General features: G+C 41.7%; 1 protein-coding gene and 1 long non-coding RNA gene across 2 annotated transcripts; one reads left to right on the top strand and one right to left on the bottom strand.

Annotated features, from left to right (window-relative positions):
* Positions 1-294: 294 nt before the first annotated feature.
* LOC121866846 (protein capicua homolog) lies at positions 295-36,784 on the top strand (the record flags this gene model as incomplete). Its single annotated transcript, XM_042366582.1, is given in 19 exon segments — positions 295-345; positions 7,925-8,096; positions 9,922-10,131; positions 11,557-11,678; positions 12,027-12,258; positions 13,597-14,647; positions 15,244-15,432; positions 15,766-16,071; positions 16,249-16,402; positions 18,139-18,295; positions 18,894-19,067; positions 21,148-21,902; positions 24,703-25,044; positions 25,159-25,384; positions 25,475-25,635; positions 30,961-31,089; positions 32,670-32,840; positions 34,242-34,433; positions 36,588-36,784. Coding segments are annotated over 19 exon segments (4,859 nt in total), but the record flags the coding sequence as incomplete, so codon positions are not given.
* Positions 36,785-52,589: 15,805 nt separating this feature from the next.
* Positions 52,590-59,030, bottom strand: LOC121866845. The gene is made up of 4 exons (XR_006089032.1): positions 58,846-59,030; positions 55,006-55,177; positions 54,615-54,841; positions 52,590-52,726 (listed from the first exon to the last, which is right to left on the bottom strand). It is a non-coding gene; the product is annotated as an uncharacterized LOC121866845 (long non-coding RNA).
* Positions 59,031-72,089: the final 13,059 nt, after the last annotated feature.

Raw genomic sequence — 72,089 nt, forward strand, 5'->3', positions numbered from 1 at the left:
TGCTGTGTTGTACTATACTGCTGTGTTGTACTCTGTACTGTTGTACTGTACTTTGTTGTACTATACTGTACTGTGTCATTGTACTGTGTTGTATATACTGTGTTGTACTGTACTGTGTTGTACTCTACTGTACTTGTGTTGTATGTACTGTGTAACTATGTAGCGTGTGCGTGTGTGCGTGCGTGTGTGCGTGCATGTGTGCGTGTCAGCTTTCTTGTGTGTTGTTAACACACACCCCCCTCACGACAGACGTCTGAATTTTTACATATTTACAGGTTTTCATTCAGGTGATTGCGGTCGTCCGTCGAGCGTTTGGTGGAGGTAATGCTGACGCTGATCTAGCAGGTACCTCACTACTGTACTGTATAGTGGACCTCCCTACACTCTCTGTTTGGTGGAGGTATTGATCTAGCAGGTACCTCACTACTGTACTGTATAGTGGACCTCCCTACCTCTCTCTGTTTGGTGGGTAATGTTGATCAGCGACCTCACTATGTATATAGGACTCCTACCCTCTCTGTTTGGGGAGTGTTGATCTAGCAGGTACCTCACTACTGTACTGTATAGTGGACCTCCTACCCTCTCTCTGTTTGGTGGAGAAGTTGATCTAGGTACCTCCTACTGTACTGTATAGTGGACCTACCTCTCTCTGTTTGGTGGGTAATGTTGATCTGAGGTACCTCACTACTGCATTGTATAGTGGACTCCCTACCTCTCTCTGTTTGGTGGAGTAATGTTGATCTAGCAGGTACCTCACTACTGTACTGTATAGTGGACCTCCCTACCTCTCTGTTTTGGTGGAGGTAATGTTGATCGCAGTACCTCACTACTGTGCTGTATAGTGGACCTCCTACCTCTCTCTGTTTGGTGGAGGTAATGTTGATCTGCGGTACCTCACTACTGTATAGTGGACCTCCTACCTCTGTTTGGTGGAGGTATGTTGATCTAGCAGGTACCTCACTACTGTACTGTATAGTGGACCTCCTACCTCTCTCTGTTTGGTGGAGTAATGTTGATCAGGTACCTCACTACTGTACTGTATAGTGGACCTCCTACCTCTCTCTGTTTGGTGGGGTAATGGATGTAGCAGGTACCTCACTACTGTGCTGTATAGTGGACCTCCCTCTCTCCTGTTTGGTGGAGGTAATGTTGATCTAGCAGAGTACCTCACTACTGTACTGTAGTGGACCTCCCTACCTCTCTCTGTTTGGTGGAGGTAATGTTGATCTAGAGTACCTCACTACTGTACTGTATAGTGGACCTCCTACCTCTCTCTGTTTGGTGGAGGTAATGTTGATCTAGCAGGTACTCACTACTGTACTGTATAGTGGACCTCCCTACCTCTCTCTGTTTGGTGGAGGTATGTTGATCAGGTCCCCTGTTGGACCTCCTACCTCTCTCTGTTTGGTGGAGGTAATGTTGATCTAGCAGGTACCTCACTACTGTACTGTATAGTGGACCTCCCTACACTCTCTCTGTTTGGTGATAGTTGATCTAGCAGTACCTCACTACTACTGTATAGTGGACCTCCCTACCTCTCTCTGTTTGGTGGAAGGTAATGTTGATCTAGCAGGTACCTCACTACTGTACTGTATAGTGGACCTCCCTACCTCTCTCTGTTTGGTGGAGGTAATGTTTGATGCAGGTACCTCCTGCCTGTATAGTGGACCTCCCTACACTCTCTCTGTTTGGTGAGGTAATGTTGATCTAGCAGGTACCTCACTACTGTACTGTATAGTGGACCTCCCTACCTCTCTCTGTTTGTGGAGAATGTTGATCTTGGGTACCTCACTACCGTCTGTATAGTGGACCTCTGTTTGGTGGAGGTAATGTTGATCTAGCAGGTGCCTCACTTCTGTGCTGTATAGTGGACCTCCCTCTCTCTGTTTGGTGGAGGTAATGTTGATCTAGCAGGTACCTCACTACTGTACTGTATAGTGGACCTCCTACCTCTCTCTGTTTGGTGGAGGTAATGTTGATCTAAGGTACCTCACTACTGTACTGTATAGTGGACCTCCCTACCTCTCTCTGTTTTGGTGGGGTAATGTTGATCTAGCAGGTACCTCACTACTGTACTGTATAGTGGACCTCCCTACCTCTCTCTGTTTGGTGGAGGTAATGTTGATCTGAGGTACCTCCCACTGCTGTTATAGTGGACCTCCCTACCTCTCTCTGTTTGGTGGAGGTAATGTTGATCTAGCAGGTACCTCACTACCTTGCTGTAGTGGACCTCCCTACCTCTCTCTTTTGTGGAGGTAATGTTGATCTAGCAGGTACCTCACTACTGTACTGTATAGTGGACCTCCCTCTCTCTGTTTGGTGGGTAATGTTGATCTAACAGGTACCTCCTACTGTCCTGTATAGTGGACCTCCCTACTCTCTCTGTTTGGTGGAGGTAATGTGATCTAGCAGGTACCTCACTACTGTACTGTATAGTGGACCTCCCCTCTCTGTTTGGTGGAGGTAATGTTGATCTAGCAGGTACCTCACTACTGTACTGTATAGTGGACCTCCCTACCTCTCTCTGTTTGGTGGAGATGATGTTGATCTAGCAGGTACCCTCTACTACTGTACTGTATAGTGGACCTCCCTACACCTCTCTCTGTTTGGTGAGAGTATGTTGATCTGAGGTACCTCACTACGCTGTATAGTGGACCTCCCTACCTCTCTCTGTTTGGTGAGAATGTTGATCTAGCAGGTACCTCACTACTGTACTGTATAGTGGACCTCTACCTTCTCTGTTTGGTGGAGGTAATGTTGATCTGAGGTACCTCACTACTGTACTTATAGTGGACCTCCCTACCTCTCTCTGTTTGGTGGAGGTAATGTTGATCTCTGGTACCTCACTTACTGTACTGTATAGTGGACCTCCCTACCTCTCTCTGTTTGGTGGAAATGTTGATCTAGCAGGTACCTCACTACTGTACTGTATAGTGGACCTCCCTACCTCTCTCTGTTTGGTGGAGTAATGTTGATGCTGGTACCTCACTACTGTACTGTATAGTGGACTCCCTACCTCTCTCTGTTTGGTGGAGGTAATGTTGATCTAGCAGGTACCTCACTACTGTCTGTATAGTGGACCTCCCTACCTCTCTCTGTTTGGTGGAGGTAATGTTGATCTAGCAGTACCTCACTACTGTACTGTATTGGACCTCCCTACCTCTCTCTGTTTGGTGGAGGTAATGTTGATCTGTGTCCTCACTACTGTCTCGTATAGTGGACCTCCCTACTCTCTCTGTTTGGTGGAGGTAATGTTGATCTAGCAGGTACCTCACTACTGTACTGTATAGTGGACCTCCCTACCTCTCTCTGTTTGGTGGAGGAATGTTGATCTAGCAGGTACCTCACTACTGTGCTGTATAGTGGACCTCCCTACCTCTCTCTGTTTAGTGGGTAATGTGATCAGTACCTACTACTGTACTGTATAGTGGACTCCCTCCTCTCTCTCTGTTTGGTGGAGGTAATGTTGATCTAGAGTACCTCACTACTGTACTGTACTCTACCCTCTCTCTGTTTGGTGGAGGAATGTGTGATCTGCAGTACCTCACTACTGTACTGTATAGTGGACCTCTCTACCTCTCTCTGTTTGGTGGAGGTAATGTTGATCTGAAGTACCTCACTACTGTATGTTGGACCTCCTACCTCTCTCTTTTGGTGGAGGTGTTGATCTAGCAGGTACCTCACTACTGTACTGTATAGTGGACCTCCTACCCTCTCTCTGTTTGGTGAGTAATGTTGATCTAGCAGGTACCTCACATCAGTGGACCTCCACCCTCTCTGTTTGGTGGAGGTAATGTTGATCTAGCAGGTACCTCACTACTGTACTGTATAGTGGACCTCTACCTCTCTCTGTTTGGTGGGTAATGTTGATCAACAGGTACCTCTCTACTGTACTGTATAGTGGACCTCCCTACCTCTCTCTGTTTGGTGGAGTAATGTTGATCTAGCAGGTACCTCACTACCCTTGCTGTATAGTGGACCTCCCTACCTCTCTCTGTTTGGTGGAGTAATGTTGATCTAGGTACCTCACTACTGTACTGTAAGTGGACCTCCCTACCTCTCTTTGTTTGGTGAGGTAATGTTGATCAGGTACCTCACTACGACTGTATAGTGGACCTCCCTACCTCTCTCTGTTTGGTGGAGTAATGTTGATCTAGCAGGTACCTCACTACTGTGCTGTAGTGGACCTCCTACCTCTCTCTTTTTGGTGGAGTATGTTGATCTGGGTACCTCACTACTGTGCTGTATAGTGGACCTCTACCTCTCTCTGTTTGGTGGAGGTAATGTTGATCTAGCAGGTACCTCTACTGTACTGTATAGTGGACCTCCCCTACCTCTCTTGTTTGGTGGAGGTAATGTTGATCTAGCAGGTACCTCACTACTGTACTGTATAGTGGACCTCTCTACCTCTCTGTTTGGTGGAGTAATGTTGATCTGTCAGCCTCCTACTGTACTGTATAGTGGACCTCCCTACCTCTCTGTTTGGTGGAGTAATGTTGATCTGCAGTGCCTCTACTGTACTGTATGGTGGACCTCCCTACCTCTCTCTGTTTGGTGGAGGTAATGTTGATCTAGCAGGTACCTCCACTACTGTACTGTAGTGGACCTCTCACCTCTCTTTGGTAATTTGATCTCAGTCCTCACTCGTACATAGTGGACCTCCCTACCTCTCTCTGTTTGGTGAGGTAATGTTGATCTAGCAGGTACCTCACTACTGTACTGTATAGTGGACCTCTCTACCTCTCTCTGTTTGGTGGAGGTAATGTTGATCTAGCAGGTACCTCACTACTGTACTGTATAGTGGACCTCCCTACCTCTCTCTGTTTGGTGGAGTAATGTTGATCTAGCAGGTACCTCACTACTGTACTGTATAGTGGACCTCCTACTCTCTCTGTTTGGTGAGTAATGTTGATCTGCAGTGCCTCTCACTGCTTGCTGTATAATGTGGACCTCCCTACCTCTCTCTGTTTGGTGGAGGTAATGTTGATCTAGCAGGTACCTCACTACTGTGCGTTAGTGGACCTCCCTACCTCTCTCGTGGGTGGAGTAATGATCTGGAGTACCTCACTCTGTACTCGATATGGACCTCCCTACCTCTCTCTGTTGGTGGGTGTGATCTGGGTCCTCACTACTGCTGTATAGTGGACCTCCCTACCTCTCTCTGTTTGGTGGAGTATGTTGATCTAGCAGGTCCTCACTACTGTACTGTATAGTGGACCTCCCTACCTCTCTCTGTTTGGTGGAGTAATGTTGATCTAGCAGGTACTCACTACTGTACTGTATAGTGGACCTCCCTACCTCTCTCTGTTTGGTGGAGTAATGTTTGATCTAGCAGGTACCTCACTACTGTACTGTATAGTGGACCTCTCTCTCTCTCTGTTTGGTGGGTATGTTGATCTGCTTGGAGTGCCTCACTGTACTGTATAGTGGACCTCCCTACCTCTCTCTGTTTGGTGGAGTAATGTTGATCTAAGGTACCTCACTACTGTACTGTATAGTGGACCTCCCTACCTCTCTCTGTTTTGGGAGATATGTTGATCTAGCTGGTACCTCACTACTGTACTGTATAGTGGACCTCCCTACCCTCTCTCTGTTTGGTGGAGTAATGTTGATCTAGCTAGGTACCTCACCTGTACTGTATAGTGGACCTCCTACCTCTCTCTGTTTGGTGGAGGTAATGTTGATCTAGCAGGTACCTACTACTGCACTGTATAGTGGACCTCCCTACCTCTCTCTGTTTGGTGGAGTAATGTTGATCTATCAGTACCTCCTCTGTATGTGGACCTCTACCTCTCTCTGTTTGATGTGATCGGGTACCTCACTCTGTGCTGTAGTGGACCTCCACCTCTCTTTTGGTGGGGCAATGTTGATCTAGCAGGTACCTCACTCTTTGCTGTATAGTGGACCTCTTACCTCTCTGTTTGGTGGAGGTAATGTTGATCTAACAGGTACCTCACTACTGTACTGTATAGTGGACCTCCCTACCTCTCTCTGTTTGGTGGAGTAATGTTGATCTAGCAGGTACCTCACTACTGTACTGTAGTGGACCTCCCTACCTCTCTCTGTTTGGTGGAGTAATGTTGATCTAGCAGGTACCTCACTACTGTACTGTATAGTGGACCTCCCTACCTCTCTCTGTTTGGTGGAGTAATGTTGATCTAGCAGGTACCTCCACTGTACTGCCTTATAGTGGACCTCCTACCTCTCTCTGTTTGGTGGAGTAATGTTGATCTGAGGTACCTTACTACTGTGCTGTATAGTGGACCTCCCTACCTCTGTTTGGTGGAGGTAATGTTGATCTAGCAGGTACCTCACTACTGTACTGTATAGTGGACCTCCCTACCTCTCTCTGTTTTGGGGAGGAGTAATGTTGATCCAGGTACCTCACCTGCACTTCTATAGTGGACCTCCTACCTCTCTCTGTTTGGTAGGAATGTTGATCTAGCAGGTACCTCATACTGTACTGTATAGTGGACCTCCTACCTCTCTCTGTTTGGTGGAGTAATGTTGATCTAGCAGGTACCTCACTGTACATATAGTGGACTCCCTACCTCTCTGTTTGGTGGAGTAATGTTGATCTGCAGGTACCTCACTACTGTACTGTATAGTGGACCTCCTACCTCTCTCTGTTTGGTGGAGGTAATGTTGATCTAGCAGGTACCTCACTACTGTACTGTATAGTGGACCTCTCTACCTCTCTCTGTTTGGTGGAGGTAATGTTGATCTAGCAGGTACCTCACTACTGTACTGTATATTGGACCTCCCTACCTCTCTCTGTTTGGTGGAGGTAATGTTGATCTAGCAGGTACCTCACTACTGTACTGTATAGTGGACCTCTCTACCTCTCTCTGTTTGGTGGAGGTAATGTTGATCTAGCAGGTACCTCACTACTGTACTGTATATTGGACCTCCCTACCTCTCTCTGTTTGGTGGAGGTAATGTTGATCTAGCAGGTACCTCACTACTGTACTGTATAGTGGACCTCTCTACCTCTCTCTGTTTGGTGGAGGTAATGTTGATCTAGCAGGTACCTCACTACTGTACTGTATATTGGACCTCCCTACCTCTCTCTGTTTGGTGGAGGTAATGTTGATCTAGCAGGTACCTCACTACTGTACTGTATAGTGGACCTCTCTACCTCTCTCTGTTTGGTGGAGGTAATGTTGATCTAGCAGGTACCTCACTACTGTACTGTATAGTGGACCTCCCTACCTCTCTCTGTTTGGTGGAGTGACAGTCTAGCAGGTACCTCACTACTGTAGTGTTCTCTCTCTCTCTCTCTCTCTCTTTCTCTCTCTTTCTCTCTGTAGGTTAATTAGATCATTAATACTGCACCTGATTGTATACAAAATATATTGTGACTTTTGTTGTGTTAATAATAATGTTTGTGTGTTTTTATATGCATGTACGTATATTATTATGTGTGTGTGTTGTGTATGTACGTATATTATTGTGTGTGTGTGTTGTGTATGTACGTATATTATTATGTGTGTTGTGTATGTATGTATATTGTGTGTTGTGTATGTACGTATATTATTATGTGTATGTGTGTTTACTTATACGTATACACAGTAATATCTCTGTTAGTCAGACTCCCTCACACCCGTAACTCTCTCAGCCAGATTTGAAATATTCTCGGAAAATCGTTCCCAAAGTCGTATTTTTCCGGAGAATTCTGAGAAAATTTTCCCAATACCCGGGAATTTCTGTGGATTGAGGAGATTTTTTCCGGGTTTGAGAGAGTCGTCTGGTTACCTTGGAAATCTGTCATTGCCGGAAGAGTTGTGTACCAATTGTTGTGGCTAACGGATATTACTGTGTGTGTGTGTGCGTGCGTGCGTGTCACTACTGTACGTATAGTGATTGTTTGGCCATTACTAACTGTACCATCGTTCCATCGTTAACATAATACCATGTTTTTCAGGTCATTATGGGGGTAACCACAGATCGCTCTCCCTCACGCCCGGTGCTCTGGGGGCCAAGTACGGCAGTGACCCCAAACGATCATCTATGCACAGCCGGGGATCAACGTCCAGTCTGATAGAACAAGGTAGCATTGGCACCACTACACCTCGGTCAACACCCGTGACGCCAAGGTAATGTTGTGTTGTGTTTTAGTGTTATGTCACAACTTATAGTAATCTGGGTAACAACCATTCCTCTCCCTCTCAGGTCAGAAACTCTCACACTAACAACCATTCCCCCCTCCTCAGGTCATAAACTACCACAATCTCTATAAACTCTCACACTAACAACCATTCCTCTCCCTCTCAAGGTCAGAAACTCTCACACTAACAACCATTCCTCCCTCCTCAGGTCATAAACTACCACAATTCTATAAACTCTCACACTAACAACCATTCCTCTCCCTCTCAGGTCAGAAACTCTCACACTAACAACCATTCCTCTCCTCTCAGGTCAAAACTCACACTAACAACCATTCCTCTCCTCTCAGGTCAGAAACTCTCACACTAACAACCATTCCCCTCCCCAGGTCATAACTACCACAATCTCTATAAACTCTCACACTAACAACCATTCCTCTCCCTCTCAGGTCAGTAACTCTCACACTAACAACCATTCCCCTCCTCAGGTCATAAACTACCACAACTCTATAAACTCTCACACTAACAACCATTCCTCTCCTCTCAGGTCAGAAACTCTCACACTAACAACCATTCCTCCCTCTCAGGTCAGAAACTCTCACACTAACAACCATTCCTCCTCCTCAGGTCAATAAACTACCACAATCTCTATAAACTCTCACACTAACAACCATTCCTCCTCCTCTCAGGTCAGAAACTCTCACACTAACAACCATTCCTCTCCTCTCTCAAACTCACACTAACAACCATTTCCCTCTCAGGTCAGAAACTCTCACACTAACAACCATTCCCTCCCCAGGTCATAAACTAATTCTATAAACTCTCACACTAACAACCATTCCTCCCTCTCAGGTCAGAAACTCTCACACTAACAACCATTCCTCCCTCCTCAGGTCATAAACTACCACAATCTCTATAAACTATCACACTAACAACCATTCCTCCTCTCAGGTCAGAAACTCACACTAACAACCATTCCCCCCTCCTCAGGTCATAAACTACCACAATCTCTATAAACTATCACACTAACAACCATCCCCCTCCTCAGGTCATAAACTACCACAATCTCTATAAACTCTCACACTAACAACCATTCCCCCCTCTCAGGTCAGAAACTCACACTAACAACCATTCCCCTCCTCAGGTCATAAACTACCACAATCTCTATAACTATCACACTAACAACCATTCCTCTCCCTCTCAGGTCAGAAACTCACACTAACAACACCCTCTCAGAAACTCACACAACCATCCCCTCCTCAGGTCATAAACTACCACAATCTCTATAAACTATCACACTAACAACCATTCCCTCCTCTCAGGTCAGAAACTCTCACACCAACAACCATTCCTCTCCCTCTCAGGTCAGAAACTCTCACACTAACAACCATTCCCCTCCTCAGGTCATAAACTACCACAATCTCTATAAACTCTCACACTAACAACCATTCCTCTCCCTCTCAGAAACCCTCACACTAACAACCATTCCTCTCTCAGGTCAGAAACTCTCACACCAACAACCATTCCCCTCCCCAGGTCATAAACTACACAATCTCTATAAACTCTCACACTAACAACCATTCCTCCCCCTCTCAGGTCAGAAACTCTCACACTAACAACCATTCCCCTCCTCAGGTCATAAACTACCACAATCTCTATAAACTATCACACTAACAACCATTCCCCCCTCCTCAGGTCATAAACTACCACAATCTCTATAAACTATCACTCTAACAACCATTCCCCCCTCCTCAGGTCATAAACTACCACAATCTCTATAAACTCTCACACTAACAACCATTCCTCCCTTCCCCAGGTCAGGCACCGCCACGCCCCTCAAGTACAAGAAGGGCGAGGTAGTTACGACCCCAAACGGCATCAGGAAGAAGTTCAACGGCAAACAGTGGCGACGCCTGTGTGGGAAGGAAGGGTGCAGCAAGGAGAGCCAACGTCAGGGATACTGCTCCCGCCACTTGTCCATGTACGGCAAGAGGCTACGCAGCTCTTCGATTACGTTCAGTGCCGGGTATGTTGTCAGGTTTTGGTTTGGGTAGGTTAGGTTAAGGGGAGTGTTTGGGTAGGTTAGGTTAAGGGGAGTGTTTGGGTAGGTTAGGTTAAGGGGAGTGTTTGGGTAGGTTAGGTTAAGGGCAGTGTTTGGATGAAACCGGAAAATATTCAGAAAAATCCCCGGTGACAGCTGTTGTGTATGGCTATTTCTCCCATTTTAATTTATTCTGGTATTCTGGCTATTCCCAGCATAATTTATCATCCATGGTCTCATAAATGTTACGTGTGACTAGTGACAGCCCTCATATACCATAATTTATCATCCATGGTCTCATAAATGTTACGTGTGACTAGTGACAGCCCTCATATACCATAATTTATCATCCATGGTCTCATAAATGTTACGTGTGACTAGTGACAGCCCTCATATACCATAATTTATCATCCATGGTCTCATAAATGTTATGTGTGACTAGTGACAGCCCTCATATACCATAATTTATCATCCATGGTCTCATGAATGTTACGTGTGACTAGTGACAGCCCTCATATACCATAATTTATCATCCATGGTCTCATAAATGTTACGTGTGACTAGTGACAGCCCTCATATACCATAATTTATCATCCATGGTCTCATAAATGTTACGTGTGACTAGTGACAGCCCTCATATACCATAATTTATCATCCATGGTCTCATAAATGTTACGTGTGACTAGTGACAGCCCTCATATACCATAATTTATCATCCATGGTCTCATAAATGTTACGTGTGACTAGTGACAGCCCTCATATACCATAATTTATCATCCATGGTCTCATAAATGTTATGTGTGACTAGTGACAGCCCTCATATACCATAATTTATCGTCCATGGTCTCATATCATCCCCCCCACAGTATGCACAGATAGTTGTTTTACCAACTGTATATATCTGAACATATACAGCTTCTTCATATTTGTCTTGGTACATTATTTACTGATTTATCTTTATAAATATTTAAGGAAAAAACAATAAATTGAGTTGATATTGAAAGTTTATTTAGCCAGAAGAACACAGATACAGAGTGGATAATAATATTACCATGACTGAGCCAGTTGAGAACCTGAGCTGCACCTGATATATACTATACATTTATCTCAAGGAAGTACAGTGTGTTAAGCTCAAGAGGAGTAAATGACCTATATTATACCCGAACTACAAGGTACTCTAGCCACAGGTCAGGTCACGTTGTGTTAGGTTTGGTTAGGTTATGTTATGTCAGGTTGTGTTAGGTTATGTCATGTCATGTCATTAATGGTCCTCTTGGTCACTACAGGAAGGTCATGTCATTAATGGTCCTCTTGGTCACTACAGGAAGGTCATGTCATTAATGGTCGTCTTGGCCACTTCAGGAAGGTTATGTCATGTCATGTCATTAATGGTCCTCTTGGTCACTACAGGAAGGACACCCCGAGTGTTGAAGGTAACTGGGAGGAGATGTCCTGTGATTCGGACACCTCGCCCAACTTCCCTCTGACGGCACCACGGTCACAGGACGAGACTGAGGCTGCTAACATGTTGAGTGAGTATTGAGTGTGTGTGTGTGTGTGTGTGAGTATTGAGTGTGTGTTATGTTGAGTGTGTGAGTATTGAGTGTGTGAGTGTGTGTGTGAGACTTGAGTGTGTGTTATGTTGAGTGTGTGAGTATTGAGTGTGTCTTGACTGTGTTATGTTGAGTGTGTGAGTATTGAGTGTGTGAGTATTGAGTGTGTCTTGACTGTGTGTTATGTTGAGTGTGTGTTATGTTGAGTGTGTGAGTATTGAGTGTGTCTTGACTGTGTGTTATATCAAGGCAATAATAATAATAATAACAATAATAATAATAACTAATAATAATAACAACACCATTAACTCCACACCATAATTACAGTGACGCTACATAACTCGTCACGTTCGACCACCCCGGCGGGCTGCTTCTCCCCGACCTCCATCTCCCCGAGGGCCATACAGAGCCCAGTGACCGTGGGACCTAAAGGCAATGTGTTCATGCCCATCTCCCAGCCAACGTCTATCACCTCCCCCACCGGCCGTCAATGGTTATCTTCTCATGATGCTTCCAGTAGACACCCGGTCCCTTCACTACCACACCGCCCTATAATAAGGTAAGTTTACTGTTGATTTTAGTCCTTCCTCCCTCCCTCCCTCCCTCAACATGTGACTAAGTTAAGTTGGGTTAAGTTAAGCGAGGCTCCGACTATATACAGAGATAGTGAAGAAAACAAATTAAGCGAGATAGTAGTGACTAGTAACGATGTTAGTAAGCAAATAGACAAACTAAAGCCTATTAAGTCACCAGGTCCCGATGAGATATTTGCCAGAGTATTAAAGGAATGTAAGGAAGAGCTTAGTATGTCCTTCGCAAAGTTGTTTAACATGTCCTTAATAACGGGTGTAGTAACAGAATCCGGGAGGATAGCGAATGTAATACTGGTTTTCAAGAAGGGAGATAGATCACTATCCTCTAACTACCGTCCAATCAGTTTAACATCAATTGTAGGCAAATTACTGGAAGCAATCATTTCAAACTCTATTCTAAATCACCTGGAGAAGCACAAGTTGATCAATGATTCCCAACATGGCTTCACAAGCGGGCGTTCATGTCTGACTAATCTATTAACATTACTTTCATCTGTTTTTGAATCAGTGGACGAGGGGCACGACTATGATGTGGTATATCTTGACTTAAGCAAAGCCTTCGACAGAGTCCCCCACGAAAGGCTAATAAGAAAAGTGGTGGTTCATGGCATTGGAGGAGATATTCTAAAATGGAAATAAAGTAGTGGATGAGTGGAACAAGTTACCAAACATCGTCATTAACTAGAACACGCTGGATAGGTTAGGTTAGGTTGGGTGGATATACGAGTGATAGGGGTTGGGTGTTAACGGGACTGTCCAGTATGGGCCAATAGTTACTGTTCCTTCAATCATATTTTAAGCTAAGCATTAAGTTAGGTTAGGTTAGTGTTAGGTTAAGGTCAGGATTATTTAGTGTTAGGACAATTAAGACAAGGTTAGGTTGGGTTAGTCTTAGGTTAGGTTAGTTTTAGGTTGGGTTAGGTTAGGTTAGTGTTAGGTTAGGTTAAGAACTTTGTTAACACTGTAGGTAAACACAATTTCTCATAAAGAAGACACTAGTAATGTTGTTTGTGTTGTGTTACAGACCTGAGTTACATAGTAATGTTGTTTGTGTTGTGTTACAGACCTGAGTTACATAGTAATGTTGTTTGTGTTGTGTTACAGACCTGAGTTACATAGTAATGTTGTTTGTGTTGTGTTACAGACCTGAGTTACATAGTAATGTTGTTTGTGTTGTGTTACAGACCTGAGTTACATAGTAATGTTGTTTGTGTTGTGTTACAGACCTGAGTTACATAGTAATGTTGTTTGTGTTGTGTTACAGACCTGAGTTACATAGTAATGTTGTTTGTGTTGTGTTACAGACCTGAGTTGCTTCGTCCGGTGACCAAACTGCCATCAACAGTGACCCAGGTGACCAGTGTGATCCGGTCATCCCCGAGCCACACTGGGAGCCTCGCCACCAAGCCTCAAGTGAGCCTCTCTCCCGCGGCCCTCCTCCACCAGGCTCCCGAGTCTGTCATACAGGAGAGAAGAGAGTTGCTCGCTCTAAACCCTCGTCTGGCCGGCATCAACAACGGCCAGAACCAGCAGGGCCATCCCTCCAGGGTGGTGGCCCGGCCCGCGGTGGCCATCCTGGAGAAGGTTCTCACCTCTGTACCTAACACGGCCAAAGATGATCCACAGCCTCAAGATCTATCCAATAGATTTCGCCCCATAGATAGATCGGGGTTTAGCGGCGGCCGGTCCGACGCGGCCGACGGTAAGCCGGTCCACGACGGCCCGGAGAGAGCGGCGGGGAGCGGCGGAGAGCAGGAGGGCCTACTGCTGCGTGCCAACGACGGCGCCGCCAGACTGCCGTGCGTCTCCAAACAGGAACCGGCCGACGACGCGACGACTCGGGTCAAGACGGAGGCGACGCCCCTCGCCACCACGGCCTTCGTCACGGGGACCGGCGCCGTCATAATAACCACCCAGCCGAGGTGTCACGTCACGGAGCACGGGGCGGTCCAGCAGCCGTCGGGGGAGGAGGAAGGAGGCGGGGCGGGGTGGGAACAACACCACCACCAGCCAACTTATCACTGGAGTCAGCTCGTTCCTCTCATAACGACCCCAACCAGAACCGTCTCGAACCAGCAGCAACAACAACAGCCAAAAAACGAGAACGACGTTAAGACCGCCACCAACGGGGAGGTCCTACCCAATGGCCGAGGACATGCGGGCGGCGACGGCACCAAGGTAGAGGGCGGACAGTGCCGTCGAGAGTCGTGCGGCCAGGAGGTGGACTTAGACTACTCGGCCGATGATGACGATGTGTTTGTCAGTGATCTGGACACTGGCACCAGCACCAACAAGAGGAGAACTCAGTCACTGGGGTCCTTCTCTGGCAAGGAGGAACCCAAGAGCCCTAGGAAGGTGTGTGTGTGTGTGTGTATGTGTGTCCAGCAGTAATTGGGGACCTGGGTGATGATAGATTTGCAGATCGTGTTCCAGGGTGATGGTTAGCCAGTGCAGTTGGCGATCTGTCCGGTCTTCTCGGACTATTCCTTGACACTGGGTCATGCAGCTCGTTAACTCAGGGTGTGGTTGTTGTGTTGGTGACAGCTTCTACACCTTAAACACTGGATCATACAGCTCGTTAACTCAGGGTGTGGTTGTTGTGTTGGTGACAGCTTGTACACCTTAAACACTGGATCATACAGCTCGTTAACTCAGGGTGTGGTTGTTGGGTTAAGTTAGACTAGGCAACAGCTTCTGCACCTTAAACACTGGATCATACAGCTCATTAACTCAGGGTGTGGTTGTTGGGTTAGGTTAGACTAGGCAACAGCTTGTACACCTTAAACACTGGATCATACAGCTCGTTAACTCAGGGTGTGGTTGTTGTGTTGGCGACAGCTTGTACACCTTAAACACTGGATCATACAGCTCATTAACTCAGGGTGTGGTTGTTGTGTTAGGGTAGACTAGGCGACATATTCGACACCTTAATAAAACTCCGTATATTTCAGAGTAAAGGAGACAAGGAGCACATCAGACGACCAATGAATGCCTTCATGATCTTCAGCAAGAGACATCGACCCCTCGTACACCAGCGGTATCCCAACCAAGACAACCGGACGGTCTCCAAGATCCTGGGAGAGTGGTGGTACGCTCTGGGCCCCGATGAGAAGCAAAAGTACCACAGTCTGGCCTCTGAAGTGAGTGAAGAACTGTCCATTACTGTATGGTACTGTACCTTCCTTGTATGGTACTGTACTGTATGGCACTGTACCTTCCTTGTATGGTACTGTACTGTATGGTACTGTGCCTTCCTTGTACTGTACTGTATGGTACTGTGCCTTCCTTGTATGGTACTGTACTGTATGGTACTGTACCTTCCTTGTATGGTACTGTACCTAAGTTGCTAGATGTACTGAGGTTCATATCCCTTAGTGAGAATATCTGTTATGGAGAGGACTTTCTCTGTAACCTAACCCAACGTAACCCTAACGTAAACCTAACCTAACCCTAACGTAAGCCATACACCACAGATCAAGGAGCATCACTACAGGGCCCACCCAGACTGGAAGTGGTGCAGTAAAGACCGAAGAAAATCATCGACCAGCTCCAACAAGGGTGATGGACCGCCCTACACCCCTGGGGGAGGGCAGAGTCTGGACAGCATGCCTCTCACCCCTGGCGGCCCAAATAGCGGTCCACTCCTCACCCCGGGCGGCCCAAATAGCTCCACGCAGGACGCCGCGGCCGGTACTCACTCGGCCACTAGGGTGATGCAAGTGTCTGCGGCCAGTACACACGTGACTTTAACACATCCGACTATAACTGCTAATAATATGGTGAGTGTCATCATCCTGCTCTCTCTCTCTCTCCAATAATGAGACATATTAAGTACATCACTCGAGTGGTTCCTCTGACAGTGTTACCAGATCACTGCCTCATGTGTTAGCCTTGGGGGGGGGAGGGGACGACTGCTGCTGGTGATCACTCTACAATGTTTATATAAATAATTACAGGTGAATAAACAGTTTGTGGTACCAAGTAATGGGCCTCACACTGGACCGAGGAGAGACACTGTGGGGTCTGAAGTGTCTGACGATGACTCCAAGATGGTTATATGTGAAGAACTGGTCACTGACTCCCATAGAGGTGGTTCACATATTAAACAAGGTAAGTGTGTGTGTAGTGTAAGTGTGTGTGTAGTTTAAGTGTGTGTAGTGTAAGTGTGTGTGTGTGTAGTGTGTGTGTGTAGTGTAAGTGTGTGTGTGTGTGTAGTGTGTGTGTGTAGTGTAAGTGTGTGTGTGTATAATAATAATAAAAATTAATGGTTTATTGAAAGAGCATGGCAGCCATAAGGGTGGAAATATACAGTTACATAATTGGTGAATGGGTCTCTTGATTGACAAATAATGTACAAGTAACATAAGTGATACAAATATGATATATAATAACTCGGTGGGGAGAAGGTCATACTACAGGGCATTTCAACATAGTGACAGTGTAAAAAGGTAAGATTGACTGGGAGTGAATACACTGGTTGATTACAAGTTGTTGATAATTTTTACAATGGTTGGGTCTGGGCTGTTCTTATAGCGATCAGTACGTGCTCGTATGGGCTGGATGTGGTTGTGGTGTCGAACAGTAATTCTCGGGCGAGGGATCTCTGGTGGTAGTAGGAGCCAGTGTTGAGGATGGTGCAGAAGCTTCTCACCAAATTTGCGGATGAGGTCGTGGTGATGGTCAGTGAGAGCCGAGAGGGTCAGTGTGTTGAGCGCTTCTTGATATGTGGAGTAGGAAGGGGAGAGAATAATCTTGCATGCCCTCTTGCACTTTTTCTAGGTGTTTACGTTGTGTGGCATTTAGGGAGGAAGACCAGTTGGGGGAGGCATAGGTGAGCTTGGGAAGTATGAATGTCGAGTAAACACTGAGGAGCTCGGGTGCAGGAACTCCGAGGGACTTGAGTCGGCGGAGGAGGTGGAGACGGAAACTGGAGGATTTGACAACTTCACTGACGTGTGGTTTCCAATTTAGTTTGTTGTGTATGGTGACGCCGAGGAGCTTCGTGGAGTCTACAACCTGGAGTGTGTTGGGACCTAAAGTAATGGAAGGAGGTGGGACAACGTCGGAAGAGAGGTTGATGTGTATAACCATGGTCTTGGTATGGTTGATGGTGACGTGGTTGTTGGTGGCCCAGTTTTGGAGACTGTTCAATAAATCCTGAAGGGCGGTGTAGTCGGGAGCAGAGTTGTTGACGCTGATCTCAATGGTGGAGTCGTCGTCATATTTCCAGCCAGCAGGGGTTTCTCTTAGGGCATCATTGATAAGCATAAGGAAGTATAGTGGTCCCATCTTGGTGCCTTGGGGGACGCCACAGGTGAATGACTGAAAGGTGGAGACAGCCCCTCGGAAGCGTACAGCTTGGCGTCGGTCACTGAGGAAGTCTGTAAGCCATGGTATAAGACTTCGAAACCCGAGGTCGATAGCTTTATTGACGATTAAATTGTGGCCGATTAGGTCGAATGCCTTGGTGAAGTCAATGAAGGCGGCAGCTACAGACGTTTTTCATTTATCCAGGTGGCGGTATATGTAGTCGAGAAAGCTGACAAGACAATGAGTGGTGGAGGAATTTTCATATTGCCAAATTGCTGAGAATCTATGGCGCCTGCAATATCAACACAAGTCCAGTCAAACACGACACTATCACAGATTAAGCTGGGTATTGAGGTGATGACAATGGGTCGTAGCTTATGTAAGGATTGTGGGCTGGTTGACTTGAGCACTGGTGACACATATGAGGTCTTGTCTCCAGTAACCAAGTCAATAAACCCACTATCACCTGTGTGTGTGTGTGTGTGTGTTCTCACCCTTGTTCCCACAGTAATGACCCACCACCATTGTTCCCACAGACTGCACCAGTGATATAGACTTGGCCTGTAAGGAACATGTCGGGGACTCTGACTCGGAGACACAGAGCGACACAGAGGTCAACGAACGCCTCAGACGACCTTTTTCTCCCACCCACGGAGGAGAGATTAAGTACAAGCCCAAGCCCATCAAGGCCAGGTGAGGTCAGGTCAGGTCAGGTCACCGTACTACAAAATGGATATAGAATCTCTAGAAAGAAATCAGAGGAGAATGACCAGACTAATCCCGGGCATTAGGAACCTTGAGTACAGAGGCAGGTTAAAGCATCTTAATTTACACTCCCTCGAGAGACGTAGAGTGAGGGGCGATATGATAGAGGTGTATAAATGGAAGTCAGGACTGAACAAAGGTGATATAACAAAGGTACTCAAACTATCCAACCAGGAGCGAACTTGTAACAATGGTTATAAATTAGACAAATTTAGATTTAGGCGCGAGATAGGTAAACACTGGCCTGGAAATGGAGTAGTGGATGAATGGAACAAGTTACCAAACATCATCATTAACTAGAACACGCTGGATAGGTTAGGTTAGATTGGGTGGATATATGAGTGATAGGGGTTGGGTGTTAATGGGACTGTCCAGTATGGGCCAATAGTTACTGTTCCTTCATTCAAATGTTGTTAAGCTAACATTAGGTTAGGTTAATGTGTAGTGTGGCCAGCCTGTACTGGTTAGGTTAATGTGGCCAGCCTGTACTAACACTGTTGATGTTTGTGTCTTGATGACGGGACAGACCGTCGCTGTCGACCGAGGAGGTGGTGACCTTGTATGGGCCAACAGGCTCGGCACAGTTCGGGGCCGACCAGTTACATGTGGCGGGCAAACCCTCGCCCATACACCTGCCTTCCACACCTACCCTCCAGATGCCCACCACAACCACACTACAGTCTACTGGCAGTGCCTTCAGGTGAGTCAACCACACCCTTAGTTTGCCACACTGTTATCATCTACACCTACCACACTATTGATACACTATGTACATTAATATTAAATGGTTGTGTGTTAAGACCTCTCCAGTGTTTAGTTTTGTAATTCAGTAAAACCTCGATAAATCGGACCAATAAATCGGACCAATAAATCGGAATTCATTTTTTACAGACTCTGGGATGATCTGGTGACTAGACATATTAAAAAAAATGGGGGAAGATTAATAAAAACATTAAATGAACAACACTTACTGAATATTGTACAGTGGTGTAATGATATTTGCTATAGGCCTACTGAGAACTGAGACACTAAACAGATTAGGACTGATCAGGTGTTGCCACATTCATTTATTGATTCAGTATTATATTCTCATGTGATTGGTCTCTTATGGTTCATTAATATAACATCTACAGTAACAGAGACAAAATACAACACTATGTTAGTTGTAATGACTTGAAAGATACCTTTTTAAAAATGTTATTTACTGCCTTTTGGTGTTATATGATGACTCAGTTTGGCTACTTGTACACTTAGACAAATGATTAATGAATAAACTTGGGTATATGTATAAAACTTTACACTACAGATTGTACCTCTCTAGTCCAGCAACCTCGGGACCTGACCGGTGCCGGACCATGGAAATTCACCCTTTTCCTGGATAGATAGTGACTTGGCTTGGAAGCACTAGCACCACTTTCATGGTCTCTTTGAAGACATATTGAAGGGTTAAATGTCGTACAGTAGCTTCTCAAATTTCGCGAGTTTTTAATTCGACATTTTCTATTTGAACACACAAAAAAACAACATTTAAAAATTTTGACGGCGGAAACCCAAATTTCGACGGGTTTGAACGGCCCGCCAACGTTCAGACGACGTGCACAATCGTGTAAAAAGCGGCATTTCTCTTATGTACAAAAGATTCATTATTGTTTATTACTGAAAGTCTTTTTGATTGAATTAATGTTTGTGTGTGCAAAATGAGCAATACAATTCATTAATAATACGTGGAATATTAAAACACACGAGGAGACGAGACGGCTGCCGGCATTGTTTTTGTTAAAGCTTACAAAACCAGTTACTGATTGGTTCTACTTATAAAACTGAAGAAAATAAGACCCTGATTTTAGCTGTAGTAAAATTAATGTAAAGAAATTAATATGGTTGTTTGAAGTACCTGTAATGTTATTTAATGTTAATAAATGGAACAATATAAGTAGCTAACCATTAATGGTAAAAAAAAAGTGAGACTGCGCGTATGTAAGTGCGCACATGTGAAAACATATCGTCATTACTCTACATAAGAATATGAAAACAACACTTATTTACTGCTCATATATATTGAAGGGTTAAATGTTATACTCTGTATAGACAAGGAGAGAGAGAGAGAGAGAGAGAGCAGCCGAACTGCCGGATGTAAACAAACCTTAATTTCCCGCGGCTTTGTTGTTGTTGTTGTTGTTGTTTTTTACGGGGATTAGCCCACCCAGGCATAGGTCACTGAACCACATTGGGGCCTGAGGGGCAAAAATTTAATACTCCTGTAATAATAATTCAGATAAGAAAAAAAAAAAAAAAAAGCTGCCTATCTACCTATTGGACAAACTAAAATCGTTCCGGACCACGGGAGTTTCCGGACTAGAGAGGTACAACCTGGACTGTACAGTTTTTAAATAAAACAAGCTGTGTTGTTACATACATGTAACACTTTAAATAACAATCATCTCGGTCACAACCAGTCATACCTGTATGATTCTCAGCCCCGAGGGTTGTGTTTAATGCACTATTATAATAATCTTTAACAACCACTCTTAAAGACCTTAGTTGTTGTTGAAGTAATAACAACAACTAATATTCTTAAACAGTTCTTATGTTATCTCCTAAATTTTATCCTTTTCCTCACTGTAACATTTTTCAGACTGGGGTCTGTCCCAATGAGTCCAATTTATCAAGGTTCTGCTGTAATGATGAAAGTGGTGTGTGTGTGTGTGTGTGTGTGTGTGTGTGTGTGTGTGTGTGTGTGTGTCAAGAGGTTAACTCTAGAGGTGTTTGTGTTGTCACAGGTCGATGCCTCCATCCCCCAAGGTGAGGAGCGACAACAACAACGTGATGCAGCAGGAGGGAGAGAGTGCCGGGACAAACATCAAGATCATCAGTAACGTTTCCTCTCCTGCCGGCCACAAGACGGTCATGAAGACCAACCAGATCAAGTCCTTCCACAACCTCACCGTCGCCACCCAGGAGAGGAAGCCGGTCGACGGGGGTCTACGGGCCGACACCAAGGCCCAGACCTTCCACACGGCCATCGTCACCTCCGCCTCCGGCACCTCCACCACCTCCGTGTGCGCCCTCCCCAAGGCCGCCATTCTCATGTCTCCGGCTCACTACACTCTGCTGAACGCCGGGGTCAAGGGCGGGACCCTCGTGGCCCCCGGGGGCTCCTCTCCCATGCACGTGACCAACGTGGTGGTCAAGACGACGCCGGCCGCCCCGGCGGGCAGCCAGCCGGGGACGAACAAGGGGGCTGGGTCGGGTCAGCCGACTCACGTGCAGTACCTGGTGCCGTCCGTGCTGCCCGACGGTAAGCTCATACTGCCCAGCAACCTGCTGGTGTCCACGGACCCCTCCACCACCAAGCAGCTGACGGTGTCGTCGGGGATGAGGATGGTGTCGTCCACGACGGACGGGGTCATCAAGCCCATGACCGTGACCAAGACGACACAGGCCCAGGGCATGGTGCTCATCTCCAGCTCCTCCAGACAGGCCATGGGTCAGGCTGTCTCTCTGGCTCACTCTCCTTACCAAACACTTCCTGCTGGTAGGTTGTTGCCGCCTCCTCCTCCTCTCAATGTTAACCAAAAGAAAATATAGATATTTCTCTCTATTTGTCTTTATCTATCTTTACTTAGGTGTTGGGTCTCTGTAGTACTGTACTTAGTTAGGTCTTAGAGAGAGAGAGAGAGAGAGAAGGGTATTGGTTATACAGTGTTATCTCTCACCCCTGTGTCCTGGGTTAAGTCCCCAGCCTGGAGCACATGTGAGAAGAATATTATCCAGTGTGGACCACACTACCAGACGTTGTGTTCTAAGGTACTGTACTAACACTGGACCATGGCCCATGGACCACACTACCAGACGTTGTATTATAAAGTACTGTACTAACACTGGACCATGGACCACACTACAAGATGTATTATAAAGTACTGTACTAACACTGGACCATGGACCACACTACCAGACGTTGTATTATAAAGTACTGGACCACACTACCAGACGTTGTATTATAAAGTACTGTACTAACACTGGACCATGGACCACACTACCAAACACTGTGTTATACAAGTACAGTACTGTACTAACACTGGACCATGGAGCACACTACCAAACACTGTGTTATACAAGTACTGTACTAACACTGGACCATGGACCACACTACAAGACGTATTATAAAGTACTGTACTAACATTGGACCATGGGACACACTACGAAACACTGTGTTATACAAGTACTGTACTAACACTGGACCATGGACCACACTACCAAACACTGTGTTATACAAGTACTGTACTAACACTGGACCATGGACCACACTACCAAACACTGTGTTATACAAGTACTGTACTGTACTAACACTGGACCATGGACCATGGACCACACTACCAAACACTGTGTTATACAAGTACAGTGAGCCCTCCGTTAACGAACTCAATACGTTCCAGAAGGTCGTTCGTTAACCGAAACCATTGTTTCAATGGGTTTTTGGGTAATTGGTTCCAGCTCACTGAAAATTTCCTAAATTCAACAAAAATGGTAGAAAAGTTCACTTACTTTGAGGTGTGTATGTAGAAGGCTCCTGGATGATGATGATGATGATGATGATGGGATTTAGAATGGGGGTGGAGGAGAAGGAAGAAGAGAAGGCATTGGGGTGGAAGAGAGGTCACCCCATGGCACCATTTCACCCATAAAATTTTAACTCTCTGGTGTAATTCAAGATTATTTTCTTTAAATCAACACTGTACTGCATTATATATTGTCAATATGTAAAATATATTTCAAAATGACCAATAATTTGCTTGGAAACAGAAAAAAAGCATTTAGTTGAAGAGTCTCAAGCAAGATGTTACCTCCACTGAAAACAGAGAGAGACTAACGCCTGTTTGCTGTGTTAAGAGGCTGGATGGCACGCATTAAACTAGTCACTTTACCTTCAATTATGTTCAATAATTGTTAAAATGACTAAAAAATTGAATATTAAACTTTTAAAATTATTGAATAGTATAAACTTCTTGATATTTACTAAAATAGTAAGGAATTTAAGCCCTAGAACCGATTAATGTATTGGCGGACTGATGCTAAAGCTGGTTGCCTGGTCAGTGCAAGCGAAAACATGTTGAGGTCGGCTCGTAAGAACTTCGTTAACCGAATTTTTTTTCGTTAACCGTTTTGAAGATCCTTATGGAAGGCAGTTCTTTAACCGAGGTGTTCATTAAACGAGGGGTCACTGTACTGTACTAACACTGGACCATGGACCACACTACCAAACACTGTGTTATACAAGTACTGTGCTAACACTGGACCATGGACCACACTACCAAACACTGTGTTATACAAGTACTGTACTAACACTGGACCATGGACCACACTACCAAACACTGTGTTATACAAGTACTGTACTAACACTGGACCATGGACCACACTACCAAACACTGTGTTATACAAGTACTGTACTAACACTGGACCATGGACCACACTACCAAACACTGTGTTATACAAGTACTGTACTAACACTGGACCATGGACAAACACTGTGTTATATCTGTACTACGGACCATGGACCCACTACCAAACACTGTGTTATACAAGCATTGTACTAACACTGACCATGGACCTCACTCCCAAACACTGTGTTATACAAGTACTGTACTAACACTGGACCATGGACCTCACTACCAAACACTGTGTTATACAAGTACTGTACTAACACTGGACCATGGACCTCACTACCAAACACTGTGTTATACAAGTACCTAACACTGGACCATGGACAAACACTGTGTTATACAAGTACGTACTAACACTGGACCATGGACCTCACTACCAAACACTGTGTTATGCAAGTACTGTACTAACTCTGGACCATGGACCTCACTCCCAAACACTGTGTTATACAAGTACTGGACTAACACTGGACCATAGACCTCACTCCCAAACTCTGTGTGTACTGGACTACACCATGGTACTGTACTAACACTGGACCATGGACCACACTACCAAACACTGTGTTATACAAGTACTGTACTAACACTGGACCATGGACCACACTACCAAACACTGTGTTATACAAGTACTGTACTAACACTGGACCATGGACCACACTACCAAACACTGTGTTATACAAGTACTGTACTAACACTGGACCATGGACCACACTACCAAACACTGTGTTATACAAGTACTGTACTAACACTGGACCATGGACCACACTACCAAACACTGTGTTATACAAGTACTGTACTAACACTGGACCATGGACCATGGACCATGGACCACACTACCAAACACTGTGTTATACAAGTACTGTAGTTGAGCCATTACTGAGACAGGTATTCACACAGGTAGAGGGTGTGGTGGTACAGCTGCAGTAGTGACCAACTCTCCAGCTGCGGGTTCTCTGGCTGCCATAACTCTTCCCATGCAGCAGTTGTCTCCATCTCAACAGCTTCAACAACAACAGCAACAACAAGTACAACAACAGCAGCAGCAGCAGCAGCAGCAGCAGCAGCAGCAGCAGCAGCAGCAACAGAAAGTTAAAGCCCAGGTTGCTAGTATACCTGTAGCAGTGCCAGGAGGAAGACCTTTAGACGACGAAGAATTAGACGACAAACCAAAGTTTATTTTGGCTCCTACGCCGGCACAGCTCGGCAAGGCCCCTAGACAAAAGCGACTCAACTCTTCAGGTAAATCTTTTAACGCTGACTGTGGTTTATTGTCTAGCGTAACCAAAAAAAAATAGGTTTTAATCTCTGGATTTATTGAATGTTGCAGATACTGTAGTAATGATGTTATTCCAGGGCAAATATCATCTATAGGAGACACTGCACCACAGTTATCTCCGGACGTAAAGATGGCTCCTCCGCACCACCCCAGCGGAGACAGTAAGGTATCTCCGGTGTTGAGTAATGCTTCAGAGGGCGACTCATCAGTACAGACGACCACCCAGCAGATGGTCTCTGTTCCACCATCACCTAGTGAGAAGAAGAGTTTCTTTAAGAAAAATATTGAGGATGGCATGGACAAGTACGTTGTATAACCTAACCTACACCCCACCCTACACACCCTACACTACCCACCCTACACCAAGTAATTAACACCCATCTTGTATATCAGGGTCCTTGAAGAGGTGAATTTCGAGCAGAAGTTCGGAGCGCTGCCCGAGTTTAACCCTGACGAGGTCCAGTCCCCCAGTGTCAACGCTAGCACTGGGCCCTCCGTACCTTCCTCCCCGCGGACCTTTATTACGTCTTACAGGAAAAAACGTAAACATTCCAGTAAGTAGAGTACAGTATTGGTGATAGAGTTCGTGTTAGTTGTAGAGTACAGTATTGGTGATAGAGTTCGTGTTAGTTGTAGAGTACAGTATTGGTGATAGAGTTTGTGTTAGTTGTAGAGTACAGTATTGGTGATAGAGTTCGTGTTAGTTTTAGAGTTGCAGTATTGGTGATAGAGTTCGTGTTAGTTGTAGAGTACAGTATTGGTGATAGAGTTCGTGTTAGTTGTAGAGTACAGTATTGGTGATAGAGTTCGTGATAGTTGTAGAGTACAGTATTGGTGATAGTGTTATTTTAGAGTACAGTATTGGTGATAGAGTTCGTGTTAGTTGTAGAGTACAGTATTGGTGATAGAGTTCGTGTTAGTTGTAGAGTACAGTATTGGTGATAGAGTTCGTGTTAGTTGTAGAGTACAGTATTGGTGATAGAGTTCGTGTTAGTTGTAGAGTACAGTATTGGTGATAGAGTTCGTGTTAGTTTTAGAGTACAGTATTGGTGATAGAGTTCGTGTTAGTTGTAGAGTACAGTATTGATGATAGAGTTCGTGTTAGTTTTAGAGTACAGTATTGGTGATAGAGTAGATATATATGTATAAGTACAGTAGTAGTAATAAGTACTGTATTTGTAAGTACATTTAAGTAGTACAGGTACTCCTCTACTTACCAATGAGTTAAGTTCCTGAGGCTCGTTTATAAGTCCAATTGTTTGTAAATCCAACTTTACTCCTGTAGATACCAAACATATTGTAAAAAATGAAAAGATTGTGGATATTTAGTAGAGCTATAGCCTTTAATACAGCCTTAAAACCTGGCTCACTCTTCTAGGTAATATTTGTTCTATCTGGAATTATCTTCAAAATAATCCAGTCTCATTCACATTAAACACCTGTTCTGGCAGGTAACCCCCTCAGTGATGATGTTTGTATCTGTGAAAGTTTGTAAGTTGAACGTTCTTAAGTAGAGGAGAACTTGTACACTTTGTTGAACGTTCTTATGTAGAGGAACACCTGTACACCTTGTTGAACGTTCTTAAGTAGAGGACCACCTGTACACTTTGTTGAACGTTCTTAAGTAGAGGACCACCTGTACACCTTGTTGAACGTTCTTAAGTAGAGGACCACTTGTACACTTTGTTGAACGTTCTTATGTAGAGGAACACCTGTACACCTTGTTGAACGTTCTTAAGTAGAGGACCACTTGTACACTTTGTTGAACGTTCTTATGCAGAGGAACACCTGTACACTTTGTTGAACGTTCTTAAGTAGAGGACCACCTGTACACCTTGTTGAACGTTCTTAAGTAGAGGACCACCTGTACACTTTGTTGAACGTTCTTAAGTAGAGGACCACCTGTACACTTTGTTGAACGTTCTTAAGTAGAGGAACACCTGTACAGTTTCAGTACCAGAGCCGTCCCTAGAGGGGTGTGGGTCCCAGGGCAATTCATACACTGAGGGTCCCTTTAGTAGTCTTTATATTACATTTATCTAGTTACATACATACATACTGTAATATACATATTGTTAATTCCTCAATCATACTATAACTACATCAATTATTATGTGATTTATATTATAACATATTCTAAAAGATAAATTTGTATATATTATATTTGTGAACTGTAACAACTATTCATAATTTACTGTTATAGTCTAAAACAAAAAAAAATGAAATGTAATTCTCTTATATTCTGAACCTGTTTATTTAATAATTTTGTCAACTTAAACATCAATATCATGACATAAAAAACAGGTTCATTTTCACAGCTGCCTGCTTTATACAATTCACTTTCCTCATCTTTTTGGTACCTAACTCTGCCATTAGATCCTCATACTCAAAATTTGTTGCCGATTCCTTTTCAATGGAAATCATAGCCGGTTCACTCGACCTTTCTTGAGACATAGTTGGTTCACTTGACCTTTCTTGAGACATAGCCAGTTCACTCGACCTTTCTTGAGACATAGCCGGTTCACTCGACCTTTCTTGAGACATAGCCAGTTCACTCGACCTTTCTTGAGACATAGTTGGTTCACTCGACCTTTCTTGAGACATAGCCAGTTCACTCGACCTTTCTTGAGACATAGTTGGTTCACTCGACCTTTCTTGAGACATAGTTATTCTTAGTTTTTATTAATTTAAATTTGGAAAAAACTTCGCTCTCCTAATGCAACTGTGAGTGGAATTGTCAACAAAATCTTATATTCAATTTCTGTGTTTGAGAAGGAACCATCGGGAGGTTTTAGAAACCGAAAGACTTAAGTGTACTTTTTGTTTCTTGGGGAATGATTTCTCGGAGTACGCGAGGCTATAGGTCTTCTCCGTCAATAGCTTAAGAATCTCAAACACTCGGTGAGTTGTCCAAAGCTATACACTGCATCTTCATGTTGTCTTCCATTTCTCAAAGTTTCTTCACAGGAAACCAAAGTTACTGGCATACTCTTGTATCTGCTTAAATCTTGTTGTCAGTGACATTATTGCCTGATCAACAATGACCAAAGAGTAATTTCTTTCAAATGTTTTCTCTGGGGAGTTTTGTGAATCATCCTTCTTGTCAGATGGACGTCGTTGTCGTTGTTTTACTCGGCGATCCTTTAGTACAGGTTCGATCTCCATCCCGAATGCTATTTTGTCTGCTGTCGTCTTGGCTGAGGCAAATCCAGTGTTCCTGTATTTCTGCAGTAACTCCTTGAATGGTCTTGATGGCCATATCTCGCTGCATGTCTCTCTACTGAAGAGTCTTACTCACAGTGTTTACAGCAAACAGGATGTCATACCATACAATCATTCCCTTAAAGAAATTCAAAGTTTTGGAGTTTGTAGCAGGCCAAGGACTCTGCTTCACTTGGTCAAGGACTCTGCTTCACTTGGCCAAGGACTCTGCTTCACTTGGCCAAGGACTCTGCTTCACTTGGCCAAGGACTCTGCTTCACTTGGCCAAGGACTCTGCTTCACTTGGCCAAGGACTCTGCTTCACTTGGCCAAGGACTCTGCTTCACTTGACCAAGGACTCTGCTTCACTTGGCCAAGGACTCTGCTTCACTTGACCAAGGACTCTGCTTCACTTGGCCAAGGACTCTGCTTCACTTGGCCAAGGACTCTGCTTCACTTGAGTTATTAGACAGTATCACTCCTGTAGGTAGTAGTAGACATCTACCAAACAGGAGGTCCTACCGCCAGGGAAGATATTGGCAACATAGTGTGTTGTCACATGGTAGACTCTGCTATATGGCATCACGAAAATTGTGACCAAGTCTCAGGTTGCTGATCTGTCTTCTGCTCATTTACACACAATTGCAAGGTCTCAATTGTTCTATTAAGCATGACAACACAACATATAGCTTCACTATTGACTTTTTCATTCTTGTATTTCTTTATTGCCATTATTATTATTAATATCACAGTAGTTATTATTATTATTATCATTAATATTTTATTTTTATTATACCTATTTACTCTTGTCTGGTAGCTGATGTTTTCTACACACTCACTCAACAGTCCCACCCAGTTGTGGTAATGGTATGGACTCAGAGTGAACATGCCTATGGTAATGGTATGGACTCAGAGTGAACATGTCTTCTTAGCACTTGCCATGTACGAGTAGAAGCGGAAAATATATTATATATTGGCCGTACAGTACAACAACCTTCTTGGTGGATATAAGCCAACTTCCATCAACCTTCTTGGTGGATATAAACCAGCTTCCATCAACCTTCTTGGTGGATATAAGCCAACCTCCATCATATATTCTCCATTTGTCAATATTCACATGTAATAGTCTTCTGAAAAGTGTCGGTTTTCACCATTTTTTTTAGAAACACATAATTTTCACCAGATAACTTAATAGGTCATCTTTTTCTTCCAAAATATCTGTTGTGGTAGTGTCCAGTAATGTGGCCAACTGGATCACATAGATCTTCATCATCCTGACTGTTAGCGTAGGTACTACTGTCCATTTTAAAAGCCTTAGTATTTGTTCGGTACTCTCCTCCACACCGTCACAGTCGCTCGGGTCCTTTTTCTTCCAAAATATCTGTTGTGGTAGTGTCCAGTAACGTGGCCAACTGGATCACATAGATCTTCATCATCCTGACTGTTAGCGTAGGTACTACTGTCCATTTGAAAAGCCTTAGTATTTGTTCGGTACTCTCCTCCACACCGTCACAGTCGCTCAGGTTCTTTTTCTTCCAAAATATCTGTTGTGGTAGTGTCCAGTAACTTGGCCAACTGGATCACATAGATCTTCATCATCCTGACTGTTAGCGTAGGTACTACTGTCCATTTTAAAAGCCTTAGTATTTGTTCGGTACTCTCCTCCACACCGTCACAGTCGCTCAGGTTCTTTTTGCATTGGTTTCTGGTGGTTTTAAAACACATATTTTTCTAGGGAACTTTTCATTAACATTTTGATTTGTTCTCTATTCCTTTTCTCTGCACCTGAGATGTCTTTGTCTCTGTTCCTGCTGGCCACGGAATGATAGAGGGCTGTGTACGACAGTAAAATAATGCATATCAACAATTTCACAAAACACAAATTACGGACAACTGGAGATTCAGAGTTTGGACAACACTGACAGGTGACCACTGTACAGGTGACCACTGTCAACACTCCTCTTTGACAGAGAGCACAGTAAAGAATGACATTGTTCTCAGTCTGGGTGGTAAGGTGAGGTCAGCTTAACGCAATCACTAACTGGGTGAGGTAAGGGTCCGGGGCGACTCTGATTAGCACAGTATAAGGTAGAGTAGAAGTGTTAGCACAGTATAAGGTAGAGTAGAAGTGTTACCACAGTATAAGGTAGAGTAGAAGTGTTACCACAGTATAAGGTAGAGTAGAAGTGTTACCACAGTATAAGGTAGAGTAGAAGTGTTACCACAGTATAAGGTAGAGTAGAAGTGTTAGCACAGTATAAGGTAGAGTAGAAGTGTTACCACAGTATAAGGTAGAGTATAAGTGTTACCACAGTATAAGGTAGAGTAGAAGTGTTACCACAGTATAAGGTAGAGTAGAAGTGTTACCACAGTATAAGGTAGAGTATAAGTGTTACCACAGTATAAGGTAGAGTAGAAGTGTTACCACAGTATAAGGTAGAGTAGAAGTGTTAGCACAGTATAAGGTAGAGTAGAAGTGTTACCACAGTATAAGGTAGAGTAGAAGTGTTACCACAGTATAAGGTAGAGTATAAGTGTTACCACAGTATAAGGTAGAGTAGAAGTGTTACCACAGTATAAGGTAGAGTAGAAGTGTTACCACAGTATAAGGTAGAGTAGAAGTGTTACCACAGTATAAGGTAGAGTATAAGTGGTACTAATAGTGTTTTCTTCAGCAGGTGGTGAAGAGTCAGGCTCAGATACTCCCATGAGTGTCACCCCTCACCAGACACCCTCACTGACACCCTCCTCCACACTGCAAGGATCCAAGTTCTTTCCTCCTGATTTCAACCCAGAGACTTTCAAGGGTGAGTTAAACCTTCAAGGGTGAGTTAAACCTTCAAGGGTGAGTTAAACCTTCTAGGGTGAGTTAAACCTTCAAGGGTGAGTTAAACCTTCAAGGGTGAGTTAATCCTTCAAGGGTGAGTTAAACCTTCAAGGGTGAGTTAAACCTTCAAGGGTGAGTTAAACCTTCAAGGGTGAGTTAAACCTTCAAGGGTGAGTTAAACCTTCAAGGGTGAGTTAATCCTTCAAGGGTGAGTTAAAACCTTCAAGGGTAAGTTAAACCCTCAAGGTGAGTTAATCCTTCAAGGGTGAGTTAAACCTTCAGCAGCAAACCTTCAAGGGTGAGTTAAACCTTCAAGGGTGAGTTAATCCTTCAAGGGTGAGTTAAACCTTCAAGGGGTGGAGCAGGACACAGAAGCCCAGCACAGTGTAAAGGGACAGCACAGTGTAGGGGTCAGACAGTACAGTAGGTCAGACAGTACAGTGTAGGTCAGACAGCACAGGTAGGTCAGACAGTACAGTGTAGGTCACAGTACAGTGTAGGTCAGACAGTACAGTGTAGGTCAGGGACAGCACAGTGTAGGTCAGACAGCAGTGTAGGTCACAGTACAGTGTAGGTCAGACAGCACAGTGTAGGTCAGGACAGTACAGTGTAGGTCAGACAGTACAGTGTAGGTCAGACAGTACAGTGTAGGTCAGACAGTACAGTGTAGGTCAGACAGCACAGTGTAGGTCAGACAGTACAGTGTAGGTCAGACAGTACAGTGTAGGTCAGACAGTACAGTGTAGGTCAGACAGTACAGTGTAGGTCAGACAGTACAGTGTAGGTCACAGTACAGTGTAGGTCAGACAGTACAGTGTAGTGGCTCAGTATATTGGTCATCAGTTTTTTATATAAACTAATTTACCAGATTACAGTAGAGGAAACAACAGTCAACTGGTCTCAACCATCTGATGGCCTGGAATTATATACAATAGTTTCCTCAATATAATATACAATGAACCGTCAAAAAGCCTGACCATATTTCCCGCCAAATTGTCTGGACTTTGGAGAATTAACTGGACAGCATCTAGTGGGGAGTGAATTAACTGGACAGCATCTAGTGGGAGTGAATTAACTGGACAGCATCTAGTGGGAGTGAATTAACTGGACAGCATCTAGTGGGAGTGAATTAACTGACAAAAAGATCTAGTGGGAGGAATTAACTGGACAGCATCTAGTGGGGGAGGAATTAATCCGGACAGCATCTAGTGGGAGGAATTAACTGGACAGCATCTAGTGGGGAGTGAATTAACTGGACAGCATCTAGTGGGAGTGAATTAACTGGACAGCATCTAGTGGGAGTGAATTAACTGGACAGCATCTAGTGGGAGTGAATTAACTGGACAGCATCTAGTGGGGAGTGAATTAACTGGACAGCATCTAGTGGGGAGTGAATTAACTGTTAAGACTTGTCCAGGGGCAAAAATCGCTGGGTATGACTCTGGATTGGGTCAGGTTAGGTTAAGTTAGGTCAGGTTAGATTAAGATTAGGTTAAAGTTAAATTAGGGTTAGGTCAGGTCAGGTCAGATAGAGCAGTAATCAGTTTACCACCTCAACAGTTGGTGAGTCTCGGGCGGACAAGTGCGAGATAGAGTCACCTGCTGCAGGAGGCCGTTCACCCAAGACTCCCAGAGATGCGGACAAGAGCCATTCATCCTTGAGGCACATCCTGGATCAGAGGCGCACCCTTGTGATGCAGCTCTTTACTGAATATGGCTGGTTCCCATCTGGTGAGAGAGAGAGAGAGAGAGAGAGAGAGCGAGAGAGAGAGAGAGAGAGAGAGCTTAGCTGGTTCCCCATCTGGTGAGAGAGAGAGCGAGCGGTTCCCCATCTGGTGAGAGAGAGAGAGAGAGAGAGAGAGAGAGCTGGTTCCCATCTGGTGAGAGAGAGAGAGAGAGAGAGAGAGAGAGAGAGAGAGAGAGAGAGAGAGAGCGAGCTGGTTCCCATCTGGTGAGAGAGAGAGCCCAGCTGGTTCCCCATCTGGTGAGAGAGAGAGAGAGAGAGAGAGAGAGAGAGAGCTGGTTCCCATCTGGTGAGAGAGAGAGAGAGAGAGAGAGAGAGAGAGAGAGAGAGAGCTGGTTCCCATCTGGTGAGAGAGAGAGAGAGAGAGAGAGAGAGAGAGCTGGTTCCCATCTGGGTGAGAGAGAGAGAGAGAGAGAGAGAGAGAGCTGGTTCCCATCTGGTGAGAGAGAGAGAGAGAGAGAGAGAGAGAGAGAGAGAGAGAGAGAGAGAGAGAGAGAGAGAGAGAGAGAGAGAGAGAGAGAGAGAGAGAGCTGGTTCCCATCTGGTGAGAGAGAGAGAGAGAGAGAGAGAGAGAGAGAGAGAGAGAGAGAGCTGGTTCCCATCTGTGAGAGAGAGAGAGAGAGAGAGAGAGAGAGGAGAGAGCTGGTTCCTCATCTGTGAGAGAGAGAGAGAGAGAGAGAGAGAGAGAGAGAGAGAGAGAGAGAGAGGAGAGAGAGAGAGAGCGAGCTGGTTCCCATCTGGTGAGAGAGAGAGCGAGCTGGTTCCCATCTGGTGAGAGAGAGAGCGAGCTGGTTCCCATCTGGTGAGAGAGAGAGAGAGAGAGAGAGAGAATGAATTATAGTTATAACCCCCCTATAATGAACTTCTCTCTCACCATCTAACAAACCCTCGATATAATGGACTTTCATCTCTATATAATCCATTAAATTGAGTTAAGTTAAGCTTATACAATCTGACAGTAAAGCACTAAGCTGGGGCAGATCCAGGAGGGGGGGGGGGGCGCTGTCCTAAGGGTCCGTACCCTCCTTTTGATCAGCTACTTCCAATAGTTTTTCTTTATTACAGTATTGTACTCAGACTTTTGTATATATAGTAGAAAAGTATTACTATTGACCTCAGAATATCTCCTAATATAACATGACCTCAAAATGGCCATTATATTACACCGCCGTCCACCCCATTTTGATAGTCCTGGACCTGCCTCTGCTAAGACAACAAGCGGAAATGTACGCACATATGTGTTCATATCCTCAACACACACACACACACAGAGTAAAGTATGTGTGTATATTGCTACTTTACTGTATGTGTGTATGTAAGTTGAGGATATGTGCGTATATTTCTACTTTATTCTGTGTGTGTGTGAACTAATTGTAACCCCCTCACAGCCCAAGCCGTCGCAGCATTCCAGTCTCGATACTCGGACATCTTCCCTACCAAGAACTGTCTGATACTCAAGATAAGAGAAGTACGTCAGAAGGTCCACCAGAACACACCCAACACACCTGGTGTACCGAGCAGTCCTAACCCGGCCACACACACTGGGTCCTCCTTACAACACCCCCACAACAACCACCACAGTGAGTTGTAAATGAACCGTTGTTCTTGTTTTTGGCTGCCGTGTAAAAAGAACTTGGTGTTTTTTTTTTTTGTTTTTTTTTTTACGAACCAGAAATTCTTTAGTGGAGATATTTTGTGGAGTTTTGTGTTGTGTGCCAGTGTTGCTAGAACAAATTCACTCTCTTGTGTTTTAAATCATTTCCTTCACACTATTACAACCAAACAAAGGTTAGGTTATGGTTGGTTCGATTAGGTTAGGTTACGTTAGGTTATCAGTTTAAGTTAGGTTAGGTATATTATACCTGTGTTAGTTTTGGTTAGGTTAAGTTAGGTTAGGTTAATGTTTGTGTCAGTTCACTCCTCATCAATATATTATCACAACAGGTCTTTACCAGTAGGATGCTGCTGGATAATGATCTTTATTGATTTACTTACTGAAACACACACACACACACACACTTTGGTTTAGGAACACCCAAATATAGTGAATGTAATACTGGTTTTCAAGAAGGGAGATAGATCACTATCCTCTAGCTACCGTCCAATCAGTCTAACATCAATTGTGGGCAAATTACTGGAAACAATCATTTCAAACTCTATTCAATTCACCTGGAGAAGCACAAGTTGATCAATGATTCCCAACATGGCTTCACAAGTGGGCATTCATGTTTAACTAATCTATTAACATTACTTTCATCTGTTTTTGAATCAGTGGACGAGGGGCACGACTATGATGTGGTATATCTTGATTTTAAGCAAAGCCTTCGACAGAGTCCCCCACGAAAGGCTAATAAGAAAAGTGGAGGCTCATGGCATTAAAGGTGATATTCTAAAATGGATTAGGGCGTGGTTACAGGACAGGAAACAGCGAGTGAGCATTAACGACGCTAAATCCGATTGGAGCAACGTCACTAGTGGAGTACCCCAAGGCTCAGTACTTGGACCATTATTATTTATTATATACGTAAATAACATAGATATTGGCGTAGACAACAACATAAGTAAATTTGCTGATGACACTAAAATAGGGCGTGTAATTAAAGCTGACGAGGACTCCGCAAAACTACAGGAAGATCTAGACAATTTTTTCGAATGGTCAGAAAAATGGCAGATGAAATTCAACGTGGACAAATGTAAAATACCCAGTATAGGAGATGTAAACAGGGAAACCAGATACCAGATGAACAACGATGATATAGAGAAATCCGGCTGAGAGAAAGATTTAGGAGTAATGATGAGTAGGAATCTTAAACCAAGTAAACAATGTGTATTAGCTGGGAACAAGGCTAATAAAGTACTTGGGTTCATACAAAGGAGTGTTAGTTACAAGACTAGCGAGGTCATCCTAAAACTATATCTTGTGCTTGTTAGACCTCACTTGGATTACGCAGTTCAGAGGAGAATGACAAGTCTAATCCCGGGCATTAGGAACCTTGAGTACAGAGACAGGTTAAAGCATCTTAATTTACACTCCCTCGAGAGACGTAGAGTGAGGGGCGATATGATAGAGGTGTATAAATGGAAGTCAGGGCTAAACAAAGGTGATATAACAAAGGTACTCAAACTATCCAACCAGGAGCGAACTCGTAACAATGGTTTTAAATTAGACAAATTTAGATTTAGGCGCGAGATAGGTAAACTTTGGCCTGGAAATAGAGTAGTGGACTACTGGAACAAGTTACCAAACATCGTCATTAACTAGAACACGCTGGATAGGTTAGGTTAGGTTGGTTGGATATATGAGTGATAGGGGTTGGGTGTTAACGGGACTGTCCAGTATGGGCCAATAGTTACTGTTTCTTCAATCATATTTTGCACAATATTTTTCTGGCATGTATTGAGTAGATGTTCCAACAGCCAATACACTCTCTCCCTCCCAAGGTTCTGTCCACACTAAACACACAGCAACTGTTCTCACCTTATATGTATTTATGTATGAACTTCAACCAATCACCACATAGGTGACATTGACTGGGACAAAAATGAACCAATCAGGTCAGGTCATACCAGGTCAGGTCATACCAAGTTAGATCATACCAGGTCAGATCATACCAGGTCAGATCATACCAGGTCAGATCATACCAGGTCAGATCATACCAGGTCAGGTCATACCAGGTCAGGTCAATTGAGGTTTGGTTGTAATATTTACCCCACCATTTTTTTCTCCACTTCAGAATTTCTGGTTAACCAAAAAGAATGTCGTGGCCGAACCATCGTAAGTTATTTACCTATAGGCTGAACTACTGTGTCTGAGCTTATTGGGTGTGTCTAAGCTTCCTGGGTGTGTCTAAGCTTCCTGGGTGTGTCTAAGCTTCCTGGGTGTGTCTAAGCTTCCTGGGTGTGTCTAAGCTTCCTGGGTGTGTCAGAGCTTCCTGGGTGTGTCTAAGCTTCCTGGGTGTGTCTAAGCTTCCTGGGTGTGTGTAAGCTTACTGTGTGTGTCAGCTTACTGTGTGAGTCAGTGCTTCCTGTTTGTCTAAGCTTACTCTGTGTGTCAGAGCTTCCTGTGTCTGTAAGCTTGCTGTATGTGTCTAAGCTTACTCAGTGTCAGCTTCTTGTGTGTCTAAGCTTACTCTGTGTGCCAGTGCTTCCTGTGTGTGTTTAAGCTTACTGTGCATGTCTAAGCTTATTCTGCGTGTCAGACCTTCCTGTGTCAGTAAACTTACTGTGTGTGTCAGAGCTCCCTGTGTGTGTCTAAGCTTACTCTGTGTGTCAGAGCTTCTTGTGTCTGTAAGCTTAATGTGTGTGTTTAGGCTTACTGTGTGTGTCAGAGCTTACTGTGTGTGTCTTGAGGCTTTGCTGTATGTGTGTAAGCTTACTGTAACAGCTGTGCATGTATATAAGCTTACTGGACCTCCTGTGTGTATGTATAGCTTTCAATCTCTTATTCCTCATTAAGCTTTCCATCTCTTGTTGTTCCTCTAAGCTTTCCATCTCTTGTTGTACCTCTAAGCTTTCCATCTCTTGTTGTATCTCTAAGCTTTCCATCTCTTGTTGTATCTCTAAGCTTTCCATCTCTTGTTGTATCTCTAAGCTTTTCATCTCTTGTATCTCTAAGCTTTTCATCTCTTGTTGTACCTCTAAGCTTTCAATCTCTTATTCCTCATTAAGCTTTCCATCTCTTGTTGTACCTCTAAGCTTTCCATCTCTTGTATCTCTAAGCTTTCCATCTCCTTATTCCTACCATCTCCTTGTTGTATCTCTAAGCTTTCCATCTCTTGTTGTACCTCTAAGCTTTCTTTATAAGTATATTAGATCATTATTTTCTTGTATTTCTTAAATCTTACTAAGCTTTATCATTCTAGCTTATTTGGCCAAGTCAGTCTGTGTCTTTCTAGCTTTAATGATCATTTTCTTTATTATCTAAGCTTAATTAGTCAGTTTATTGTTTCTCAACTTTGTGGTTAGATCAAGTCAGGTTAAGTCAAGTCAGATTAAGTTAAGTCGGGTTAAGTTAAGTTAACTTGGGTTAAGCCAGGTTAAGTTAAGTTGAGTTAAGTCGGGTTAAGTTAAGTCAAGGTTAAGTTAAGTTGGGTTAAGTTTGGGTTAAGTCAGTTAGAATTAAGTCAGGTTAAGGTACATGAGGTAATATTACACTGACCAAAATTTGCATTATTCATTCTTTTTAACTAAAAAAAACCAAAACTTATCGTGGCAAGACAGATGGCCGGCTCAGCAAAGGTGTGGGTCATGGCGGCTCAGCTAAAGGTGTGGGTCATGGCGGCTCAGCTAAAGGTGTGGGTCATTTTAAACTTGAGGAGATAAAATAGCTGTTTTAAACCCCTTAATATTCTCCTTGTTTGAGTCCCCATGAGGGGGGGGTGGGGAGCCATCCTTGGGCGTCTTATACCCTTTTAAGTGAATATATTAAGGAGTAACTTGTATAAAAAATCTGAAGGTGAACTGATGATATTTTGCCCCTGTAGGTGAACATATTGAAGGGATGACTATAATTTGTTTCCTGGTGTGGGAGATGGTCATTATAGCGATTTCTTCTCCTCAGGTACGATCATCCTCTCCACTGCCGCTGTGTCAAGCTCAAATCAAGCCACCACTTCCCTCCCAGTCGGCACATAATGCCACATCGGCTAGATTATTAATTTTACTGTGTTGTTTTTTATTTTTTATTTATATTTTAACCAAGGCTAGATTATTAATTTTACTGTTGTGTTGTTTTTTATTTTTATTTATATATTTTAACCAATGGCTACCCAGCATTACTACATAATAATAACATTTTACTACTGTTAAGAGTTGAATGTGTACTTTGTATAAATTAGCGCCAGTTATTGTGTTTTTATTTCTCCAGCGAGTGTACAGTTATTCCTACGTCATAAGTAGTGTAATAATTAACAGCTTGGAACATGTGCAATGGAACCCTTGTGCCACTGAGTTACCCAGGCACTCTTGCTCAGTGTTTGTGTCTCACCAAGATCAGTGTAGAGAGGTCGGACCCGACAGTGAGTCTAGTTTTGATAAGCTCTGCACAGTGGCGTCGCATGAAATATAGCTGGCTGGCCTCTCTCTCTCTCTCCTGGTATGGGAAAGTTTAGTTGAGAAAGATGTAATATAGTAAGAGGGACTATCTAAAAGGGCGATAAATAAAAGAGTCTGGCCACACTTTCGTCCCAATTTCTACTCTCCAATATATTTCAGTGAGATAGAACTGATTTTGACAACATTTGGTCTTCATATTTAACCTGCTGTCATTGCTGCCCCCCCCCCTCCCTCCCATACATTTAAATTCATTTTCACATAGTTTGTATTCTAAACCAAACTCTTTCTTACTTCACTGTCATCATTCCCAAATACAGAATCAGTTATAAAGCTTCCAGTCTTGAGGTAAAATCCTGGATTGAGAATTTATCGATCATGACTACGGGTTTGGAATAATAATTTCTTTTTTTTCCAACAGGATCAATGTCAGAAATTTTGTCAACACCTTAGGTTACTGGACCCTCACGTCTTGCACCATTGCAATGACAGGGTGACCTTCATGCTCAACTCTTCTATTAAAGTTAACAAGATCTTTTGTATATCTGGGACATCAAAAGTCATAAAATTTGGCTGCTTCAACTTCTGCCTACCAACCCGCCTAGCATTCTGACCTGGACTTTCTCATGAGGTTTATATAGGATATCCCTTACGCTGTCATAACTCAATTTACTACTTAGTAGCCATTTCATCTAATGATATCCGCGGCAAACCTTTCAAGTGGACTAAGAATGTCAGACTTTGTGTTCATGGTGACAGCACAAGTGTAGATGCCAGGTTTGAATGACAAATTCTTGGCCCGTTCTTTTAGAGTTGTTTTACTCAAAGTTCCTTTTATAGTTTTTCAGATATTCATAACATTTGGGACTTGTGCTTCTCAGAGTTAAGCCACTCAGACAGTGTACACACAATGGCCTGGGTAACACTGGGCTCTGCCTGTCGAGTACAAGGAAGCATGGCGAATTGATCATCTAGCATCATCACTCCCTCGGACCTCACCACGCGCCCGTCCGACCTCTCTACACAGACCTTCCCGTCACATAGTGTAACTGTCGTACACAGTGAACTTCCCCCACCCCTCGTTGACCTTTGTAGCAACTGTTCACGGAGTCTTCTCGACAAATGTCTTCGGAAAAGTTGAAAAGTAAAATAATATAGGCTGTAGTAAGACCTGCACTGTGTGTTGTGAAGACCACGAATAAGAGTCAAATGCGGGAAGAAAAGGAAGTTAAGTCTCCATCAAACAGTTTTTTAGTTCCTGTTTAGTGTTTTGTTTAAGGGGAGTGTTTTTGTTTGATGGTTATAAAGTACAAGAGTGTTGTAGTACAGTATAACCCACCACAAAAACACTAAATTATTTCTCCAAACACAATTCTACTGTACATAGCAAAATATAATAATAATTTCTGAAACATTTAAACAGTATAAAATATGAAATGTGTTTATCTAGTAACTAATTGTTTTTATTTAATTGTCCAAATATGAAGAAATTGGCAATGGTGACTGGTGGTGATGACTGTTGGTGGTAGTAACTGTTAATTTTTCAGCAAAACTACTATTTATTTCTGAGAATATGGAAATGTAATATTTTTGCTGAAATGACGTATGTATTACAATGGAAAGTGACGAAAGCAATGACTTTCGCTTTCTTTCGTTCAAAAGATGTTACCGTAATCGATTTTCGTATGGTTTTCAGTTAAAAAACTGTTGTATTACAATAATATTCTATCCTAATTCACTTGTTTTGTAATGGTCATGATAAGAGCTAACCTGAAAACCTTAAGGATTCATATTACGCTCAAACGTCCACAAAACCTTCCGAGTCCCCCAGTGGAAACGTCCCCCGTTTTCTCTGTTTCCCCCGCCTTTGTCTATGGGAGCAGACGCTGTATGCTGGGACCTGTTGCCATCCATTCCTTTGTGATCAATTTAATTCTGCTTTCGATAGCTGAGTCAGAGCATTGTGAGTGAAGATAATAGTAGAGAATGAAAATGAGTTCATAGTCTCAATTTCAACGTCAGAGGGTACCGTAAATTAATTCATCGGAATAGGAGTAGGTGGACTCCCTGGTCTGGTTTGAGTGAGGGCACGCGGGCATTTTAACCGTTAGTAAGTGCCCGTCCCTTCATCCATACAGGTATGCCATTCCACGCTGTGTTGTAATTTGCCCTTCTTTAAATGATTTGACCCAATTAATAGTTGATTGTGCAAGTGTTACAGTAACGTAGTTGATATGCTCTGAGTAAAGTCATATTTACGTCTTTAACGTACCCTGAAACGTGATGTTGTTGTCACAGTTAGTAAGTGCCCGTCCCTTCATCCATACAGGTCCCTAACGCAGCCTAGGCCGTGTCTGTAGGGTGGATGTTGTATCCACTATGTCTGGGGACATGTCCGAGGTCCAGTAGGATCAGTTACCTTCGTGAGACCCGGCCGTCAGACACTTCAGACCACCTATAGCCCCCATAGCTGGCTCGTCTGGCCCTAACGCTCGGTCCACGAGGTGACCCTGGACCACCAAGCCACACACCACTACCAGCCCCCATCATTGGTGGATGAATGTCTACCTCAGTAGGGCTATATTTGTGTGGTGGAATTAACCCACTGGGATCTCCAGAGTTCGTCGGATAGTACTCCATGGTGGCTGGACCCCATGGCTGTTGCTTGAGTAACACACCTGACGACTGAGTGTTGTAGTGGCAGTTGCCCTAGTATGTATGGTGCTAAGTGACTATCATAGTTGTGCTATTGAGTATGTCCACCCAGTAGGGTTGGAAGTGTATTGAATATGTCCACCCAGTAATGGTGTGAGTATGTTGAGCCTGAGGGCCTAGTAATAGATTTCGTCTGTTAGTACAAACCAATTCTTTCTTCTAATTTCATATTCATGTTTAAATAAACTTTGTATTTGTATAATTGTGTATATTATTTACCTACAGTATTTACCGTTATTTCTTCCCTATTGCTTGATACTATCATTACACCTACCCACGAGCCTCCTATCGTCACGCTACCAATGGTGATATATAAGAGTAAAAGGAATTGTTACTGGCACACAGGCCCTCATGAAGGGTGGCAGTAGCAGCCCTCATAGTGATGCAACAGTTTTTAACTGAAAACCATTCAAAAAGCGATTAAGGTAACATCTTTTGAACGAAAGAAAGCGAAAGTCATTGTTTTCGTCACGATTTTATCCCACTTTCCACTGTAATACGTACGTCATTTCAGCAAAAATATTACTTTTCCGTGAATGTATTATATCAAGCACAGTATGAATAGAATATCATTGCAATATAACAGTATTTTAACAAAAAACTATTAAAAAAACGAGTAACATCTCTTGAATATCAGAAGGTTAGGTAAAGTCTTTTGTTTTCGTCATGTATTTTATCCTATTTTACATTGAAATACACCACGTTTCAGCAAAACTACTATTTATTTCTGAGAATATATTCATTCAGGCGCAGCTTAGGTAAAATATACATGGGATGTAACAGTTTTTTAACTGAAAACGATTCGAAAAACATGTACCCTCTAGCCCTGTTCAAGGAGAAGACTGGGAGGAGCTGTTTGGTGCTGAAGACGATGATAAGGAAAATGATTTTGATGGATTTTAATGAAAATATTCAGAAATATGGTATCTTAGTATTTATTCAAGTGAATTAGGATAGAATATTATTGTAATACAACAGTTTTTTAACAGAAAACCATTCAAAAAGCAATTATGGTAAAATCTTTTGAACAACGAAAGAAAGCGAAAGTCATTGTTTTTGTCATGATTTTATCCCACTTTCCACTGTAATACGTACGTCATTTCAACAAAAATATTACATTTCCATATTTATTTCTGAGAATATATTCATTCAGTCACAGTTAAGGTAAAATATACTTGTGATGTAATATTTTAATGAAAATACCCGGTATTTAGAAATACGGTATAGTAGTTTTCTTTTGTTTCAAATTTAATTAACAAAGATTGATGTTTCAAATGTAATGAACAAAAATTTATGTATCTATAAATAAACTTTAAAAAATTAATACTATGTTTTACATCATCCTGTGCTATCATACCATGCATTTGGCTACTTTGGGCTTGCTATGATGACGCAAAAGATCTGCCCTGGCAACTGTACCGACACTCACAGCTGGTGGTGTGTTGGTGCCTCGTTTCCCTTGTTTACTGGTAGTTACTGGTAAATATTTTTCAACCTAATGAAACTACAGGTCGTACCTCTCTAGTCCGGCAACCTCGGGACCTGACCGGTGCCGGACCATGGAAATTGCCGGACCATGGAAATTCACCCTTTTCCTGGATAGATAGTGACTTGTGCTTATGCCTGGAAGCACTAGCACCACTTTCTCTGCGTCATGGTCTCTTTGAAGACATATTGAAGGGTTAAATGTCGTATAGTAGCTTCTCAAATTTCGCGAGTTTTTAATTCTTAACGTATTTTATTGGAACACACAAAAAAATAAATAAATAAAAATTTTGACGGAGGAAACTTGAATTTCGACGGGTTTGAACGGCCCGCCAACGTGCAGACGACGTGCATAATCGTGTAAACAGCGTCATTTCTCTTATGTACAAAAGATTCATTATTGTTTATTACTGAATGTCTTTTTTATTGAATTAATGTTTAGGTGTGCAAAATGAGCAGTACAATTCATTAATAATACGTAGAATATTAAAACACACGAGGAAATGACAGCATTGTTTTCGTTGATTACAAAACCAGTGACTGACTGGTTCTACATATAAAACTGAAGAAAAAAAGACCTTGGTTGTAGCTGTAGTAAAATTAATATGGTTGTTTTAAGTAATGTTATTTAATGTTAATAAATGGAACAATAGAAGTAGCTAACGATAATGGTAAAGAAAAAGAGAGATCGCATACAGTTGTACCCCACTTAACGCGGTCAATTGAACCCAGAGGGTCCCGCGTTAAGTGAAATCCGCGTTAAGTGAACAACAGAACATATGGGATTAATTCCAATAGAAACCGGCCCGACCCCCAAACTCCACTTTTTGAAGGCACATACCTATGTTGTAGTAAAAATAACATCTTAATTTTATGATGGTACATGCACACAATTAATACTTAAGAGAAATAGAGAAATACAGTCGCCAAGTTAATGTCCATTCAAATAATGGACTCAACTCCCTCCCCCTCTCACACTACACAGCCGGCTAACAGATGGTCGGTCGGTCCCTCCCTCCCCCCCCACCCCCCACCAACCGTCCCAAGGAGATGTGTGGGATAACCTCAAACTAAAGTTAGGAAAATATAATTGACATTGCTGGATTCCTTGTAAGACCAGGAATATTTTGAATATAAATGTCATATATTTTGGACAAAAGATAACAGTTACCTAGAGAAAAAATTTTATCTAAAAATTGTAAGTTTAAAGCAAAATATATGATGTTTATATTCAAAATGATCACCAAATTATAAGAATTCCAGCAATGTAAATTATATTCTGACCGGGTAATTTGTATGAATTTTATGAGCTAAAACAAATATCTTCAGTTAATAAAAAAAAAATAATCTTCACGACACTATCTGTCAATCAAAGTACCCCACCTTGCCTCCCCCCCTCTTCCAACCGCGCGGTCAGTCCCAACCCTCCCCCCCACCCCCCACCAATCCTCCCTTCCAGAGTTTTTAACATTTAGTATTAAATAATACCTCAGATTAAAGTTAGGATAATATAATTGACATTGCTGGATTCCTTGTAAGACCAGGAATATTTTGAATATAAATGTCATATATTTTGGACAAAAGATACCATAGTTACCTAGAGAAAATTTTTTATCTAAAAATTGTAAGTTTAAAGCAAAATATATGATGTTTATATTCAAAATGATCACCAAATTATAAGAATTCCAGCAATGTAAATTATATTCTGACCGGGTAATTTGTATGAATTTTATGAGCTAAAACAAATATCTTCAGTTAATAAAAAAAAATAATAATTCTTCACACGGTAACAGATGGTCGGTTGGTCCCTCCCTCCCCCCCACCCCCCACCAACCGTCCCAAGGAGATGTGTGGGATAACCACTAAATTTTAATAAATAATACCTCAAACTAAAGTTAGGATAATATAATTGACATTGCTGGATTCCTTGTAAGACCAGGAATATTTTGAATATAAATGTCATATATTTTGGACAAAAGATACCATAGTTACCTAGAGAAAAAATTTTATCTAAAAATTGTAAGTTTAAAGCAAAATATATGATGTTTATATTCAAAATGATCACCAAATTATAAGAATTCCAGCAATGTAAATTATATTCTGGCCTGGTAATTTGTATGAATTTTATGAGCTAAAACAGGCAGGGTGGCGGGTGGGGCAAATCTAAAAATAGCGTCTCGGACACTCACCGCGTATATGTGGAAAAAACCCGCGTTAAGTGAAAGTTCAGCTTTGGCAAGGCACTAAAATCCATGGTTATGAAAGTTGCTAAGCGGGTAAAATTATGTAAGTAGACATGACACGTGAAAACATATCGCCACATTTACATAAGAATATGAAAGCAACACTTATTTACTGTTCATATATTTTAATTAATGTTTTTGGAATTTGTTTTTATTGAATTAATGTACGTGGTGTGCAAAATTAACAATACAATTTATTAATAAACGTAATATTAGAGGAGATGAGACGGCTATTGTTTATGTTAAAGCTACAGAAACCAGTGACTGATTGGTTCTACATATAAAACTGAAGAAAATAAGACCCTGAGTTTAGCTGTAGTAATTAATAAAAAATGAATATGGTTGCTTGAAGTACCTGTAATGTTATTTAATGTTAATAAATGGAACAATATAAGTAAAATACATTAATGGTAAGTGAGACTGCTTCATTATGTAAGTGCACACATGTGAAAATATATCGTCATTACTCCATAAGAATATGAAAGCAACACTTATTTACTGCTCATATATATTGAAGGGTTAAATGTTGTACTCTGTATAGACAAGCAGAGGCAGCGAACTGCGGATGTAAACAAACCTTAATTTCCCTGGCTTTTTTTTTTTTAAGGATTAGCCCACCGGGCATAGGTCACTGACCCACATTGGGGCCTGAGGGCAAAAATTTAATACTCCTGTAATAATAATAATAATTCAGATAAGTAAAAAAAAAAACCTGCCTATCTACCTATTGGACAAACTAAAATCGTTCCGGACCACGGGAGTTTCGGACCACAGAATGCGGACTAGAGAGGTACAACCTGTATTACCCGTTTAGAGGTCGACTCCCAATTTTTGGCCAAATAATTTGGTCTTAAAACTCGAACTACACACAGGTATATATGGTAAATAAGGGCATGGGGGCCAGGGGTGTTTTAGGAGGGCAGCAATAGCACAAGTTTTAACATTCACGGTATCTCGGTTACCTATTACGTATGTTAAGCGACTGTACTACTGCATTTTTACTTTATGCGTATAATTTTCGGTGAGCTGGAACCAATTACCCAAATCCCATTGAAACAGTGGTTTTGGTTAGCAATTTTTGGTTAATGAACAACCTTCTGGAGCGAATTGTGATATTGATTAACGAGGACCACTGTACTGTAATCCGGTTATGGAAAGGATGCCTACTTCAAAAGTTGTCGTGTCAGTAATTCCATACGTGAACTACATTTCATTGACTTCCATTATGTATACAATCTCTCATCGACTTCGACAACCCGGACATAAGACGGCCATGATAGTATAAAATATTTTACATTACGTATTTTTCAAGTCGGCGTTACTGAGTCGCTGTGTACTGAAAATTTTTTTTAATCCCTTTAAAATGGCTGGCAAGTATAAAAGTGAGAGTTCTCGTGGTGCTGAAGAAAAAAGACACCCATTTAGGAGCTGCTCGCCGCTTCCGCGGTCATTGAACCCACAGAGGCCCAGCGTAAAGTGAACTACATAACATATGGGATTAACTGAAATAGACCAGGCCACCCAAACTCCACTTTTTCAGACACAATACCTACGTAGTAAAAAATAACTTCTTAATTTTATGGTGGTATGCACACTAATAATTAAGAAAAATATCAATAATATTAGGATTTTTACACTTACATAGTAGAAAAGATGGCTGGGCACACGGGATGGGGGTTGGTTCGAGGCAGAGGCAGATTATTGGCCCTCACCTGTATCACTTGTATCAATTGTATCACTATCACAGAGGCTTGCAGGGCCTCTTTGTCAAACCCTCAAAGTCCATATTAGTCCATATCCTCACTATAATTATCACTATCACTGACTTGGGCCAGCTGTGGTGGGTGGCGGGTGAAGAACTTCGGTAATGTTTTGATGACTGGGCGACCTTATGCTCCCTGCTCACTTTCTGCATAAGGGGTACAGCAGAATGTGGAGCATTCGGTTTACGGCAAGGTAGCGTAAGCGTGGAAGCGAATGTGGGACAGCGTAAAGCGAGGTTGACTGTATATACAAAGTACTATACTGCACTCTATTGTATATGAAGGGTACAGATTAACAAGTACAGATTATTACAGTAATGTATCTGTACTAATTAATGAAAAACAAATAAACAATATTGTATCATGAATGAGTCAGTACAGTAGACAAACAGTGATACGACCCTTTGGGGAGGGGTGGTATGATCGCCGTTACCCCCAATGGATCCTTCAACCTCTGGCTGGGAGGAGGGAGGTGGGGTGTTGACAGCCAGGAGGGAAGATTAACAGCTTACTCAAGGATTATGAAAGGCAGAGGGTTTAAATTTTGGCTTATCAAATGTCACTGACTTGACTTAAGAGAATATAACTTACATTGCTGGAATTCTTGTAAGACAGCAATTTGGTATAAACATACCTTATTTTGCACCAGACATAATAATTTTAGTAATTAACTAAGTACAATTAGGATACAGGTTATGATTTATGTTGTTGCTCCTAATTTAGTTTAAGCTTCATGACATCACTAGTGTATAATGCATCTTGCCCTGGTTTATTCACTGATCAGTTGTCTAAGTGCAAATGTAGCCCAGTCATGTATCAATTAATTTTAAAAATATAAATTATAACATTAAATATTATAAGACAAAGGTTTAGTAGAGCTGTTAATGTGTGTATGTAATCTTGGCATGTCACCTCACCACCTGACTCTAACACTACTACAGAACTACTACTTTTTTAATATTTATCCTCCCTTATAGCCATACATGTACGCCACCATTTTATTACCTTAAAATTAAATATCCTAATACATAAGTAGCTATCCTAGCTGTGTTGAGTTAGTTGAGCCACAGATCTGTCATTTGTTGCCTCATAGTCAATATCTGCAACTGTTGTCGGCTTTGGGGCCAATGCTCTCGTTCCCCGAGGCAAGCAAAGCCGACTAAGAGAAGGACAGTTGACATCTCATCCAGGCTGTAACATAACTTCTGGGCTGCTGCTTCTGTTCCGGATAGAACACGTGAGGTCATGAAACATCTTACTTGGTCCCATCCACAGAGGTTGTGAACACTAGAAGTGAAGCTGCCTTGATCAACTTTCTGATTCTCTCCCCATATGCCCTTATCTTGTCATTCGTTCCTCCTGTGTGCAGCAACGAGAGCTAAGTTCTGATTGACATCACGGCCATGGGATAAAATCCTGATGTCGAAGAAGGCTCACTGTCCCCGCGTCCAGAATCCTCGAGCATTGACGTCAACACGGGCTTCGTTGGATGTGTTTGAAGTCCTATGTTAAATTCTCACCGTCCAATGGAAGGAGGTCGGTTCTACTCTGACATCCGGCAGATCTCCTTCAACATATTTGCTGTAAGGTCCCTTACTTCAACGTGCCTCATGCATTTGAAGCCCCCTTTCTTGCACCATGGCGTGATCGACGTCATAGGAAGAGCCACACCACGCTTGGGAGGCAAACCTTTACTGGCCTACCATTGCAGACATTGGCATCTGTAAATTCTTGTTTATTGAGATTGAAACCATTTGCCCTTATCGGTAACGTAGTTAACCAGTTCGAGTTGCCCACCTCCTGTGCTATAGCTACTTTTTTTCAAATTCTCTGGTACTTGCAGCAACAGTTGCTGCAACTTATCACGCCATATGCTGTCATTCTGTTATAATGGATCTTAATCTTGTTTACTTCACTGGTATCCGCCTCCCTTATTGTGTTCTGAGCTATTATGTGGTCTTACCTACTACTACTACTTTGCTGTCACTCAGAATCGTGTATAGCGATCATCCAGCTATGATACAATGATAAGAGTTACAAGGGATGTCACCTTCATTGGTGAGTTTGAGGTGATTAAAGGCCATCAGGACCAGCAGAGTTGTTCTGAATGTTGTTGCACATGTGGGGCTACATCGAGTGTGGAGGGGCGGTGCAGTCTCTTCGGCGATGGCACTTGTCTGCCTCGATTTGCAGTCTGGCTAACTCGAAGTATTGACAGTGTCTCTTGTGGTGCTCCTCCAAGCTTTTACGATGTGGAGTAATCGACTTCGGTGAGGGGGTCGATTGGCACTTTTTCAGGTTTGTTTAAGACTATCCTCATACCTTTCAGTTGCCCGCCGCGCCGTTTACTATTCGTTAGGTGACTGTTAAGTAGCTGCTTTAATTTACTATCGTCCATGGGTAACAGGCCAGCCCCAGCGTAGTTCTTCATGGATAATGGTAGCCCGATGCTCTTTCAGTTGGTGCCAGCAATACTGACATTTGTTCTCTTGTCTTCTCAGCTAACATAGAGGACGGAACGACTATGTTGGTGAGGTTGCTTGCCTTGAGGTGCCTCCTGTATGTGACCCATGGCTCGCTGCCATATAGCAGGGTGGGGAGGACTACTGCTCGATATACGGTAACTTTGCAGATAATTTCAGCTCACAGCTGAAGAAACAGTTTCAGAGTCTGCCAAAGGCTGAGATGCACATCTGATCCAATGCTGAATCTGTTCGTTGATATCGCGATGGTGACAGGTGGGATCCGAGATACCAAAGTGGGTAACATTAGAGAGGGTAGTACCATTAAGCTGGATGGATGGTGGAGGTGTGTCTGAACCAGGGCAGGTTGAAAGAGAATCTGAGTCTTATGTACATTTACCTTAAGGCGGCGCGATAAGCATCTGCATAGGTGTTCAGGATCTTCTGTAGGTTGTATCCAGTGTGAGCAACAAGGGTCAGTCGTCTGCATACTGAAGTTTAGTAATGGATGCTGCTGACACCTTTGTTTTTGCCTGTAGTCGTCTTATGTTGAAAAGATCCTTCATCCTGTACTCAATGTCCACCCCCCAAGGCTAAATTGGCACTGCACAGTAAGGAAGGCAGCCAAGAAAATGGGAGAGTGAGTTGGTGCCATACACACCCTTGTTTAACCCCCGTTTAGATGGGGAAGAACTCAGCCGTGCCAGTGCAGGACACAGCCGCTCATGCCATTGTGAGTTGCCTCACAATGGCAATGAATTTTTGGGCACCAGAGGGCTTCCTGTTGATCGAGTCAAGGCCTTGGTTAGGTCGATGAAAGCCATGTATATGTCACTGTTGTTCTGTACTTTTCCTGTATCTGGCAGACAGCAAAGATCGTCGTACACATGATGGTCTAAAGCCACATTGAAATTCTGGGAGGAATTAAGACAACAAGCAACCAGTGAGGGTCTTGTTGTGTGACTGCATGGAGGCGATCAAAAGATCAGCTGTTGAGGAGCTTATAGCTTGACAACACTGGTGCATGTTACCACTCCTTCCACCCATCTCTAATCACCCACACCTTTTGCTTTCTTACTCCATATTTTAAAATGTTATATAATGTAATGTTGAAGGGATACAACTTTTCTCATTTATACTTTACGTAGACTCTCGCCAATAACGACTTCCACAATAATGTTTTTGACAATAACGTTAGTTACAATAGATACCCATTATAATAAAGTCTGGATTCTCTTGAATAACGGAGAGATTTGAAGGGAGTGCATCAAAGAAGGTATTGCGCCATGTTGATGACGAGGTCCAGTCCGCCCACTCTCACACACACGCCTGTGGAATACAGCGCCAGCTCACGGAGAGATTACCTATAACCAGTGGTTGCTAGGATCGGTGAACAATAATATTTCCTGATTGGCCGGGTAGGGGAGCTGGTGGAGGGAGGATTTGCTGCCTGAACTCCAGAGAACTTTTAAAGTGAATGAGAAAGACCAAAGCTATGAGACAAAGCCACAAGAAGAGTGCCTACCCGGTCAAGGATAAAGAACAGATTGTTGAGCCCATTGAAAGTGGTACGGAACATTGATATTGTGAGGAAACTGAACTGTCCTGAGTCTACAGTGTGAAATATTAAGAGGAACTTAGAAATATTTTAGTGATGGAAAATGCGAGGCGAGCTATGAATGATCAAATGATAGAAACAGGTTGTTAGTGATAACAGAGCATTTTTTGAGAATGGTTAGCCTGTAGAATGAAAGACAATGCAAGTGTATGCCCTCAGACTACAGAACAATCATCACACCAAGCACCTCAAAAACTCCCCAAGCTAAGTGTTATATAACTCAAACTCTTTATTTTGATGATTGAATAACAATTTATATTTCTGCTAACAAAAAGTGTTAGGAGGGCTTCTAAGGGAAATTTGGTGAAATTCTTGGGGTGGCAGCACCAATAAACCTTTTTACGTGTATTTTAATGTCACAATAACGCTGCTAATAATGGTGTTTTTCAGGCACCTATTGACGCTATTGTGAGAGCCTATTATACTTATAATAGTTCCCTAAAAATATTTTGCTTTGCTTGTCTATAAGACATTTTCAGAAATTCTCTCAATTTTCAACTTGAAAAATTTTCCTAAAGCTGTAAATTTTTTGAAAATTCCAGCTTTGGGAATGATTTTCTGAGGAAATTTCAATTCCAGCTATCGGAGAGTTCGGTTTGAGGGATTCCGCTAACGAGATATTACTGTATACCTGAAAATTCGGGAGGTGGTATTGGTTTGAGTCATCTCATATCTGAAATCTCTATCCCATAAAGAGTTGCACCAATTGTTTCGGCTTATAGGGTATCACTGTAATATCAGGTGCACTTACCTATAGATAAGCCTTTGGTGAATGGAATATTCCAAGAACATGGGGTAGCCCTATAGCTGATGAATCTAAAGAAACAAAGAAGTCACCACCTGCCCAACCACCCATTATCACAGAAAGGACAAGGTTGCAAGAGGAAAATGTAATAATACATATTTACTTTTTATATTGATTTCTATGTTCAACAGACCTGGATAGCCTTAAGAATATTCTCTGTTGCAGCTTCATCAGTACAAGCTTCTAGTAGGATAGTAAGAGCAGCTAGTAGGCCACCAGGCAGAGTTCACCAACTGTTCGTGGACCTTATGCGTTTTCATCACTAGGGTTGTACAGCTCACTCACTCTGAACAACAAAAACAAGAAACATACAAGACAAGAACACACAAAATGGGAACAACTTTAATCAGTGATGAAAGTAAAACATGACTTACTGTAAGTTCCATCATAGTCATCCTCAAAATCAGACAAACACACTCATCTGATTAGATTTAGTAAGACTCCAAACAACCTGGTACAGTATTTGGGAATGGGACAGAGTAGATCAGAAGATGGGTGAGGGCACAACTGAGTCAGGTGATAATAGACATACTTAGGTTGGATTTTTCCATTTTGTTACAATAAGTAACAATATGCCATCAGACTCTACCTGCTGCACTATCACTGGAGGCTTGTGGACCCATCATGACCAAGTGTATGGATCGATGATGTCAAGAAGGCAGTAATAGGCAACACTCACGCCATAACCATCAGGTATTGTTGGAGGTTCAAGCTTGTCCAGCATCTCTAAACTGTAAACAAACATGATAAAATAATGGACACAGTATGTGGAAATCTTTTTAGATAATATGACATTTTTACCTATCCATTAAACAAATTAACTTCATTCCTAGCCTTAAATGGTTAAAAAAAATTTATTGTACGAAGACTCTGCCTACTTAAAACCTTTTATATAGGCTGTCACACCAACCCAAAAAGTTCTGTACTTTCTAGCCAATATATTCTTATCCAATGGCTTAATCCATTGGCATGTAATTATCTTGAATATTACAGTGATGCCTCGGTTAATGAGATTTCGTGTTAACGAGTTACCTTCCATAAGATTCTTAACTTTAAGTTAACATGCCTCATTAACCAGTTTTTTTAAGCCGACCTCAACATGTTTTTTCATTTGGCAGTCCACCAGCTGTAGTATTAGTCAGCCAATACAGTAATCGGTTTTAGGGCTTAAATTTTACTATTTTAGTAAGTATCAGAATTTTATACTATTCAATAATTTTAAAAGTATATAAATATATTTTTAGTCATTTTAACAATTATTGAACATAATTGAAGGCAAAGAAACTAGTTTTTATGCCATCCAGCCTGTTAACAAAACAGGCATTAGTCTCTCTCTGTTTTCACTGGAGGTAACATCTTGCTGAGACTCTCTTCAACTAATGTTTTTTTCTGTGTCGCAAATTATTGGTCATTTTGAATTTATACATAACCCATATATAATGCAGTGTTGATTTAAAGAAAATAATCTTGAATTACACCAAGAGAACTAAATTTTATGAATGAAAGCTATGGGGGTGACTTCTCTCCACCCCAATGCCTTTTCTCCCTTCTCTCCATCCCTATTCTAATCATCATCATCATCCAGGAGCCTCACATACACACCTCAAAGTAGTGTGCCTACATTTTGTTGAATTTAGGCCTTTTCTGAACCACTACTCAAAAACCCATTGAAACAATGGTTTGTTGATGTTAACGAGCAACATGTTGAACGGATTGGCTCATAACCGAGGACCACTGTATACAGATAATTAAAATTTTAAGTAAAATTACAAAAACTTTAATTTTGTAAGCATACATAGTAGCCATAAAATTATTTAATGATATAACAATTAAAATCATGAGAATTTTGTTAATGAAATAATTCTTCATCAAATGCACGCCACAACAGAGCAAGAAATGTTAGGTAAGATAACGTAAAACCATCACATCACTGATGTAATGTTTAGCCTATTGTAAGTAATAAAATTAATTAATGACCAAAGCTTAAGATATTGTTTCTGATAACTGAAATGTGATTCATTACCTACACCCTGTAAGTACTGTACCCTATGGTGAGTAATGAATGTGTGGAAGCCATCAGACAGTAGCAGTGACTGGATTTTGTTTCAGCCTGTTGATGAATCTGATCCAGAGTCAGACTAGGATACTTCAATGACCTCAGTGAGTGAGTTTAAGTCAGTTCTCATTAAGGAGGAAAAGGAAATTAGGTGTAAAATATCCAACCTGATTGTAAATCAGTGCATGTGAAGTGAAGAAGAGAAAAGTGTACTAATGTGCAATTTTCTTTGTTTTTGCTCAGTTTTTTATTTTTAATAGTTCTGAATGTTGTACATTTCTGGCTGTGTCTAGTAACTATATTTTTTAGCTTTGTTTGGTTAAATTTTCATATGCCCTAATCAGTGGGAAGCTCGGTCAGTCAGGCTGTGATATATTAAGGAGAGAACAGAGTAAGAGATAGGTGAAAAGAGAACCAAAGGAGATTTGTAGTGATAGAATGGGAGGCTCTTCACTCCAGGTTATCCTCAGAGGAGCTTCAGGGAGTGAGGCATCATAGACAACACGACAGTATTTGCACTCCAGGACAAACTGTCAACATGAGAAATGGACCGATGGACTTACTATGAAGACTTTGCTTGTCCTGTGGGAATGTTTACACAGGGAAGGTAAACACCCCTATAGAAGAATGCTGGCTGTGGGAGACACTCGACCCACGGCATGCCAGCCAACAATGCGGGAGGCTGACCCTGTGCCCCACTCTGACTGCCACCTCCCAACTGAGCAGCAACACTTGATTGTGGTGATATGAAAAGTGACTGCACAAATGCACCCAAGCTGTTTACTATATCCTGCAAGAAATTCATCAAGGATGAACTTTGTGTGTAATGCATAACAATTATATGAAAACATGAGTGAATTGAGGCATTACAACAATAATATTCATAGAGGTATTTCAATGCAGAAAAAAATAACCAAATTAAAGTACAATATGGCACAGTAGAATATACATTACCTGGAATATCTTGTAGCATGAGGTTTCATGTCATAGTTGGTACAGAAAGACTGCAATAGCTAGGTTGTAGCCAATTTATGAAGCACCTCCAAAGCAAGGCCACGCTTGCCATTGGCCGGTCACCATCCAAAAATTTCACCATCAATGACAAAAATATTTCACATTGAGTAACCTGGAAAAAAAATTGCAGTATGAATTGAAAATCATGTGGAACTGATCCTGAAATCTTGGCTTACAACTGAGCAAGAGAGACCCAGGAAAATGGTAAGAAATAAAGTGCAGTTGTAGGAGCTTAGAGTTCCTTAAGGAAACAAAGCTATTCATTGGATTGTTACACCAGCCATCATCAGGTCAGATCATCCCTGGGCACTAAGCCCTATTGGCTGGCATTTTCACTATTGTCATTTTAGACAAACTTAGGTTATAAAATAACACATTAAGGGGTAAAATTATATCCTTTTCTATCACAATTAGGGAAAAGTCTTCTCAACACCAAATTTAAGTTAACATGTTACACAGTGTTCTATAGTTATAACTAGCTCCAGTGGGGTAACAACGAAATAGGAATTGTCTCATTAATTACTGGCTACAAAATGGATGACTTATCATTATAAATCAAATAAATGAACACAACCAATCTTTTCTCAAACAGCAAATATTTAGTGTGAATAGATTACATTTAACCCTTGCCATTCGTGGATTTGTGATTCACGATTTCGACATTCACGTAAGCAGATGGTGGCTAGCTTAGGAGCCTCTCCCACAGCGCATGAGTCACCCCATGCTACCGCAGCATCTCCTTTCCTCCTCTCCCTTTGTTTATGCTCAACCATTGCCAGTAACTCAGCATCTCTTGTGTTGTACTCAAAACTTTATCTGTGTGAAATGCCCTCAAAGACAGCCTATGGTAGTGCTAGTGATGCAACAAGAAGGGTTGGGCTTGAACAATTTTGGTCAACTATTTTGACATGTGAAGATGGTAACTGATTTCATTGTTGACCATGACCCTTCCATGGAATGGAGCCTTAAGATTATCCAAGAAATCAACCAGGAATTGATTCCCTACCACGAAGTGTTTAATGACCTCAAAGCCAAGAAGAAACAACTACCTATCACGATGTTTTTCATCTCCTCACCTACTTGGTCAGCTGATGCCGCCGCTCCACCACCCAACTACCCGCCAAGAACCACCTGCCCCCCTCCAAGCACCACCTGCCTCCCCACCAAGCACCACCCCGCCATCCACCTCTCCGCCACACACCACCTCCCCCACCATCATCCACCTCCCCCACCAAGCACCACCCCACCATTCACCTCCCCGCCAGCACCACCCCACCATTCACCTCCCCGCCAAGCACCACCCCACCATCCACCTCCCCGCCAAGCACCAGCCCACCATCCACCTCCCCGCCACCTCTCCATCAACCACCACTGCATCAGCCTCCTCCAATAGTGATCCTGATGATCTCCCTATGCTTCAGTCACCAGATTTCATCCTACTGTAAAGAACACTTCATCAAACTCCAAACTTCCACATACAAAGGTAAGTAGAATCCGATAATCGGACTAATTGGGGCAGACCCCAGTCCGAAAATGCAAAAGTCCGGAAAAGCGAATATATAGGGGGATAACACTGCTTATCTGTACTGTTTAAAGAAAGTCGTTGTTGTTATGTTATTAATGCAGTTCAACAACTAAGGTCTTGAAGTGTATAACAAGGTTATTAAAAGAATATTACATCAACAGTAAAAAATATGAAGCCAAACTCTCTGGGTTGAAAATCACACTTAAGTATGGTTAACAACAACTGTTTTCACCGATGATTGTTATTTACTGTAAAGTGTTATACGAAAGCCACCACAGAATTTGTCTTATGAATAAAAGAGAAAACTGTACACTGTACTGTACTATAAATAAAAAAATAAGAACAAATAAGTGTAGAAGTATATTGTATGTGGAAGACAAATGTATATCTGGGAGCAGCTGGCAGGGGGGTAGCACAGGTTTACTCCCCTGCCCTTCCTTCCGACATCACAACACCCACGTAGACCCGTCGAAACAACTGATAATCCTATCTCCAAACACACTGCCAAAGTGAGAGCTCTTAACCACATACATAACCTGCAGACTGAAAATAACATCACACAGACCATCTACACTGATGGCTCTTTAACAATGACATTGTGACTCAACCTAACGGTAATGTATTAGAGAGAAAGGAGCTAGAATTAGTAAATGGGCATCCACTCTGCAAACTGAACTATTTGCCATACTCACAGCCCTGAACTTGCTGAAGACACTGCCACTGACAGTCTCATCATCACTAACTCCCTTTTCCTCACTACTTGCTCTGATATCCTTAACTCAGATTGTCACCCCGCCCAGCCAGACACAAGTATATGTGTCTTATTGACGGGGTCAGGATCAAGCTGCTGTGATCCCTCTCACATAGGCATTAGTGAACATGATAGAGTTGATGCCTTACCTAACTCTCGCATCCAACAATAACAATGTTGAGTATAATCTAGACTGTCAAACAGAACCTGAAACTGCAATCAGAAAAGAGCTTTCTGATGAATTTGATGCCAGTAGACAAATGCTAACAGGCATTAGCCAATCCATTGTTTACCATGACGAGATGTATCAAATAAAACATGGATATGGAGCAAATAACGTGATCACTAGATTACATTATTATCCAAAGGATTCAGCTCTGAAAAAGAACCACTGAACAATCCATGAGTCATTTGTTTATAAAGAGCAAACAGCTGATTGGCTACCACAACATCTGTGTTCAACACTTACCGGTCGTAAATTAGTACAATACAAACTCGTATTTATCACCACTTAATAAATACTGTTGTAGAATATTTATCATCACTTAATAAGTAATAGTAGTGTACAGTGTTATGTATCTGCATATACAGTACTGTTTATTCATTAATCATTTGTCTAAGTGTACCAGTAGCCAAACTGAGTCATCATGTATCACTCAAAGGTAGTAAATAACGTTGTTAGAAGGTATCTTCATATCAAAACTATACAGTGTGTTATAGTGACCCCTGTTGTAAGCTGGTTCGCTGAAAGCTCTCACACGCATACATCCTGAGTAAATAACCTTCTGATACAGCTTATCCTTTTATTTTCAAGTCATATTACAAATTACATACAGTATTGTATTTTTCTGTATTACTGAAGATGTTATATTAATCATGATGAACCATAAACCACAAGAGGCCAATCATATGAGAATATAATACTGAACCAATAAACAAAACCTGAGGAATGGCAACACATGATCAGCCTCATCCTGCTTACACACTCAAGTGTCTTAGTTCTCAGTAGGCCGATAGCAAATCTGATTAGACCACTGTAACATATCTAATAGGTGTGGTTCTTTTTCACAATATTTTCCTTTAGTCTTCCCCATTTCTTTTTTTTCTTTTTGGTATTTGGTGACCAAGAGCAACTCAGTGTCCAAAAAGCAAATTCCGATATATTGAAGTCCAATTTAACGAGGTTTTACTTGTCTTGGTGACTAAGTTTCATACACAGTATAGGTATACAGGAGTGCAGTAAGGTAATGTAAGTTGCTAGTCAAGGTTTTGCAAATTCACCTATTCCTTGGAACATAACCCCCACGAATAGCAAGGGTTAACTGTACTTACAGTTTTCAGTAATACAGTTCAGCTTATATAAATTTATCTCGCTTAAGAGCACTTCCAAAACTGGTTATGCATCACTCAACTACAGATGAAGAATAAATCTAGATCATCAATGAATTCACAACAAAATGACAATGAGAGGCAAAATACTACAAATACAACACAAAAGACTCACCAACAAAGGATAATATTTCTGTATCAATACTGACACCACTCTGAGTAGTCTCATGGCAATAGGGAAATATGGCTTGTCTAGTGGTGTTGCCTGCTGAACACTGGCAGGGCACTGAAGCTCGGTACTTGATGTTTGGAGAGAACAACTTGATGACCAGCCATCACTCTATCCTTCAGCAGAAAGTAAACTCGATGCTGAAAAAAGAATATTAATGATTGAGCAGAGTAATTAAGTTGATGTACAGTCAGTAGAAGAAAATCTGAATAAAAATCAAGACACTTACAGTATTTTACAAAACAGTCATAAGGAGATATATAGCTATTCCATGTACTGTACAGTGTTCACATATTCTCGTACTGAATCTGTTGCTTCAGAGTTCATTGTCCTATTCAGAACTTATGGTTTATCTCCTCACAATCTTCCATACTTGTTTCTCTGACACACAAGCTCCTACCTCATCTTTAGCCTCCCTTTATGTTTACTCACCTGTAACAACACGAGATATTCCCTTCAACCTCATCAAAGCTTACAATTAATAAATGAAGAGAATATATGCAGGAAAATGGAAAAAAAATTAACTTAACAGGTTTCAATGGTAGGTAGTAAGCAGCTATCAAACAGAGGTACTACCTCCCGGGAAGATACTGGAAGCATAATGTATTGTCTAATGGTAGACCCTGCTGCCATATATAATAAAATTGTGACTAAGTCCCAGGTTGCTCATCTGACTTTCTGCCTCATTTTCACAATATTGCAGGGTCTCAATTTTTCATTACTTTGACAACACAATATACATACATTACTTCTCACCTGATATTTTTATTTATTTTTTTATTTATGGCTCATTGTTATTATTATTTATAATTTTATTAGTACAGTATTAATATTTTCTTTTATATTATAATTGTCATTTATCTTTATTAATTTTATTTTATTACAGGTTGTACCTCTCTAGTCCGGCATTCTGTGGTCCGAAACTCCCGCGGTCCGAACCATTTTAATTTGTCCAATAGGTAGCTTTTTTTTTTACTTATCTGAATTATTATTATTACAGGAGTATTAAATTTTTGCCCTCAGGCCCCTATGTGGGTCATGACCTATGCCCGGTGGGCTAATCCCCTCGTAAAAAAATCAACAACAAAGCCGCTGGAAATTAAGGTTTGTTTACATCCGCAGTTCGCTGCTCTTCTCTGCTTGTCTATACAGAGTACAACATTTAACCCTTCAATATATATGAGCAGTAAATAAGTGTTGCTTTCACTTATGTAGCGTAATGACGATATAGTCACATGTGCACTTTACATACGCCGCAGTCTCACTTTTTTTACCATTAATGGTTAGCTATATATTGTTCCATTTATTAACATTAAATAACATTGCAGGTACTTCAAACAACCATATTAATTTGTTTACATTACTTTTACTACAGCTAAAATCAGGATCTTATTTTCTTCAGTTTTATATGTAGAACCAATCAGTCACTGGTTTTGTAAGCTTTAACATAAACAATGCCGCAGCCGTCCTTGTCTCTTCGTTGTTTTAATATTCCATGTATTATTAATAAATTGTATTGTTAATTTTGCACACACAAACAAATTCAATAAAAACAAATTCAGAAACATTAATTAAAAATATATATGAACAGTAAATAAGTGTTGCTTTCATATTCTTATAAAAGTAATGACGATATGTTTTCAAGTGTGCGCACTTACATACATCGATCTCTCTTTTTCTTTACCATTATCGTTAGCTACTTCTATTGTTCCATTTATTAACATTAAATAATATTACTTAAAACAACCATATAATTTTACTACAGCTACAACCTATTTCAGTTTTATATGTAGAACCAGTCAGTCACTGGCTTTGTAATCAACGAAAACAATGCGTGTCATTTCCTCGTGTGTTTTAATATTCTACGATATTAATGAATTGTATTGCTCATTTTGCACACACAAACATTAATTCAATCAAAAGACATTCAGTAATAAACAATAATGAATCTTTTGTACATAAGAGAAATGACGCTGTTTACAGATTATGCACGCCGTCTGAACGTAGGTCAGGTTCAAACCCGTCTAAATTCGAAGTTTCCAACCGTCAAAATTTTAAATGTGTTGTTTTTTGTGTTCAAATAGAAACGTTGAATTAAAAACCGCTAAATTTGAGAAGCTACTATACGACATTTAACCCTTCAATATGTCTTCAAAGAGACCATGAAGAGAAAGTGGTGCAGTGCTGCTGCCAAGTCACTATCTATCCAGGAAAAGGGTGAATTTCATGGTCCGCAGTCAGGTGTCCCGAGGTTGCCGGACTAGAGAGGTACAACCTGTATTCTTATTCTTATTCTTATTCTTATTCTTATTCTTATTATTATTATTATTGTTCTATTATATTTTCGCCCCAGGCCTTGATGTGCATCATTATATCATTATAAATGACCTGTGCCTGTGGGCTAGTGCCCGTAAAAAAAAAAAAAAAAAACAGAAATCCCAACTGTTGCAAGGTAATTGTTGAGAGGAAGTATGCCTGACTGTCAGTCAACCACAAGTCTTCTACCGCTTGCTACTTTTTTTTCAGCATCATAATAATAAAGATAATACAGGTTTTACCTCTCTAGTCCGGCAACCTCGACCTGACCGTGCCGACCATGGAAATTCACCCTTTTCCTGGATAGATAGTGACTTGTGCTTATGCTTGGAAGCACTAGCACCACTTTCTCTGTCATGGTCTTGAAGACATATTGAAGGGTTAAATGTCGTGATAGTAGCTTCTCAAATTTCGCCGAAGTTTTAATTTAACGTATTTTATTGGAACACACAAAAAAAAAAGAATAAAATTTTGACAGCAGAAACTTGAATTTCGACGGGTTTGAACGGCCCGCCAACGCAGACGACGTGCATAATCGTAAACAGCGCCATTTCTCTTATGTACAAAACATTCATTATTGTTTATTACTGAATGTCCTTTTTATTGAATTAATGTGTGTAAAATAGCAATACAATTCATTAATAATAATAGAATATTAAAACACACGAGGAAATGACACAGCATTGTTTTCATGATTACAAAACCAGTGACTGACTGGTTCTACATATAAAACTGAAGAAAATAAGACCTTGGTTGTAGCTGTAGTAAAATTAATATGGTTGTTTTAAGTAATGTTATTTAATGTTAATAAATGGAACAATAGAAGTAGCAATGATAATGGTAAAGAAAAAAAGAGAGATCGCATGTAAGTAGACACGCGAAAACATATCACATTTTACATAAGAATATGAAAGCAACACTTATTTATTGTTCATATATTTTAATTAATGTTTCTGAATTTGTTTTATTGAATTAATGTATGTGTGTGCAAAATTAACAATACAATTTATTAATAATACATGGAATATTAGAGGAGACTAGACGGCCGCTCGGCATTGTTTATGTTAAGCTTACGAAACCAGTGACTGATTGGTTCTACATATAAAACTGAAGAAAATAAGACCCTGATTTTAGCTGTAGTAAAATTAATGTAAAATTAATATGGTTGTTTGAAGTACCTGTAATGTTATTTAATGTTAATAAATGGAACAATATAAGTAGCTAACCATTAATGGTAAAGTGAGACTGCCCAGTATGTAAGCATACGTGAAAAACATATCGCCATTACTCTACATAAGAATATGAAAGCAAACTTATTTACTGCCTATATATTGAAGGGTTAAATGTTGTACTCTGTATAGACAATCAGAGAGAGAGAGAGAGCAGCCGAACTGCCGGATGTAAACAAACCTTATTCTCAGGCTTTGTTTTTTGTTTTTTTAAGGAATTAGCCCACCCGGCATAGGTCGCTGACCCACACTGGGGCCTGAGCAAAATTTAATACTCCTGTAATAATAATAATAATAATAATAATAATAATTCAGATAAGAAAAAAAAAGAAAAAAGCTGTTTCTACCTATTAGACAACTAAAATCATTCCGACCACGGAGCCGGACCACAGAATGCCGGACTAGAGAGGTACAACCTGTACTGTAGTTTAAAGTTCTAATTGGTGAATTGCATAAATAATAAGAGGGACTAAATCAAAGCAATAACATTGTAAGTACACTGAGAAGTTGATCACTATTTCACCTCACTGACAACTCATTTTGCTACAAGTAAGAAAGTTATTTATGTTTCACTACTCATCAGTGCATCAAGCTTCAAGATTTGTATAGACTGGTTCAGTGACTTACACTTATTAAGCCAAAATTTTTACAAAAACCATAACAAATATTCCTGATAATTAGAAACCACAAAACCTTTGTCAATACAATGTAGGAAGACTGAAATAATATAAAAAATAAGCACAGGAATGACTATAACATTCACATTATTTTCACACTTACTGTACACTGTCTACATTATTCAAGCAAGGTAGGCTTTGTTCCCAAGAAACATCCACTAACATGTGTAGTTTCTGTAAGAATATTGTAAGTGGATGTACATCACCAAACTGAACAACCCCAATCCTGAAACACAGAACTGTAATTAATCATGGCCCAATGAGGCAACAGCCTCACTGAGCTTATATCAAGTTCAATACAGTACTGTAATATTATTCTGGTGTTAATCAGATAAAAGTACTGTACCGAGACAACCCCAGTCTGGTCTTACAAGGTTATGGATGCTCAGGAGTCCAATATTGTGATGTACTTCTGTCCTATACACACAGTAAATTCTGCCCAATCAGTGGATTTATAATTCACAATTTACCAATCCAAGATTCATTAATTGTGAACAAAATCCAGTAAACATAATTAACTCACATCTGTACCTTCCATGATAAGATAAACTGGGAAATACATACAACCACAGTAATACTCTGTAAATATTTCCATGTGAAAATTATATCATTAGGAAAAAAGTACAGCATTTAAATTTCAACTATACTATAATGTATGCTGCACTTGTACTGCATAAACTATACAGGCTTTACAAAATTGTTAAGTAGGAAAAAAACATGAAAGTTCAGCTGTATTCAGACTGTTCACAACACCCACAGCAAAAACACCCAACTCCTGCATGCATCATTTGGCGTGATAATCATACTGATTTATTTTTCATTTATAATTATGAGTGTTAAGAATAATAATGCTAGTACGTACTATACAGTACAGGTACAGTGGTCCTCGGTTAATGAACACATTTCGTTCCAGAAGGTTGTTCGTTAACCAAAATTTTGTTAACCGAAACCATTGTTTCAATGGGATTTTGTAATTGTCTCCAGCTCACCAAACATTCCATACAAAGTAAAAATAAATGCAGTAAAGTACACTTACTTTGAAGTGTGTATGTAGAAGGCTCCTTTGATGATGATGATGATGATGGGAATTAGAAGTGGGGTGGAGAGAAGAGAGAAGAGGTGGGGGGAAGAGAAATCACCCCATGCTTCATGCCGTCATTTCACCCATAAAATTTTAAGTTCACTAGGTGTAATTCAAGATTATTTTCTTTAAATCAACACTGCACTGCACCTATATTGTCAATATGTTAAATAAATTTCAGAATGACCAATAATTGTACTGTAAAAACGTAAAAATACTCTGTGTTCAAGAGACCCAGAAGAGATGCTTCTCCCACTGAACAGAGATACAGACTGAGGCCTTGTGTGAGTCAAGGGCTGATTGGCACTTCAAAACTAGTTCCTGTACTGCAATTATGTTAAATAAGTGTTAATATGACAAAATTTAATACTGTATAAAACTTGGAAAATTATTGAATAGTACAACCTTCTTGATATTTACTCCAATTTTAACGTAATGTAAGCCCTAGAACCTATTTCTGTATTGGGGACTAATCTTCCAGCTGGTGAGCAAGCCAAAGCATGACTAGACATTTTCGTAAAAAATTTCGTTAACCGAATTTTTGTTCGTTAACCTAATTTAATATTCTTATGAAAGGTAATTGTTAACCGAAATTTTCGTTAACGAGACGTTCGTTAACCGAGGACCACTGTACATGTAAAAAAATAGAATGAAGAGTGAACCAGTACTTTAGCTAAAACTTCTGAACACAAATGCAAATGCTTACTTAAAACTTTTATATAACTTATTTTATAGGACATAGTCTACAAATGCATCACTTGATTACAACCTTAAAAAATTATATTGTATTAAAATGTTGGCAACATGATGGCTTATCACAGCTGCTACAACAGATCACTCACTGGCTCTTCATAGCCCAAAGGTTAATATAATTTTTAAAAACATTAAACAATATTAAACACCTAAAAAATAAAAAGAAAGATAAGCTATATTTAGAGAGTCATTAAGAGGTACTGTACCAGGTGGTTCTGCTAGACCCCACAGTGGTGAGGGGTCAATGGTACCTCAGGAGGTAAGGTGTTGCATCGCCACATTCCATAGTATTTCATTGTTTTTCATTGTATCATAATCCAGTATACACAGGGTGAGTCTCAATTGCATACAGTAAATTGTAGGGTGTACTCCTGAAAAAGCTGTGGCTAAATGTCGATATGAAAAATGTCAGAATCTGCATAGTTTCCTAGCTACAGCACTTTAAAATGTTAAGGTAATGATAGTGAGGTTGGAGTGAAACAGCAATATTTTTGTGAAATTTACATAACTGTGCACAATGTGATATAGTTGTTATTACAGTAAATGTTCAAAATTCCCTCTCTGCCTATGTATCACATTATGCATAAAATTACACAAAATCTGTGGGTTAGCTGCAGTTACCTGATGGCAGCTCTCCATGCAGCATGGTCTCTTAGCACATTGTCCGGTTCCTAACATTAATGTCATTTCTTACAACCCTCCCCCATGTCATTCTTGGCCCTACCCATGGCTCCCTCCCTCCCTCTGCAGTTAGGGTCATGTACCTCTTGACCCAATTGGCCACATCCATTCCATCCACTTACCCAACCCATCTCAGCCTGCCTCTACACATATTTTTGCAACACTCAATACCCAGCCACCCTCTAACAGGACATTATGCCTTTCAGTGTCACAATATGCATCCACCTCACCCTTCTTATTTCAACTAGCTGAAGTATACTTATGTCATCTCATCATCATTAACTGCCATACAACTTCACACTTCTCACACCAGCAGCATAAATTCTTCCTTTCACCGGAGGGCAGGTCCTCTTGCCATCAATAAAGGCAGCAGCTCCCTAAACTTCCTCCAGCCACTCTGACTCTACAACTGAGCAGGCTTTAGCACTGATCATGTCACCAAGATAACAAGTCACAGAACTCACACTACTAATCAATAATTTTGTTTTCACCACATTCTTTGATCCTATTCCTTCCTTCATTTCTTAAATTCTCCACTACCACTAAGTCATCAGCATACAACTCCCAGGGCAGGCCAGTTCTAATGTCCTGTAATATTGCCTCCAGCATCATGATAAATAAAAAGGGCTCAAGACAGAGCACTGATGGGTTCCTACTTTTACCTCAAATTTCACTTTCTCACCATTTACCCTCACAGAGGTATTTGTGCCCTCATATAACCACTCTAACAAGGCTCCTTGACCCCAAGCTTTTCTTCATTGCCCACTTTACTACTTTGTGCAGTACCCAGTCAAATGTCTTTTCTATGTCTACAATTTACTCTCCTTTCCTGGAGATTTCTTTTTAAAGTTACCTGGCCATAAATACCTCTGTAGTCCTCCTACCTGACATAAACCCAAACTGCATTTCATTTATATCTACTCTCTCATTTATCATTTGGTTCAGGTTATTCTTAGTAACTGGGGTCCAAGTGAATAAGGTTCAAACTTAGTGAGTAATAAAGCTCCATGAGAAGGTATACACTCAGTACTGCTGGTTAGGTCCTTTTTGCTTCATGTGACAGTGGTCAGCAACACACTCAATTACACTCAGTGAGAGGATGGGTGGATATGTGCATGTGTGTGTGTGTGCACATAGGTGGTATAATGTATCTAGTGTGGCAGCATTAAGTTAGTGGTAAGGTGCAAGCACTGCTTGCTTCCTCTCGCCTAGGCTACCACCGCTGGCTAGCCCTCGTGGTGAACAGGAAGCAACTTGTTTAAGTCTTTCCCTGCCAGTCCACAGCCTCCTACCATCATGACTCCTGCTGTGCCTCTTCGTGGCAACACATGATTACTGGGTGCCTCATAGACCCACGAAGACCAGCAGGGGATCTCGGAACAGCAGTAGCCCCAGAGAGACAGAGCATAGGCCCAACGGCATATGGATAATGTCCTGGCGCCAACAACCACTGCCCCACTGCCTTGAGGATTAACCTTGGTAGGTACAAGGCTACAAGAGTAAGCCCGAACGAAAAATCTGCAGTGGAGCCCTGCATCAGGCAGACATGCTTACAGAGTCCAGTTCCAACAGCGTATAGGCGAAGAGGTGACCACCATGGAAACCCAACGACTACAACCGGCAGACAAAGGCAATGCAATATGGACAGGCTACTATGGTGATACCCAACAAACTGGGCTATCAGCAGTCCATTGCAACTCTCCCTCTCTCCAGTCATTGCAACACTTGCACCACTGGATCAGGAAAAGGGAGAGCCAAGATGTTTGCAGCCTGGCGTCGCCTCACCACATAAATCAACTCCACGAGCAGCCATCATCCGCTCATCATACCTCACATCAACATCCAAAACCCCTATACCCCAAATATGGTGACGGACGAGTGGCGACGGGACAGGCAGAGATGACTGCCAGGGTCTATAGTCACAACTCTGCACATAGACAGCACAGATAAGATGGTCTTTATACTGGGATCTAGGCAGCAGTTCACCGGTCCTGTCTGTAGCGACCAAGAGCCCTTTCGTGGAGCCACTCTGCTCACCTCACATGGAAGGGTGCTAGAAAAGGTGCTCTAAACAAAGCCTGCCTAAAAACCAACCTGACTGGGCAACTGCACCCAGTAAGGTCATCCATGAGGTCAAAAACATAATCATTGTGACAGATCAAACAAAAACGAAGCTATGCAACCTCTTATGGTCACTGCATGGAATGTCAGGACCCATCTGGATACTGGCACAAATAAACATCCTGAAAGAAAACCGCCTTGTGGCAAAAGAGCTGGCTAGGTATAACATCGACATAGCAGCCATTAGTGAATCCGCTCCCTGAAGAGGGTCGGCTCACAGAACGGGATCTTTCCTTCTTCTGGTAAGTAAGCCTGCTGCGGAGAGAAACCGCATCTATGGAGTTGGCTTTTACCATCCGCCAATGCATCCTACATAGGCTAATTGAAATGCCTATTGGGATCAATGAGCGCATCATTACACTCGAGTCCCACTAAATCACTCACGCCATGCCTTTTTCATCAGTGCATACACCCCAACACTGGATGCGAGGATGACATCAAGGAGGCCTTTTATGCCGACCTTGACATAGTGCTAACCTCTATCCCCAGAGAAGATAAGGTTGTGCTTCTAGGTGATTTCAATGCCAGAGTTAGTAGAGATGCTGCCATTTGGCAGGGAACCATAGGAGAAATGGACGAGGCAAGTGTAATCCCATCGCCTACTCCTCTAGCAATTGTGCTACACACAACCTCACTATCAACAAACCTTGTTTCGGTAGGCCTATAGTTCAAGGTTTCGTGGCAACACCCACGATCCAAACACTGGCATCTCATTGACTACATCATTGTCAGAGAAATAGATCGCCAAGATGTCTCATCACCCGTGCCACGCGTGGCTCAGACCACTGTGACACTGATCATCTTCTGAGGATCCAGCGGAGCACATGCTTTCAGAGAGCAGCCCTAACATGGATTAATAAACTCAACAGCAAACAACACAAATTCCAGTGCCAAATGGAATATTCCACACCAATGACAAAAACCTTGCAGAGACCATCGGCCAGATCGAAAGAATACACCAGGACTGGTTTGATGAAAATGAGCCGGAAATCAATGTACCGTACTCATTGATGATAAACATGCTGATTTAACTGATTGGCAGAACAACCCTCAGTCTCAGACTAAAGCTGATACCTTCCACAAGAAGAAAAGCAGCAGCCCAGTGCAAACTTTTCAAAAAAAAAAAAAAAAAAAAATTAAAAATGAAGCATGTGAAATGCAAAACTCATAGATTAAATGAAGGGCAAATTTTTCAATTTCACTACAAATTTTATGGGCCTACTCTTGGTGCAGCCTCCACTCATCCAACGGTTATTCCTTAATTAAGGATGAAAAGGCCTCCTTCAGCACAAGAGCACTACCATTTGCTGCTCAACCAAAACACCAATGTGGATGTCATGACTACCCAGCAGATCCCCAGCATCCAGAACTCACCCGCCTCAGCTATCCTCCATCCCTGGATGAGGTAGCCACTGCCATCAAACAGATGAAAAATAACAAAGCCTCAGGGCCAGATGCAATCCCAGCCAAGGTGTTTAAAGCAGGAGGACCTTTGCTTACCAGCAGTCTCCACTCTGAGAATACATGGAAAAAGGAGGAAATCCACAAAGCTTAGAGACGCCTCCATCATCAACTACTGTGGCAACTACTGGGATCTCGCTACTGTCCGTAGCTAGCAAGATTATTGCCCGAGTCCTCCTAAACAGACTTCTTCCTGAGGCGGAAAACTTCCTCCCAGAATCTCAGAGGTTTTAGACCATCACGCTGCACCATTGACATGATTGCTGCCCGCCAGATACAGGAAAAGTAGAGAACAGCGCCGTGACCAGTACATGGCTTTCATCCCCTAACCAAGGCTCGACTCGTCAACAGGGTAGCCCTCTGGTGGACCTCACGCTTTTGGCTGCCCACCAAAATTCATCGCCATTGTGAGGTAACCTCGATGGCATGAATGGCCAATTGGGGAGGTTAAACACGGATGTGTACTGGCACCAACTCTCTTTTCCATTTTCTTGGCTGCCTTCCTTACTCATGCCAGAGCCAATTTAGTCGGGGGTAGACACGAAGTACCAGATGAAGGATTTTTTCAACATAAGATGACTCCAGACACGCAACAATGGTGTCGGCAGCTTCCATTACTGAATTTCAGTATGCAGTTGACCTGACCCATGTTGCTCACACTGACCACGCCTACAGGAGATCCTGAACATCCACGTAGATGCATATGCACACTTCGTCTCGAGGTGAATGTACTTAAGACTCAGATTCCATTTCATCCTGCCCCTGGTTCAGACACACCTGTACCATCTATCCAACTTAACCCAATTCACACTCTAATGTTACCCACTTTCGGTATCTCGGCCCCACCTGTCCACCACCACCACAGACATCGATGAAGAGATTGAACATCGGATCAGATGTGCATCTCAAGCTTTCGGCAGACTCTGAAAACATGTCTTCAGATGTAGGGAGCTGTGGTCCTCCCCACATTATAGGGCAGTGACACATGGGTCACATACAGGAGGCACCTCAGGGCACTTGAAAACTTTCACCAATGTAGTCTCGCTCCATCCTCCGAAGTTCGCTGGGAAGACAAAGAGAACAAATGCCAGTATTCTTGCTCGATACCAACTGTAGGAGCATTGAGGCTACTTTACAGTCACCAAACGAATAGTAAAATGAATGCTGGCGGGCATCTGATAGGTATAAGGATAGTCTTGAGACAAACCTGAAAAGTGCCAACCCACCTCACCTGGGAGACGACATTCCACATCGTAACGCTTGGAGCAACACCACCAGAGAAGGTGTCAATACTTTCGGTTAGCCCTACTGCATACCGAGGCAGATGAGCCAATGCCGGAAAGACTTTGCCCCCCGCAGTAGATGTAGGATAACTGCTTATTTGACAGGTTACATGCATAAAAGACGGATTGTGTGTATATACAGTGGTCCCTTGATTAAAAGAACGGTTCAATTAACGAAATTTTGTTAACTAATTAGCTCCCATAAGGATTTTCAGTTCCATTAATCTAACAAAACTGATTAACGACAGCCTTACGATAAACACGCTTTGTTGTGCACATCATCTGATCGCTAGTCCGCCAATACAGTAATTGGTTCTATGTTACATTCGCTTCGCGGAGTAAATATCACGAAAGTTGAGCTCTTGAATATTTTTGCATTTTTTATATTACTGTAAAATTATAAGTCATTCTGAAATTTAGTTAACATATTGATAATATATACAGTACACGGAACAGTTTTTGTGTGCCCTTCAGCTGATTGAATCACCCACCAACGCTTCAGTTTAACTTTGTTTACAGTGGAATGAACATTGAGTTTGTTGGTCTCTCTTGAATATCTTTGCACTTTTTAACATAAAATTATTGGTCATTCTGAAATTTAGTTAACTAACTGATAATATACAGTGCAGAAATTATTATGAAACATGAAAAGGCATTAGAACCAATGCACTCTGTAAAGAATATGGCATTATGGCATGTCATCATCGACTGCTCCTACAATACAATATTGTTTTTTATCTATTATTGGACAGTATACTGTACAGTACAGTACAGTACTTTATTTAGTTTGTATTTAATAGTTTGTTAATTCTATTACCGTATACAGTAGTTTGTATGTATATTTTTTCTGTGAGTTGGAACCAATTACCCAATATCCCATTGAAACTCAGTAATAGATTCAGTTAACTAAATTTTCGGTTAACATCCGACTTCTGGAATCAATTGTGTTAGAATCGAGGGACCACTGTATACTGTATTAACAGATGGTCACCCAGGTATTTGAGAACATATTAATCTACAGAAAAACTACTTGATTACAGTTAACCCTCACTTCATGTTAATGTAACCCACAGGTACCGCTGAAAAGCGAGACAATGCCAGAAAGTGAATAACATAACATATGGGATTAATTGAAATGGAGTCCAGGCCAATCCCCAAACTCCACTTTTTGACGACACATAACTATGTTGTAGTAAAATAACATCTTAATTTTATGATGGTACATGCACAAAATTAATACTTAAGAGAAATAGAGAAATACAGTCGCCAAGTTAATGTCCATTCAAATAATGGACACGACTTCTCTCCCTTCACACTACACTGCCGGCTCTTCCTCTGAGAAATGTTGGGGGAAAACCAGGTATAGTAATAAATAATTCAAACTAAAGTTAGGATAATATAATTGACATTGCTGGATTCCTTGTAAGACCAGGAATATTTTGAATATAAATGTCATATATTTTTCACAAAAGATAACATATTTACTCAGATTAAACATTACATCTAAAATTTGTATGTCTAATGCAAAATCTATGATGTTTATATTCAAAATGATCATCAAATTGTAAGAATTCCAGCAATGTAAATT

This window comes from Homarus americanus, unplaced genomic scaffold, assembly GCF_018991925.1.
Source record: "Homarus americanus isolate GMGI-L3 unplaced genomic scaffold, GMGI_Hamer_2.0 scaffold57803, whole genome shotgun sequence".
Lineage (NCBI taxonomy): Eukaryota > Metazoa > Arthropoda > Malacostraca > Decapoda > Nephropidae > Homarus > Homarus americanus.